This window comes from Coffea arabica, chromosome 8e (genome assembly GCF_036785885.1).
Source record: "Coffea arabica cultivar ET-39 chromosome 8e, Coffea Arabica ET-39 HiFi, whole genome shotgun sequence".
Taxonomy (NCBI): domain Eukaryota; kingdom Viridiplantae; phylum Streptophyta; class Magnoliopsida; order Gentianales; family Rubiaceae; genus Coffea; species Coffea arabica.
The window spans coordinates 1,923,874-1,993,231 of NC_092324.1; the positions used below are offsets into that span (position 1 = coordinate 1,923,874).

General features: G+C 35.6%; 11 protein-coding genes and 1 pseudogene across 28 annotated transcripts in view; 10 read left to right on the plus strand and 2 right to left on the minus strand.

Annotated features, from left to right (window-relative positions):
- The first annotated feature begins 4,321 nt into the window (after positions 1-4,321).
- On the plus strand, positions 4,322-8,092 carry LOC113707061 (disease resistance protein RPM1-like). Its single transcript, XM_027229216.2, has 2 exons — positions 4,322-4,418; positions 5,191-8,092. Exons 1-2 carry the CDS (start codon positions 4,351-4,353, stop codon positions 7,883-7,885), a joined length of 2,763 nt encoding a protein of 920 aa, XP_027085017.2. The 5' UTR covers positions 4,322-4,350; the 3' UTR covers positions 7,886-8,092.
- Positions 8,093-8,687: 595 nt separating this feature from the next.
- LOC113703896 (uncharacterized) lies at positions 8,688-9,404 on the plus strand. The gene has a single exon (XM_027225403.2). The coding sequence runs from the start codon at positions 8,861-8,863 to the stop codon at positions 9,167-9,169; it is 309 nt and encodes a 102-aa protein (XP_027081204.1). The 5' UTR covers positions 8,688-8,860; the 3' UTR covers positions 9,170-9,404.
- Positions 9,405-13,914: 4,510 nt separating this feature from the next.
- Positions 13,915-14,850, plus strand: LOC140012994 (putative disease resistance protein At1g50180). Its single transcript, XM_072061840.1, has one exon. The coding sequence runs from the start codon at positions 13,915-13,917 to the stop codon at positions 14,848-14,850; it is 936 nt and encodes a 311-aa protein (XP_071917941.1).
- Positions 14,851-14,904: 54 nt separating this feature from the next.
- Positions 14,905-16,788, plus strand: LOC113703893 (disease resistance protein RPM1-like). The gene has a single exon (XM_027225398.2). It carries the CDS (start codon positions 14,905-14,907, stop codon positions 16,786-16,788), a length of 1,884 nt encoding a protein of 627 aa, XP_027081199.2.
- Positions 16,789-18,461: 1,673 nt separating this feature from the next.
- Positions 18,462-19,162, plus strand: LOC113703897 (uncharacterized). The gene has a single exon (XM_027225404.2). The coding sequence runs from the start codon at positions 18,620-18,622 to the stop codon at positions 18,926-18,928; it is 309 nt and encodes a 102-aa protein (XP_027081205.1). The 5' UTR covers positions 18,462-18,619; the 3' UTR covers positions 18,929-19,162.
- A 1,679-nt stretch (positions 19,163-20,841) lies between these two features.
- Positions 20,842-22,076, minus strand: LOC140012995 (vacuolar protein sorting-associated protein 55 homolog; the record flags this gene model as incomplete). Its single annotated transcript, XM_072061842.1, has 3 exons — positions 20,842-21,485; positions 21,607-21,691; positions 22,031-22,076. Coding segments are annotated over 3 exons (324 nt in total), but the record flags the coding sequence as incomplete, so codon positions are not given.
- A 1,901-nt stretch (positions 22,077-23,977) lies between these two features.
- LOC140012583 (disease resistance protein RPM1-like) lies at positions 23,978-27,445 on the plus strand. Its single transcript, XM_072060823.1, has 2 exons — positions 23,978-24,116; positions 24,284-27,445. The coding sequence occupies exon 2, from the start codon at positions 24,364-24,366 to the stop codon at positions 27,244-27,246; it is 2,883 nt and encodes a 960-aa protein (XP_071916924.1). The 5' UTR covers positions 23,978-24,116; positions 24,284-24,363; the 3' UTR covers positions 27,247-27,445.
- A 600-nt stretch (positions 27,446-28,045) lies between these two features.
- On the plus strand, positions 28,046-28,709 carry LOC113703898 (uncharacterized; annotated as a pseudogene).
- A 1,931-nt stretch (positions 28,710-30,640) lies between these two features.
- Positions 30,641-33,252, minus strand: LOC113703895 (vacuolar protein sorting-associated protein 55 homolog). 2 transcript variants are annotated; one of them, XM_027225402.2, is made up of 5 exons: positions 33,026-33,252; positions 31,687-31,814; positions 31,512-31,551; positions 31,104-31,188; positions 30,641-30,991 (listed from the first exon to the last, which is right to left on the minus strand). In XM_027225402.2, the coding sequence occupies exons 2-5, from the start codon at positions 31,783-31,785 to the stop codon at positions 30,799-30,801; spliced, it is 417 nt and encodes a 138-aa protein (XP_027081203.2). In that variant the 5' UTR covers positions 31,786-31,814; positions 33,026-33,252; the 3' UTR covers positions 30,641-30,798. The 2 variants fall into 2 exon arrangements, with proteins under 2 accessions (XP_027081203.2, XP_027081201.2); XM_027225400.2 differs by having other exon boundaries at positions 31,687-31,817; positions 33,026-33,221.
- Positions 33,253-34,568: 1,316 nt separating this feature from the next.
- LOC113703115 (uncharacterized) lies at positions 34,569-40,049 on the plus strand. 4 transcript variants are annotated; one of them, XM_072061931.1, is made up of 9 exons: positions 34,569-34,911; positions 35,813-35,955; positions 36,062-36,133; positions 36,289-36,434; positions 36,547-36,661; positions 36,747-36,827; positions 37,915-38,052; positions 38,598-38,685; positions 39,565-39,703. In XM_072061931.1, exons 1-9 carry the CDS (start codon positions 34,650-34,652, stop codon positions 39,603-39,605), a joined length of 1,086 nt encoding a protein of 361 aa, XP_071918032.1. In that variant the 5' UTR covers positions 34,569-34,649; the 3' UTR covers positions 39,606-39,703. The 4 variants fall into 4 exon arrangements, with proteins under 4 accessions (XP_071918032.1, XP_071918030.1, XP_071918031.1 ...); XM_072061929.1 differs by having other exon boundaries at positions 34,573-34,911; positions 39,606-40,049; XM_072061930.1 differs by having other exon boundaries at positions 34,573-34,911; positions 35,828-35,955; positions 39,606-40,049.
- A 2,845-nt stretch (positions 40,050-42,894) lies between these two features.
- LOC113703044 (probable methyltransferase PMT14) lies at positions 42,895-51,229 on the plus strand. 2 transcript variants are annotated; one of them, XM_027224259.2, is made up of 7 exons: positions 42,895-43,413; positions 44,835-45,509; positions 45,980-46,190; positions 46,711-46,993; positions 48,755-49,141; positions 49,559-49,636; positions 50,671-51,229. In XM_027224259.2, the coding sequence occupies exons 2-7, from the start codon at positions 44,868-44,870 to the stop codon at positions 50,906-50,908; spliced, it is 1,839 nt and encodes a 612-aa protein (XP_027080060.1). In that variant the 5' UTR covers positions 42,895-43,413; positions 44,835-44,867; the 3' UTR covers positions 50,909-51,229. The 2 variants fall into 2 exon arrangements, with proteins under 2 accessions (XP_027080060.1, XP_027080061.1); XM_027224260.2 differs by having other exon boundaries at positions 44,838-45,509.
- Positions 51,230-65,371: 14,142 nt separating this feature from the next.
- Positions 65,372-69,358, plus strand: part of LOC113703513 (two-component response regulator-like APRR2) — a 7,099-nt gene continuing 3,112 nt past the window's right edge. Inside the window, exons 1-8 of one of the 13 annotated variants that reach the window (XM_027224905.2) lie at positions 65,372-65,488; positions 65,609-65,667; positions 66,516-66,675; positions 67,421-67,500; positions 67,803-67,869; positions 68,211-68,257; positions 68,471-68,548; positions 68,632-69,168. In XM_027224905.2, the coding sequence (XP_027080706.2) occupies positions 66,537-66,675; positions 67,421-67,500; positions 67,803-67,869; positions 68,211-68,257; positions 68,471-68,548; positions 68,632-69,168 (948 nt within the window). In that variant the 5' untranslated portion in view covers positions 65,372-65,488; positions 65,609-65,667; positions 66,516-66,536. The other 12 variants (XM_027224904.2, XM_027224902.2, XM_027224901.2 and 9 more) reach the window with 12 other exon arrangements.

Here is a 69,358-nt window from a genome sequence, read left to right on the forward strand (position 1 = left end):
TATCTGTTCTTTTATCAGGAAAGTTAGGTAAGCTGAATAGTGTTATGATTTTGGTGGTGTGAATTTATAGAAATTCCAAATAGATTTTCAGCTTGCTCTCTCTAGAAAAGACTATAAAATTACTGGTTTGGATTGTTGAGTTTTCCTTATATACACAAAAGATTTTATCAAGATCTGCAAGTTAGTACAAATCTTTAAGTGGCACGGAAGAAACTATAGCTGAAATAGGGCATGCTCTTAGTGAAAACACTGTGAACAAACATATATACGTACTAGTAATAGTTCACGTAATTTGCACGTGATTATATTAACCCAAATATAACATCTCTTATATATAAATTTTTTTGTGAAATTTGATTGTGTACTAGATAATATGATATTTTATAATTTTAATTTCTTTAACCAGTTATTGTTACAAAAAGTATCTAAATAGGAACTCCTTGATCTATTGATTTTTGAATTTATTTTTCAAATTTTTTAAATTTATTTTGAGCTCTTTGTATATTATGGATTTAGCTTTGATAAACAATTCTGAATACGGTTGTGTTTCACCAAAGTTGTTGTATACTCATAATATTTTTACCATTAAATCATAATATTATTTTTTCAATGTCATACAAAAGATTAGGAATGGCAATGATTCCCTTCCCCCCCCCCCCAATCCCCCAGGTTGCCTAAGCATACCTTACTCCTGCACTGCCCCCTATCCCCTGCTTCCTCCGCTCCACCCCCACCTCGTCTCGCTTTCCCTGCAGGTGCCTGCGAGGGAAATAAGTTTATATATAATCAGTAAAAAAAAATGTAACTAGTATTTGGCATAAATGTATAATTAGTAATTTAGTAAAATGTATTAGTACAACTAATCAATAGTTTATATTAGTATAAATATATAATTATTAGTATAACTAAGAATAATAATTATATTACATATGCATAATTTGATATTTACAACTAATAATATTATACATACATATATATATATATATAAGTGTATATATGTTTTAAGGCAGGGAACGGGTCAGGGGATGGAGGATGAAAATTACCCCTCGTCCCATGAGTTTCCTAGTACCCGCCCCAATTGTCATCCCTATAAAAGATGTTGTTAAACAGAAAATAGATGTGTACATGTCACGTGTGAGTTTAGAAAATACAATTCATAATTATTAGGGTAAATACCTTATTACTCCCTGTGATTTTACAAAATGCCAGATGATCCCCCTAAGATTTTAAAATAGCCACACAACCCCTATGTAATTTTATGTAAATTGAAAAATGGACAGAATACATAATCATTTACAGCATTTGTACCAAAATTGCTTTAAAACGCGTGTGATAAAATTTTAATATTTATATAACCTCCTTATGATTTGTATAAATATCCATTTTATTCCCTGTGATTTTTACATTTATTCATATAATCTCCCTATATTTTTGAACAAAGTGATTATCCCGTCAATTAATTTAGCATATAAATAAGGGCACTATTAGTATTTCAACTAACGACGTTACATAGGTATTTTCTGTCAAATTTCCACTTTACATAAAACCACAAGGGGATGAAGTGGATTTTTTGAAATGTTGAGGGGGCCATTTGGCAACAGATGAAACCACAAGGGTTGCAAGTAATTTACCCTAATTATTAGCAAAGTAAAGACTTAAACCATAAAATCAATTTCTGAAAAGGGTATTAAAGTAAATAAATTGTCTTGTTAGATTTGGTCATTCTAATTATTTTTACCACACTCACCCCTTTTTTTACCCCCTGGAAAGCTTGCTCACTAACCAATCAGAGTCTAAACTTGCCTTTTTTTTACTTAAAAATAAAATCCATGGTTAAGTTTCTAATGAAGTCAATAAATTTTAACAAATGAAAAATTTGTATAAACATTTTGAATGTTATTTGCCATAACATTTTGAATGTTATTTTTTCCTTGTTAAGACAAATGAAATGCAATTGTACAATTAGAATGAATAATTATTTAAGAATAAAATATATGAACCGTGCTAATATCTAATTTCGCATGAACATTTACCTATTCTACGTTATATCTTTCTAGTTGAACTTTTATTTCTTTTTGTGAATTTGAATTGAATAATGTGAGGCGTATTATTGAATTTGGAATGTTTACATTTTTTTAAGTGTTATTGAGGTTAATAAAGAATGTAAATGATCTATATTGCTTAATTATCTTAGATTGTCTACTTAGTTGTCTATTGACATTCAATTGATAGAAATAGTTGGATTCTTTTATTTGTTCTTTTCTTTTAGTATTTCTTCATACCGATAAAAAGCACATAATTATATATCTGTCACATGATATTAATATCAAGATTCTTCAAATGAATATGGACTCTTTTCTTCTTATATATTTCTCTTTTTTTCCAACAGCATCTATTTTTTTTATACTAATATGTTTTACGATATCAAAATTGTGGCTAATGCAATTGGTCACATAATTTCAAGTAAGAAATTGCTTTGGATAAGAAACTTTGACACATATAGGAATTGAAGATGGAGTACAAGGGTCGCTAAATAGTTTTAATAGGGATTTTTTTCATTTTAATTACCATTATTATTGAGGTTTAATCATTTTAAATGTTTCGTATTTTTAATTACTACCAAAATTAAAATGTAACAACTCTAATTGAAAGATGAGGGTGATATGGGTACAACAAAAACTAAGATAAAAAAAGTGCTTATAACATATGATGCCAATACTCATCGAACTTTTAATATAGTAACAGATAATAGATTGGTCCATGGAGTCACTATCCAAAATCTGCTCTCTTATATCAGGTAAGTTGATTGAGGCTTTGGATTTTTGGAGCTGCGCATTTTGAAGAAATCCCAAATGCATTGGAGAGCTTCAGAATTTAGAATATCTAGATATGGGTGATACTATTGCCAGTTGGTTACCAATGGAAATCCCTTTATAACTAGATTATTTAAATCCTGATAATGGATGTTACTTATTAAAGTTCCATCTGAATTAAGAGGGCTTCTTTCCTCGCTTAAGTTACAAACCGTAATTGTTTCGACAGCCCATAATTATTTTCTCCTTTATGTTGGGGCAACACAGAAATTGAACTGAATTTTTGGAAGCACGGATTAGTTTTTTTTTTTTTTTTTGAATTAAGTTGCTTCAAATTACTGTTAGTTCTCACTTACAATAATGTTCTTTCTGGTGAAAATGAAAATTTATGCATATGAAATATCATAAGCAACAACACTTGGCACCCGGTAGAAGCAATGTCACGCAAAATAATAGAGACTAATCGAGAACGTATATTCTTTTCTCGGAACTCAATCAAAGAAGATAACAGAAGAGGTGAAGTAAGAATATTGAGAAGACGAAGAATGAAGCCATCTTTATCTATATTATTATTTCCCATGAGGTAATTAGCACTCATTTGCAGTATTGAAGAAAGTGGTGCTTCAACCTTAAATGATACTCATTTGCTGTACTGAAGAAAGAATATAACATTTCAGGTTGATTCTATCTACCCTACGGAATAAGTTATTTCAGGAAGACGGTAAATCATGAATAATTCTTGGCTAACATGAACTGGAGGGTTCTTAATAATAGCACAGTTAGCCTGATTTACTGTAAGAAGAAAAATTCTTGCTTTCTATAAAGTAGATTCTCTCCCCTTAATTCCAAAATATATGTATATTTTTTTGGTTAGCCTCATTCATTGCAAAAGTTGTCTTGCATCAAACGTTGTAAATAGAAAAGGCAAATAACCTGCTACTGAATTTGTTTCCTCATACTTTGGTAGTACTCAATGAGAATAATAGATGAGAATAACAGAGACTCAATGAGAATGTGCTTCTTATATTTGAGAGCCTTTGAAGATCTGAAGAATAAAAAGGACAAGAAGAATAAAGCCATGTTTGTTTATCTCTTTTCTTACTCGTAAGGTCTGATTTATTCCTAAAGTGGTGCTTCAGCTCTAACTATGATACTAATTTTCGAACGTGAAGAAAGAATAAATCATTTCAACTTTCTTTCTACAAATTCCAAACCATGGGGAACAAGGAAGGTAGAGAAAGAGCATTACTTCCGATGGAATCAACCTGATCCCCACCAAGGTCTTCCTTCCTATATAATAAATCCTTCTCAGGCACCCAAAAATATTTGATGTTAAAACCATTCTTCTACTCATAACCATATAAAAAGAAGCTAAAACCCTGCCTCCTTCTTCTTCTTCTTGAAAAAAAAAAATATATAACAAAAAACAATACAAATGGCAGAAACTGTTGTCTCTTTTGTTTCAAATCATCTCGCAACCTTACTCCGAGAGGAGGGAAGCCTGTTGGGAGGGCTTCGAGAAGAGGTCCAATTCATCATGGATGAGTTGGGGCAGATGAGAGCTTTCCTCAAAGTGGCTGAACCAAAAGAAGATGATGAGCCCAGGTATAGGTGGCAAACCAATTCACTTAATTAAATTTACTCATATTCGTCTATGAATAATGGGTACGGGTATTTTAAATTTTTTTATATTATTAGATAACCCATTAAATTCAATTAATTTATTTAGAATTCTCTTTTCGCACCCATTTTTTTTTTAGATTTTTCATTTTGTCATGATGTTAACAATTTTTGTTTCATTATTATTATTATTTGTTGGTTTATCTTATTATTTTATTTTCTCTTAGTTTGTTTACTTACTCATTTTTCAGCATTACTAATTTATGATAAGTTTTAGCTTCTTTTCTTATCTTACTAAAATGAAAATTTAAATTTACATATGAAAAAAATGTTAGGGGTTCAAAATTTTTGGATTAAGTTTTTATATTAATTTTTATAGTATTTAGTTCAAATTTTTATATTCTTATTATTCAATTATTAAATAATATGTAATTTTACGACATAGAGTGTCAATGGAAAAAAAATTGGTAATTAGACTTATTGAGCATTATAAGTAAATATTTAAAACTAATGATGGGTATAAAGAGCGACATAAATTGATAACTTAGTTTGCAAAAAAGAATTTTAATGAGTTTCCAAAAAGTTAAAATAAATGGGTTATAAATGGATAATTGGGTTACCCAATTCATTTCTTAACTTACCAATTTATACACATCTAATAAAATGGATATAAATGGATTGACTCACTTATACCCATTACCCATTTTACCCTATCTAAACCCGCTCAAGTCACTCATTTTGACAACTCTAATCCCAGGCTCCAAGAATGGATCAAGCAAGTGCGCGAAGCTGCTTATGACATTGAAGATGTTCTCGATGAATTTGTACTTCGCTTTGCTGGCCACAGACATCATGGATTCTGTGGCTCTCTGCAGAGAATTCTCAAAGCCATTAAGAGCTTGCCAGCTCGTCATCAGGTTGCCAGTGAAATTCAAAGCATCAAGTCCAGGATCAAAAATATTTCAGAAGGACGTCAGAGATACCAAGTTGAATTTGGTATCGATCACCGTGTCACTGGATTTTCAACCATGAAAGGCTCGCGGCTCTATAGCAGGGATGATGCACTTCTAGTGGAGGAAGCAAAATTGGTTGGCATTGACCAGCCCAAACAACATCTGATTTCTATGCTTCTCGAGGGGCACGATTACCAACTCAAAGTTATTTCAGTGGTTGGTATGGCTGGACTAGGGAAAACTACCCTAGTCAAAAAGGTCCATGAAGATCCAGATGTTAGAAAGAATTTCCCAGTTCGTGCATGGGTAACCGTCTCTCAAACATGCGACTTTCCAAAGCTCCTGAGAGACTTGATTCGGAAGTTGCACAAGGACTTGGACAAATCAGCCCCACAATCGATCGAGTCCATGACTACCGCTGAGCTGAAAGAAATTGTCAAAGATTTTCTTCAACAAGCTGGAAGGTATGCAATTGTGTTCGATGACGTGTGGGACGTGGAATTTTGGAATGAAATCAAATTTGCACTGCCTGAGGGTAACTACGGCAATCGTGTCATGCTAACAACACGAAATGCCGATGTAGCCCCTGCCTCTTGCACAGAATCTCAGGATTTTGTCTACAAAATGGAGCCACTATCAATTAAAGATTCGTGGACCCTATTTTGTAACAAGATCTTTAAAGGAAATCGTTGCCCCGACCACCTGATGGATGTTGCAAAAGCTGTATTGGATAAATGTGACGGTTTGCCTTTGGCGATTCTTGCGATCGGTGGGCTCTTGGCTTCGAAGGACGTGAGCAGAATAGATGAATGGGAGATGATTCAACACAGTCTTGGGGGTAAGCTAGAGAGAGTTAAAAGAATACTTTCTCTGAGTTACAACGATCTGCCTTCGCATCTCAAACCCTGTCTGTTGTATTTAAGCATTTATCCGGAGGATTATCTAATAGACTGCCAGGGGCTGATTCCCTTATGGATTGCTGAAAATTTTGTAGAATGGAGAGAAGGAATGAGTATTGAAGATGTAGCCTGGGGTTATCTCGGTGAACTCATCAGAAGAAGCCTAATTCAAGTGACTCGAGTGTTTTATGAAGGATCACCCGTCACGTGTCAAATCCATGACCTATTGAGAGAAGTTATTCTCATCAAGTCAAGGGAACAAAACATGGTGACAATTACTACTGGACAACCAATGACGTGGCCATCTGAGAAGGTACGCCGTCTAGTAGTCCATAGTAGTAGTAACAGTAGCAACATCCAACATCACCAACAAAGACAATTTTATTCCTTTGAACACCTTCGATCATTCATCACAGTTAGGTCCACCAACCCATTACTATCCAAAATTTTCTTATCTGAAGTTCTAAGGAGTAGCAAGTTGCTAAAGGTTTTGGAATTGGTAGGTCAAGAGATAGAGGAAACACCAAATGAGATTTTCAACTTGTTGCATCTCACATACCTGAGCCTATTTGGTACAAAAGTGGCAAGAGTCCCAAGAACCATTGGAAAGCTTCAACATTTGGAATATCTGAATTTGGGGAACACTGGAGTTAGGGAATTACCCGTGGAAATCCTAAAGCTGCAAAAGCTTCGGCATCTCACAGTATTCCAACGAGTTGATCCCTCAGATGAAGATTTTGGAATTCATGGGTTTAAAGGTCCGTCAAAATTGGGAGGGCTTCTCGCTTTACAAAGGTTAAACACCATAGATGCAAGCAGCGGGTCTGTAATAGTTATAGAGATAGGAAAATTGACCCAATTAAGAGAGTTATTTATTACACAGTTGAGAAGAGAGGATGGAAAGGAGCTCTGCTCCTCCCTTGCCAACCTCACCAGCCTTCGGGAATTAAGCGTTGAATCAATTGGAAAAGGTGATGATCGTGAGATAATTGATCTAAATCATCATCTTCCTTCTCTTTCTTCTTCTTCTTCTTGTTCGTTTCTTCAATCTCTTCGTATGCTAATTATGTGTGGCCGCTTAGAAACGATGCCAGTGTGGATAACTCATCTTCAAAACTTGGTAAAAATATTTATGAACTGGAGCGGGTTAAGGGCTGAGGAAGATCCACTTGAATCCCTCCAACATTTGCCCAATTTGGGTGAAATTGGTTTCTGTGGATCTTACCAGGGAGAAGGGTTGTGTTTCAAGGCTGGAGGGTTCCTAAAGATGAAACAGTTGTGGCTAAGGAGAATGGAAGGATTAAGAAGGATAACAATCGAGGAGGGTGCATGCCCTTATCTCCAAAGACTAATTCTGAAACAGCTTCCATTACTAGAGGACTTACCTTGCGGTATTCAGCACTTGAGCCATCTTCAACGGCTGTCTTTGTATGAGATGAGTTCTCGAATGATGGAAAAGGTCGAGAATCAGAAGGAAGACAGTGAAGATTACAGAAGAATGGCACACATTCCTGAAATTGTCATTGGTTTCTATGCCAATGATGGGAAATGGAGAATCCGCCGGCTATGGGGGAAGAAGAAGAAAACATTCCTTGCCTAGCACTAGCAGCATCCTGTGGCTTTCCTTTCTCATTGTTTGCTTTCCCTCCCTGTTGTTGACGATCCTGCTCTCTCTTGTTCTTCTATTTTTCTGAGAAGTTTCTGATGTTTTCTATCTTCTCCACTACGCGTAGTATGGTGCATTGCATCATCATCTTGTTCATATGCTGCTTTTTTTTAATGTATTTTTTTAACTGTTTTTCTTGAATTTTAACTTCCCCAAATAAGCGCTTGTGAGATCATGAGATTGCAATGGCTATAGCATTGTGCGAAATTTGAGAATGACAATCTTCTTTTTACTCTTCAATTTTAGATAACAAAGGGGTCTGAGACTTTTACTCTTCTTTTTACTCTTCAATCTTCTTTTTACTCTTCTTTTTACTCCTCAACTTCTAGCTGCATATGTAAGAGAAAAAAAATACTAAACAAATAAAGGGTGACTCACCAAAGAGTTGAAGGCCAAAATGCAAATCCATCCATCATACTACACGAATAACTTGCCACGAAATCATGGTGTTTATTTCTCAATCCAAAAATATGTAGCTTTCTAGATCCATTTTTCCAAACCAGATAGAGAAAAATAAAAAATGGATCAGATTTTCCTTGAAAATCTAAGGCCTTGCTTGGATTGCTGTTTTCCGTAGAAAAATTTCATCATTTTCCGTGAACACATTTCCCTATTACCTTTTTTTCTCACATACATCAAATCGCTACAGTATTTTTTCCATGAAAAATGACGGAAAATGCAATCCAAACGGGACCTAAATACTCTATATGATGATCAAATAGCTAAATATCCTTCTATTTCTGTCCTAAAGTGTGATACTAGTAACAAAAAATTAAATGGCATTCTCGTCATTTTGCCCTCAACGAAAGCTATCCTCTTTCTCTGGAATGCCTAGAACCCCTGCACCCTTTCTTTCTCTGGAAGCTCTAACTAGTTCATTTTGTAAGCAACATAACTGATTCACCACCAATGGGTATTTTTTCATGGTTCAAGGGAACCAAAAACGATACCAACTCCAAACCGGCGACCCAAAAATCCGAACCGGTGAAAACCCAATCCGCTTCTGAAGTTCCCGGCATGAACGGAGCAGTGGAGGTCCGGCGGCCTGGCCCACCACCAGCTGATATCACCGTTTTCGAATTCGGTTCCATTGCCGCTTCTGCCGATAAGGTCACCCTCGCCGGCTTCTGCCCTGTTTCTGACGAGCTCGAACCTTGCCGCTGGGAGATTCTGCCGGCTCAAGGCTCCGACGCCCCTCAATTTCGCGTAGTCTTTTGACGGAAAAATAGTTGGCGAAAAAGAAAGGGAGAATTTTCAGCTTAGCTTTTGAGGAAATGGTGAGGAGGAGTAAAATCCCAATCCTGAGTAGAGTTTCTTCAGTTCATATGGGGTTTTTTCTATATTAAAAAAACAAAAAAGCTTGTATCTTTTTTCCTCTTTCATTTTTGAAGTTTCTCTGTAATTTAGCTCTGTTTGGCACTTTGATTAGAATATGATAAAGACCTTTACTGCACTCGTTTTTCCCTTTTTTTTGGTTGGGTCCAAATTTGGGTACTATTGGCTTGAAAACATGAGGAGGAAGAGGAAAGAAGTAATTTGTTGTGATAGATTGGTTATTGCGTTGTTGGATGATAGATGCACATTGTCTTCTGTTTCCTGCAATTTGCTGTAGAATTATTATGGAAAAGGGCGCCCTTGAAGCCCTAATCAATAAAGGGTTCAGGTTTTTAGGCCAAATGTGAAGGGCATTTGGACTGACGTTTGTACAAAATGTACCAGTATGTGTACACGAAAATACATTTCACGCGTGAAGGCCTTCTATAGATTGCCGAACATTGTGCTTTCTTTATCAAATAAGGTTCCAAGCATGCCCTGTTCTTGAAATTTTCCCTGTTATTAACTGGACTTGATAGAGTGGAGAAGCTGTAGATTTGTTGGAGTCCTTTTATCTTGTTTTACAAGGTAAGAACTCGGCTTTTCTTTGCTTAAGAGTGTTTCAAGTAGTTTAGATCTGCTCTGTGTTTGTGTCTGTGATTGCACTGGCAGGGTTGCGAGGGGGGTGGAGGATGGGGAGTGTATGTGTTCGTGTATTGTGTATGTAACTATATAACTATGTATATGTCAATAAGGATGAGCTTGTATGAATTGGTGTACCATGTAGAGCATTTATCAGGTCATGATGAAATATATGTGGGCAAAGAAAGCTTTGAGCCTAAACTCTTCATGCTTTTTAAGCTGCTTTTACATTTGCTTGGTTTGTTTGTCAAATAAAATTGAAGCAATTGCATTCATTTTTTACGTTTGACTCTATGATTTGGATTCTATATTGTGAGGGAAGGGAGACTTTAGAAGCTTTTGGTTAATGGTAAGTACCAAGTAGAAGTTTTCAAGGACTGATTTGAAAAGTAGAATGGATGACAACAATACATGTTTGCCAGCTATTAAGGAAAAAAAAAAAGGCATAGAGGGTGTGTAGTTGCCTGTTTCTTTGGAAAATTCAGCTATGGAACAACGCATAGAGGGCGTGATAATTACAACATTAAGTTTTCAGATTTTATTTGGTTTGTCAATCATGTTTTGCCCCCTTCTTCTTCTTCTTCTTCTTCTTCTTCTTTCTTTGGCAAACTTATGATTGCAAGTGTTTATTGGATTGCTTAATGACGAATGAACCATTGTTATCACAGAAAAGAACTACAAGGGCAATATTGCTAGGTTTCACCATATGGTGGAATGTGATGAAAAGTATGTACTTTCCCCAAACACTTTTTTTAATGATAGCGGGAATGCAGCTGTTTTACTTTTTGTGGTTAAAGTGGATTAAATGGCATTTGCGCCTACAAATTCATAGTTCAAATTTGCTGCAACTGATTGTAGATACTTTAAAACATTATCGTGACAAAAAGTGTAGGCTCATGAAGATATGCAGTGTTTGCTATCTTCTTGGTGTCATTGTAGTTACATGATGGTTCATGAAGATACGTATTCTCAATATTCAGCTAAACTTGGTTGAAACAGAAAAAAGAAATAGGATAAAGAGGACGCAGTTCAATCCTTATTTGTTAAAGGATCTTTTTGCTTGTAATGTTCTTGGTGGAACCAAAACATTGAAAGTTTTCCATGCTTTGTCTTGGCTCCCAATGAACACTGATGTGTTTGTAATACAACATTCTGGTCAACTTCTGTTCCATGTTTTACAAATTGCCTGCCTTCAGGAGTATCTTTGATATTATGGCTTGTTCCTTCAGAAATTCTGCAACCTTGTACATTTGACACTGACAGCAAGTGTGGCATCTGATGCGGTATTATTACTGCAAGCAGACAATGCAATCGTATAATCGTCAGACACTAACGAAAGTTGTTGTACCATTATGAGAAGGCATCGATGTATCAAAATTAATTAATTCTGAACTACAAAGGGCCTCTTGGATAGTTTGCAGAGCAGTGCAGATACTCATCTTTTGAGACAACATGCTTAACTGTTAATCTGGTTTCCACATTAAATATGCCCAAAAGAGCAAGTTGCACGAAACTAGATTCCTATTTTATCAAAATGGCAGGAAAATTCCAAGATATCACAGTCATATGAAGAAGGCAATTATCAAGAATAGGTAATCGACATCGTGCCATATATCCCACATTCTAGTACCTGTTAGCATCGGCCACCAATTGTTTTACAAAGCGATAATAAGAAGCAATGACCATGAAATAAAGGCCACAAGGCATCTTGCAACTTCCTTATCATAGAACACGTAATAGATATAATTATATAACTAACGCTGCAATCAATACTAAACTTACCAATATCTGCAATACAATCCCCCCTGACTTTGTGATATTAATTGGTTTTTGATTGAGTTAAAAAAGAAACTTATAATTTTCCCCATGCAGTTGAAAAAGATAGCTGCAAAGATGATATAAATGAGACATTGAATTAATTGACAAAGTGGAGGGCATAGAAATAAGCCACGTCATGATTGAGTGGTACAGCTATTCCAACAAATTTGTAATCCTTAAATGTAAAGAAAATTGATTATTTTTAATTTACTCCTTACCATTTTCTGCAATTCCTTTTTTTTTTTTTTTTTGCTAAATTTGCACGCTGTTCATTGACCTCTTAAATTAATACAGTTCACATTTCTTTGATATTACAAATACTAATTGGTCAGCAGAAATTAGTTCCATAGAGTAAGGTTTTTTATTTCTTCGTCAATGAAATCAATAATGTCCTTCCCCTCGTAAAGAACCCACAGTCTTTTTTTTTTATTATTATTTGTCATCATTTACGTCTACACCTACTCTTAGTTCTAATCTAACCTATACAAGGGGAGGTAACCCAACAGGGTCACAGGGAACCGATGGGGACTAAATCACCATCGGACCATACGAGTGCAAAGCACCCACATGAATCTTAAGCACAGCCACATTAGGTGGCCACCTATGATAGAAGGCAAAGGTTGAACTCTTAACCTCCCACCCCACACTAAAAGTGATGGTCAATTCCACTAAAGCGAGCTGTTTAAAAAACCCACAATCGAACGATGCTCCTTTTTATCTTTATCCGACCCACGGTTGAAAGAAGGTCCCGAAGACATGTGCACAGTCTTCTTAATAGCTTCCATGATTTTATATTGTGGGAGGTAAGGCAGCTTCGTCCCACCCCCTCCCCTCTCCCCGTCCCCGTTTCCATCCTGCTTTCCTGACGGGCTAATAAAAATTTATTATATAATTTTATTATAATTAAATTTTAATAAATAATTAAGTATTAAAATATCAATACATTACTAAATTATTATTCATTATAATTTTACAATTGAAACTTATAAAAATAATCAAACAAAAATTAGTGAATACAATCCAATATGATGAAATAAATACAATTAAAGTAGTTAAATTTTTACTTTTGATAGAAATACAATCACTAATTCATTATTTTACTTGTGCTTTTTTTTGAGTAAGTATAATTAGAGATTTAGTATAAATGTATTAGTAAATTTAATATAACTAATTAATAATTTCTATTAGTATATATATTAGTAATATAACTGATAATGATATTATATAATACATATAACTAATAATATCATTATCATAAGTTTATAACTAATTAAATTAAATATTTTATATATAATTATATGCACATATATATTTATTTTTTTTAAACGGATTCCGGGGCGGGGTAGCCTCCTGCGGGCCATCCTGTTGCCATCCTTAGTCTTGAGTTGCTTTTTCTGTTCCACTCCGAAGAAATTCACTTTCCTCTGCATCACATGTTCCTGGAAAACTCATAGCTGGCTTCCAGTTGATTCGGAACTGTCAATTTTCTTTTGGGGTGGGGTTTTCTTCTCATTCTCTTGTGCTCTTTCCACTTTAACTACTCAAACACGCGTTCAAGTCTATACTGTAAATTTCGTCTACACCGCGTTGGACTGGTTTGTTCCTTGATATTCCATCCGTTTTTATTACAAACTAGTTGGTCCAAAGGGTCAAAAGAAAAAAAAAAAAAAGCAGAAATTAGTTCCATAGAAGGAGGAGCTTATATATGTCATAATGTCAGCAGAAGGGGCAAAACATTTTGCAGCAGTTTTATTTCTTCGTCAAAGAAATCAATAATGTCCAGTCCAACCGCGTTTTAACCTGGAATTTCTACTTGTAAAGAAGGACCACAGTTGAACGGTGCTCCTTTGTTATTATCCGACCAAAGGACCCACAGTTGAAAGAAGCTCCTGAAGACATGTGCAAACAGAAATGAGTCTTCTTAATAGCTTCCATGATTTTGTATTGTGGCAGGTAAGGCAGCTTCGTCTTTCACAATCAGATGTTTCTTGCTTTAGTTTCTTCTAATTGGTTAATTCTTTCTTTTTCTGTTTAACGCGGCTTTTCTTTTTGATAAATACTGGACCGAAGAACATCAGCTTATTAATCTATAACTTCCTCTTCCTTCTTCCTTTCAAGATATTACAACTGGACTGTCCAATCCTATAAACCAGAAGCCGCCTTCCCCTACATTCTGTTTTGTGTCAGAAATGGCAGAAACTGTTGTCTCTTTTGTGTCAGATCATCTCGCAACCTTACTCCGAGAGGAGGGAAGCCTATTGGGAGGGCTTCGACAGGAGGTCCAACTCATCAGGGATGAGTTGGGGCATATGAAAGCTTTCCTCAAAGTGGCTGAAGCAAAAGAAGAAGAAGATCCCAGGCTCCAAGAATGGATCAAGCAAGTGCGCGAAGCTGCTTATGACATTGAAGATGTTCTCGATGAATTTGTACTTCGCTTTGCTGGCTACCGACATCATGGATTCTGTGGCTCTCTGCAGAGAATTCTCAAAGCCATTAAGAGCTTGCGAGCTCGTCATCAGGTTGCCAGTGAAATTCAAAGCATAAAGTCCAGGATCAAAAATATTTCAGAAGGACGTCAGAGATACCAAGTTGAATTTGGGATCAATGACCGTGTCACTGGATCTTCAACCATGAACGACTCATGGCGCTATAGCAGAGATGACGCACTTCTAGTGGAGGAAGCAAAATTGGTTGGCATTGACCAGCCCAAACAACATCTGATTTCAAAGCTTCTCGAGGGGCACGATCACCAACTCAAAGTTGTTTCAGTGGTTGGAATGGGAGGACTCGGCAAAACTACCCTAGTCAAAAAGGTCCATGAAGATCCAGATGTTAGAAAGAATTTCCCAGTTCGTGCCTGGGTAACCGTCTCTCAAACATGCGACTTTCCAAAGCTCCTGAGAGACTTGATTTGGCAGTTGCACAAGGAATTGAACAAATCAGTCCCACAATTCATCGAATCTATATCTACCGCTGAGCTGAAAGAATTTGTCAAAGATTTTCTTCAACAAGTTGGAAGGTATGCAATTGTCTTCGATGACGTGTGGGACGTGGAATTTTGGAATGAAATCAAATTTGCACTGTCTGAGGGTAACTACGGCAATCGTGTCATGCTAACAACATGAAATGCCGATGTAGCCTCTGCCTCTTGCACAGAATCTCAGGATTATGTCCACAGAATGGAGCCACTATCAAATGAAGATTCGTGGACCCTATTTTGCAACAAGATCTTTAAAGGAAATCGTTGCCCCACCCACCTGATGGATGTTGCAAAAGCTGTATTGGATAAATGTGACGGTTTGCCTTTGGCGATTGTTACGATTGGTGGGCTCTTAGCTTCGAAGGACGCGAGCAGAATAGATGAATGGGAGAAGATTCAACAGAGTCTTGGGGGTGAATTCACCGGTAAGCTAGAGAGAGTTAAAAGGATACTTTCTCTGAGTTACAATGATCTGCCTTCGCACCTCAAACCCTGTCTGTTGTATTTAACCATTTATCCGGAGGATTATCCAATAAACTGCCATATGCTGATTCAATTATGGATTGCTGAAAGATTTGTAGAATGGAGAGAAGGAATGAGTATTGAAGATGTAGCCTGGGGTTATCTCAGAGAACTCATCAGCAGAAGCCTAATTCAAGCAACTAAAGTGTTTTATGAAGGAACGCCCCACACGTGTCGAATCCATGACCTATTGAGAGAAGTTATTCTCATCAAGTCAAGGGAACAAAACATGGTGACAGTTACTACTGGACAACCAATGACGTGGCCATCTGAGAAGGTACGCCGTCTAGCAATCCATAGTAGTAGTAACAGTAGCAACATCCAATACCACCAACAAAGACAATTTTATTCCTTTGAACACCTTCGATCATTCATCACAGTTAGTTCCACCAACCCATTACTATCCAAAACTTTCCTATCTGAAGTTCTAAGGAGTAGCAAGTTGCTAAAGGTTCTAGATTTGACTAATGAAGAGATAGAGGCAACACCAAATGAGATTTTCAACTTGTTGCATCTCACATATCTGAGTCTATATGGTACAAAAGTGGAAAGAGTCCCGAGAGCTATTGGAAAGCTTCTACATTTGGAATATCTGAATTTGGGGTACACTGGAGTTAGGGAATTACCCGTGGAAATCCTAAAGCTGCAAAAGCTTCGACATCTCTTTGTATTCCATCCAGTTGATCCCTCAAATGATGATTATGGATTTCATGGGTTTAAAGGTCCGTCAAAATTGGGAGGGCTTCTGGCTCTACAAATATTAAACACCATAGATGCAAGTAGTGGGTCTGTAATAGTTAAAGAGATAGGAAAATTGACCCAATTAAGAGAGTTAGCTATTACACAGTTGAGAAGAGAAGATGGAAAGGAGCTCTGCTCCTCCCTTGTCAACCTCACCAGTCTTCGGGAATTAAGTGTTGATTCAGTTGGAAAAGGTGATGATTATGAGATAATCGATCTAAATCATCATCAACATTCTCTTTCTTCTTCTCGTTCGTTTCTTCGATCTCTTCGTGTGCTAATTATGCGTGGCCGCTTAGAAACAATGCCACGATGGGTAGCTCATCTTCAAAACTTGGTAAGCTTAGATTTGATCTGGAGCGGGTTAAGGGCTGAGGAGGATCCGCTTGAATCCCTCCAACATTTGCCCAATTTGGATGACATTAGTTTCATTGGATCTTACCAGGGAGAAGGGCTGTGTTTCAAGGCTGGAGGGTTCCTGAAATTGAAGAGGTTGCACTTAAAGAGAATGGAAGGGTTGAGATGGATGAGAGTGGAGGAGGGTGCATTGCCTCGTCTCCAGAAACTATTTCTGCAACAACTTCCATCACTAAAGGAATTACCATTGGGTATTCAGCACTTGAGCAATCTTCAACGGCTGATTTTGTCTGAGATGAGTTCTCAATTGAGAGAGAAACTGTTGGAGGATCAGAAGGAAGAAAGTGAAGATTACACAAGAATCGCACATATTCCTGAAATTTTCATTGGTTACTGTACAGATGATAGGAAATGGAGAATCCTCCGGCTATGGGGGAAGAAGAAGAAAACATTCCTTGCCTAGCACTAGTAGCATCCCGTGGCTTTCCTTTCTCTTCTTCTTCTATTTTTCTGAGAAGTTTCTGATGTTTTCTATCTTCTCCACTGCGTGTAGTATGGTGCATTGCATCATCATCTTGTTCATATGCTGCATTTTGTTAATGTATTTTTTTAACTGTTTTTCTTTAATTTTAACTTCAGCAAATGCAGCATTCTTACCTACCCCCCCAAATATGCGCTTGTGAGATCATGAGCTCAATGATAACTAAGTACAGGAATCAATTTGCCCATAAGTCTACATAAAGATTGCAATGCATATAGCATTGTGCGAAATTTGAGAATGACAATCTTCTTTTCACTCTTCAATTTTAGATAACAAAAGGGTCTGATCCCAATTTTGATTTATTTCTAAAAGTTTCTCTAGATTTGCCAATTTTTTAGGAGCATAAAAATAGGATTTGAGAAGCTCCTCAACTTCTAGCTGCGTATATAAGAAAAAAATACTAAACAAATAAAGGGTGACTTGTGTGTAGAGGTGTCAAAATGGGTGTTTTGGACGAGTTTAGGATGGTTAAAATAGGTAATGGGTATAAGTGAGTCAACTCATTTATACCCATCTAATTAAATGCGTATAAATGGGTAAGTCAAAAAATGAATTGGGTAACCCAATTATCTATTTATAATCCATTTATTTTAAATTTTTGTAAATTCATTTAAATTTATTTTTGCAAATTAAGTTATCAATTTATCCCATCCTTTGCACCCATCATTAGTTTTAAATGTTTACTTATAATGCTCAATGAGCCTAATTACTAATTTTTTTCCCTTGCGTACTGTATGTTTCAAAATTACATACTATTTAATAATGGAACAATAAGAATATAAAAATTTGAACTAAACACTATAAAAGTTAACATAAAAATTTAATCCAAAATTTTTGATATTCTAGCATTTTTTTTTGTGTATAAATTTAAAATTTCATTTTGAAAAGGTAGGAAAAGAAGTTAAAACTTGTCACAAATTGATAATGCTAAAAATTGAACAAGTTAACAAACTAAGAGAAAAGAAAATGATAAGATGAAACTAATAAATAATAATACTAATAATAATGAAACGAAAGTAGTTAACATCGTGATAAAATAAAAATTTTGAAAAAAAAAAATGGGTGGGAAAGAGAGGAGGTTTGGGGGAAGACAATTCTAAATTGGTTAATTAGATTAGATGAGTTACCTAATAATACCCATTTATACCCCAATAATACCTATTTATACCCATTTAGATAGGTTAGATGGGTTAAATGGATATTATTGGATAACCCATTTATACTTAGATGCAAAAACTTAAGATATTCATACTCATCTATTCATGAGCGAGTATGGATAAATTTAATAAAATGAATTTGTTTGCCACCTATAAATATAGCAGATGCAGCTCACCAAAGAGTTGAAGGCCAAAATGCAAATCCATCCATCATACTACATGAATAACTTGCCATAAAATCATGGTGTTTATTCCTCAATCCAAAAATATGTAGCTTTCTAGATGCATTTTTCCAAACCAGATAGAGAAAAATAAAAAATGCATCAGATTTTCCTTGGTTTATTATACAGGGAAATAACATTGAAAATCTAAATACTCTATATGATCATCAAATAGTTAAATATCCTTCTATTTCTGTCCCAAAATATGATACTAGTAACAAAAAATTAAATGGCATTCTCGTCATTTTGCCCTCAACGAAAGCTATCCTCTTTCTTGATTTCTTCCTCAAATAAAACTGGAATGCCTAGAGCCCTTTCCCTCTCTGGAAGTTCTAACTAGTTCATTTTGTAAGCAACATAGCTGATTCACCACCGATGGGTATTTTTTCATGGTTCAAGGGAACCAAAAACGATACCGACTCCAAACCCGCGACCCAAAAATCCGAACCCGTTAAAACCCAATCCGCTTCTGAAGTTCCCGGCATGAACGGAGCAGTGGAGGTCCGGCGGCCCGGCCCACCACCAGCTGATATCACCGTTTTCGAATTCGGTTCCGTTGCCGCTTCTGCCGACAAGGTCACCCTCGCCGGCTTCTGCCCTGTTTCGGACGAGCTCGAACCTTGCCGCTGGGAGATTCTGCCGGCTCAAGGCTCCGACGCCCCTCAATTTCGCGTAGTCTTTTGACGGAAAAATAGTTGGCGAAAAAGAAAGGGAGAATTTTCAGCTTAGCTTTTGAGGAAATGGTGAGGAGGATTAAATCCCAATCCTGAGTAGAGTTTCTTCAGTTCATATGGGTTTTTATCTATATTAAAGAAACAAAAAAGCTTGTATCATTTTTTTTCTTTCATTTTTGAAGTTTCTCTGTAATTTAGCTCTGTTTGACACTTTGATTAGAATATGATAAAGACCTTTACTGCACTTGTTTTTCCCATTTTTTCGGTTGGGTCCAAATTTGGCTTGAAAACACGAGAAGGAAGAGGAAAGAAGTAAATTTGTTGTGATAGATTGGTTATTGCGTTGTTGGATGATAGATGCACATTTTCTTCTGTTTCCTGCAATTTGCTGTAGAATTATCATGGAAAAGGGCGCCCTTGAAGCCCTAATCGGTAAAGGGTTCAGGTTTTTAGGCCAAATGTGACGGGCATTTGCACTGACGTTTGTACAAAATGTACCAATATGTGTACACGAAAATACATTTCAGGCATGAAGGCCTTCTATAGATAGCCGAACATTGTGCTTTCTTTATCAAATAAGGTTCCAAGCATGCCCTGTTCTTGAAACTTTCCCTGTTATTAACTGGACTTGACAGAGTGGAGAAGCTGTAGATTTGTTAGAGTCCTTTTATCTCGTTTTACAATGTAAGAACTTGGCTTTTCTTTGCTTAAGAGTGTTTCAAGGAAGGATGGGATGGGATGAGTGCTTTTATAGACCCTCTGTCTAGTAGTTTAGATCTGCTTTGTGTGTGTGCCTGCGATTGTGTTGGCAGGGTTGCGAGGAGGATGGAGGATGGGGAGTGTATGTGTTCTTGTTTTGTGTATGTAACTATGTCTATGTCAATAAGGATGAGCTTATATGGATTGCTGTACCATGTAGAGCATATATCATGTCATGTTGAAATATATGTGGGCAGAGAAAGCTTTGAGCCTAAACTCTTCATGCTTTTTAAGTTGAAAGCTTTGAGCCTATACTCTTCATGCTTTTTAAGTTGCTTTTACATTTGCTTGGTTTGTTTGTCAAATAAAATTGAAGCAATTGCATTCATTTTTTACATTTGACTCTATGATTTGGATTCTATATTGTGAGGGAAGGGAGACTTTAGAAGCTTTTGGTTAATATTAAGCACCAAGTAGAAGTTTTCAAGGACTGATTTGAAAAGTAGAATGGATGAAAACAATACATGTTTGCCAGCTATTAAAAAAAAAAGGCATAGAGGGTGTGTAGTTGCCTGTTTCTTTGGAAAATTTATTGAACAACGCATAGAGGGCGTGACAATTACAACGTTAAGTTTTCAGATTTTATTTGGTTTGTCAATCATGTTCCCTCCCCCCCCCCCCCTCCTCTCTCTCTCTCTCTCTTCCTCTTCTTCTTCTTTCTTTGGCAAAGTTATGATTGCAAGTGTTTATTGGATTGCATAATGACGAATGAACCATTGTTGTCACAGAAAAGAAATACAAGGTCAATATTGCTAGGTTTCACTATATGGTTGAAAGTGATGAAAATTATGTACTCTCCGCCATAATGCGGAAAAAGTAGTCCAATTTTTTTTTAATGATAGTGGGAATGCAGCAGTTTGCTTTTTGTGGTTAAAGTGGATTAAATAGCATTTGCTCCTAGAAGTTCATAGTTCAAATTTGCCGCAACTGATTGTAGATACTTTAAAACGTTATCATGCTAGTAAGTGCAGTAGTATAAGCTATCAATTATCATCATTCCTCTAGTACATATTCCAAATGCAGTGTCTAGACTTGCACTTAAGTAGTGGTAGCTGGGGCTATCTTCTTAGTGTCATTGCAGTTACATGATGGTTCATGAAGTTATGTATTCTCAATATTCGGCTAAACTCGGTTGAAACAGAATAAAGAAATAAGGATAAAGAGGACACAGTTCAATTCTTATTTGTTAAAGATAGATGGATCCTTTTGCTTGTAATGTTCCTGGTGGAACCAAAACATTGAAAGTTTTCCATGCTTTGTCTTGGCTACCAATGAGCACTGGTGTGTTTGTAATACAACATTCTGGTCAACTTCTGTTCCATGGTTACAAATTGCCTGCCTTCAGGAGTGTCTTTGATATTATGGCTATAGTTCCTTCAGAAATTCTGCAACCTTGTACATTTGACACTGACAGCAAGTGTGGCATCTGATGCGGTATATGACCTTAATGGCGAGATTGTTTAATGTGCAACTCAGGTATTCATTCACTGAAAAAAATAACCACTCTTGTATTTACAAAGCACAAAATGAGAGGCAATGCTCAGCTATCAAGAAAAAGGCAACTTCTACGTTTTCCGCACAATGGAAAAGTTGAAATTTTTAAAGAGAGTCGCGTTCAAAGGATGCTATAACCATCATCTTCGCTCGTTCCAATGAAACACACGATTGCTAGAACAAATGTGAAAAAGGATGAGAGCTCCATTGCCATTGCCCCCCAGCCAATTACTCCAGCATGCTTTAAGATGATTGGTATTGCTATGCTACCAACAGCTGAAGCCCCAGTTAAGAATTTGGTCACGTCTGCCCAGCTGTTGCCACATTGCTCATGAAAACCAAATAAGGCCAAAAAAATCCATATAAATGAACTTGAATAAAAGCATCTCATCAGAGAAACAGTGCGGAAGGGAAAAAAAAAAAAAAAAACCTTACCCACTTTGAGATTCGGAGAAGAGAGATGAAGTATCCGAGCCAGCCAAAAAAATTAAGGGCATAGGTAGAACCACATACATTATTACTGCAAGCAGACAATGCAATCGTATAATCGTCAGACACTAAGGAAAGTTGTTGTACCATTTTGAGAAGGCATTGATGTATCAAAATTAACTGATTCTGAACTACAAAGGGCTTCTTGGATTAGTTTGCAGATCAGTGCAGATACTCATCTTTTGAGACAACATTCTTAACTGTTAATCTGGTTTCCACATTAAATATGCCCAAAAGAGCAAGTTGCACGAAACTAGATTCCTATTTTATCAAAATGGCAGGAGAATTCCAAGATATCACAGTCATATGCAGAAGCCAATTATCAAGAATAGGTAATCGACATCGTGCCAAAGATCCCACATTCTTGTACCTGTTAGCATTGGCCACCAATTGTTGTACAAAGCACATTCCTGCAACAAAAGTCAAAGCGATAATAAGAAGCAATGACCGTGAAATAAAAGCCACAAGGCATCTTGCAGCTTCCTTATCATAGAACACGTAATAGATATAATTATATAACTAACGCTGCGATCAACACTAAACTTACCAATATCTGCAACACAATCCCCCCCTGACTTTATGATATTAATTGGTATTTGATTGAGTTAAAAAAAAACTTAAATTTTCCCTAAGCAGTTAAAAAAGACAGCTGCAAAGATGATATAAATGAGACATTAAATTAATTGACAAAGTGCAGGGCATAGAAATAAGCCACGTCATGATTGAGTGGTACAGCTATTCTAACAAATTTGTAATCCTTAATTTTAAAGAAAATTGATTATTTTTAATTTACTCCTTACCATTTTCTGCAATACCTTTTTTTTTTGTTGCTAAATTTGCATGCTGTTCATACCTCTTAAATCAATACAGTTCACATTTCTTTGACATTACAAATACTAATTGGTCAGCAGAAATTAGTTCCATAGAGTAAGGTTTTTATTTCTTCGTTAATGAAATCAATGATGTCCTTCCCCTCGTAAAGAACCCACAGTCTTTTTTTTTTGTCACTTGTCATCATCTATATTTACATCTACTTCTAGTCCTAATCTAACCTATATTAGGGGAGGTAATCCAACAAGGTTACGGGAAATCGATGAGAACTAAACTACCATCGGACCATATGAGTACAAAGCACCCATATAAATCTTAAGCATAACCACATTAGGTGACCACTTTTGATGGGAGGCGAAGGTTTGAACATTTAAACTCCCACCCGCACTAAAAGTGATGATCAACTCCCTAGTTAGTTTAAAGAACCCACAATCGAACGATGCTCCTTTTTATCTTTATCCGACCAAGGGGCCCACGGTTGAAATAAGGTTCCGAAGACAATTGTGGGCGACCAGTGTCTTCTTAATAGCTTCCGTGATTTTATATTGTGGCCGGTAAGGCAGCTCCGTCCCACCGCCACCCCCTCCCCATCCCCGTCCTGCTTTTCTGACGGGCTAATAAAAATTTATTATATAATTTTATTATAATTAAATTTTAATAAATAATTAAGTATTAAAATATAAATATATCATCAAATTATTATTCATTATAATTTTACAATTAAAACTTATAAAAATAATCAAACAAAAATTATTGAATGCAATCTAATATGATGAAATAAATACAATTAAAATAGTTAAATATTTACTTTTGACAGAAATACAATCACTAATTCATTATTTTACTTGTACTTTTTTTTGAGAAAAAATATTATTATATTAAGTATAATTAGAGATTTAGTATAAATGTATTAGTAAATTTAATATAACAAATTAATAATTGCTATTAGTATATATATTATTAATATAACTGATAATGATATTATATAATATATATAACTAATAATATTATTATTATAAGTTTATAATTAATTAAATTAAACATTTTATATATAATTATATGTACATATATATTTATTTTTTTTAAACGGATGCCGGGGCGGGGTAGCCTCCTGCGGGCCATCCTTTTGCCATCCTTATTAGTCTTGAGTTGCTTTTTCTGTTCCACTCCGAAGAAATTCACTTTCCTCTGCATCACATGTTCCTGGAAAACTCATAGCTGGCTTCCATTTGATTCGGAACTGTCAATTTTCTTTTGGGGTGGGGTTTTCTTCTCATTCTCTTGTGCTCTTTCCACTTTAACTACTCAAACACGCGTTCATGTCTATACTGTAAATTCTCTTGTGCTCTTTCCGTTTTTATTACAAATACTAGTTGGTCCAAAGGGTCAAAAGAAAAAAAATGCAGAAATTAGTTGCATAGAAGGAGGAGTTTATATATGTCATAATGTCAGCAGAAGGGGCAAAACATTTTGCAGTAGTTTATTTCTTCGTCAAAGAAATCAATAATGTTGAACGGTGCTCCTTTGTTATTATCCGACCAAAGGACCCACAGTTGAAAGAAGCTCCTGAAGACATGTGCAAACAGAGTCTTCTTAATAGCTTCCATGATTTTGTATTGTGGCAGGTAAGGCAGCTTCGTCTTTCACAATCAGATGTTTCTTGCTTTAGTTTCTTCTAATTGGTTAATTCTTTCTTTTTCTGTTTAACGCTGTTTTTCTTTTTGATAAATACTGCACCGAAGAACATCAGCTTATGAATCTGTATAACTTCCTCTTCCTTCTTCCTTTCAAGATATTACAACTGGACTGTCCTATCCTATAAACCAGAAGCCGCCTTCCCCGACATTCTTAGGTTAAAAAGGAAGACTGAAAATGGCAGCAACTGTTGTCTCTTTTGTTTCAAATCATCTCGCAACCTTACTCCGAGAGGAGGGAAGCCTATTGGGAGGGCTTCGACAAGAGGTCCAACTAATCAAGGATGAGTTGGGGCATATGAAAGCTTTCCTCAAAGTGGCTGAAGCAAAAGAAGATGATGATCCCAGGCTCCAAGAATGGATCAACCAAGTGCGCGAAGCTGCTTATGACATTGAAGATGTTCTCGATGAATTTGTACTTCGCTTTGCTGGCTACCGACATCATGGATTCGGTGGCTCTCTGCAGAGAATTCTCAAAGCCAGTAAGAGCTTGCGAGCTCGTCATCAGGTTGCCAGTGAAATTCAAAGCATAAAGTCCAGGATCAAAAATATTTCAGAAGGACGTCAGAGATACCAAGCCGAATTTGCCATCGACGACCGTGTCGCTGGATCGTCAACCATGACCAATTCATGGCGCTATAGCAGGGATGATGCACTTCTAGTGGAGGAAGCAAAATTGGTTGGCATTGACCAGCCCAAACAACATCTGATTTCTGAGCTCCTGGAAGGGGATGATTACCAACTAAAAGTTGTTTCAGTGCTTGGAATGGGAGGACTCGGCAAAACTACCCTAGTGAAAAAAGTCCATGAAGATCCAGATGTTAGAAAGAATTTCCCAGTTCGTGCCTGGGTAACCGTCTCTCAAACATGCGACTTTCCAAAGCGCCTGAGAGACTTGATTTGGCAGTTGCACAAGGAATTGAACAAATCAGTCCCACAATTCATCGAGTCTATATCTACCACTGAGTTGAAAGAATTTGTCAAAGATTTTCTTCAACAAGTTGGAAGGTATGCAATTGTGTTCGATGACGTGTGGGACGTGGAATTTTGGAATGAAATCAAATTTGCACTGCCTGAGGGTAACTACGGCAATCGTGTAATGCTGACAACACGAAAAGCCGATGTAGCCTTTGCCTCTTGCACAGAATCTCAGGATTTTGTCTACAAAATGGAGCCACTATCAATTGAAGATTCGTGGACCCTATTTTGTAACAAGATCTTTAAAGGAAATCGTTGCCCTGATCACCTGATGGATGTTGCAAAAGCTGTATTGGATAAATGTGACGGTTTGCCTTTGGCGATTGTTGCGATCGGTGGGCTCTTGGCTTCGAAGGACGTGAGCAGAATAGATGAATGGGAGATGATTCAACAGAGTCTTGGGGGTGAATTAGAAGGCACCGGTAAGCTAGAGAGAGTTAAAAGAATACTTTCTCTGAGTTACAACGATCTGCCTTCGCATCTCAAACCCTGTCTGTTGTATTTAAGCATTTATCCGGAGGATTATCTAATAGATAGCAGAACACTGACTCAATTATGGATTGCTGAAAGATTTGTAGAATGGAGAGAAGGAATGAATATTGAAGATGTAGCCTGGGGTTATTTCAATGAACTCATCAGCAGAAGCCTAATTCAAGTAGCTGAAGTGTTTTATGAAGGATTGCCCGACAAGTGTCAAATCCATGATCTATTGAGAGAAGTTATTCTCATGAAGTCAAGGGAACAAAACATGGTGACAGTTACTACTGGACAACCAATGACGTGGCCATCTGAGAAGGTACGCCGTCTAGCACTCCATAGTAGTAGTAACAGCAGCAACATCCAATACCACCAACAAAGACAATTTTATTCCTTTGAACACCTTCGATCATTCATCGCAGTTAGTTTCACCAACCCATTACTGTCCAAAACTTTCCTATCTGAAGTTCTAAGGAGCAGTAAGTTGCTAAAGGTTTTGGATTTGAGAGGTGAAGAGATAGAGGAAACACCAAATGAGATTTTCAGCTTGTTGCATCTCACATATCTGAGCCTATATGGTACAAAAGTGGCAAGAGTCCCGAGAGCAATTGGAAAGCTTCAACATTTGGAACATCTGAATTTGGGGAACACTGGAGTTAGGGAATTACCCGTGGAAATCCTAAAGCTACTAAAGCTTCGGCATCTCAGAGTATATCAACAAGTTGATCCCTCAGATAGTGATTATGGATATCATGGGTTTAAAGGTCCGTCAAAATTGGGAGGGCTTCTCGCTCTACAAAGGTTAAACAGCATAGATGCAAGTAGTGGGTCTGTAATAGTTAAAGAGATAGGAAAATTGACCCAATTAAGAGTGTTATATATTACACAGTTGAGAAGAGAAGATGGAAAGGAGCTCTGCTCCTCCCTTGTCAACCTCACCAGCCTTCAGCAATTAAGGATTGCTTCAGTTGGAAAAGGTTATGATTTTGAGATAATCGATCTAAATCATCATCAACATTCTCTTTCTTCTTCCTCTTCTTGTTCGTTTCTTCAATCTCTTCGTTTGCTACTAGTGCGTGGCCGCTTAGAAACGATGCCAGTATGGATCACTCATCTTCAAAACTTGGTAAAAATAAATTTGAGCTGGAGTAGGTTAAGGGCAGATGAGGATCCGCTTAAATCCCTCCAACATTTGCCCAATTTGGATGCAATTAATTTCTGTGGATGTTACCAAGGAGAAGGGTTATGTTTCAAGGCTGGAGGGTTCCAAAAGCTGAAATGGTTGTGGTTAAAGAAAATGGAAGGGTTGAGATGGATGGCAGTGGAGGAGGGTGCATGCCCTCATCTCCAAAGACTAATTCTTCATCGACTTCCATCACTAGAGGACTTACCTTCGGGAATTCAGCACTTGAGCCATCTTCAAGAGCTTTATTTGTATGAGATGAGTTCTCAACTGATGGAAAAGGTAGGGAATCAAAAGGAAGACAGTGAAGATTACAGAAGAATAGCACACATTCCTGAAATTGACATTGGTTTCTATGCCGATGATGGGGAATGGATAATCCGCCGGCTGTGGGGGAAGAAGAAGAAAACAATCCTTGCCTAGCACTAGCAGCATCCCGTGGCTTTCCTTTCTCTTCTTCTTCTATTTTTCTGAGAAGTTTCTGATGTTTTCTATCTTCTCCACTGCGTGTAGTATGGTGCATTGCATCGTCATCTTGTTCATAAGCTGCATTTTGTTAATGTATTTTTTTTTAACTGTTTTTCTTTAATTTTAACTTCAGCAAATGAAGCATTCTTACCTACCTCCCCAAATAAGCACTTGTAAGTACAGGAATCAATTTGCCCATAAGTCTGCATAAAGATTGCAATGCATATAGCATTGTGCGAAATTTGAGAATGACAATCTTCTTTTCACTCTTCGATTTTGGATAACAAAAGGGTCTGATCCCAATTTTGATTTATTTCTAAAAGTTTCTCTAGATTTGCCAATTTTTTAGGAGCATAAAAATGGGATTTAAGAAGCTCCTCAAGTTAAGGGTGATTTACAAATAAAGGGTGATTTACAGCGGATGCAGCTCACCAAAGAGTTGAAGGCCAAAATGCATATAGCTTTCTAGATGCATTTTTCCAAACCAGATAGAGAAAAATAAAAAATGCATCAATTTTCCTTGGTTTATTATACAGGGAAATAACGAAAGTCTAAATACTACATGATGATCTAATAGTTAAATATCTTCTATTTCTGTCCTAAAATAGGGATAATTGCATAAATCTTCTCTGAGGTTTCCGATATTTGCAGTGACCTCTCCTGTAATTTAAAAAATTACATTGATCTTTTCTGATGTTACTAATTCTTTATAAATTTAGTCCAAACGATTAAAATATTATTTTAGGGAGTGAAATTAGAAATTTGTATCAAATTTGTCTTCCACCATTGCTAATAAAAATGGAAAGCCTGGAACCCCTCCACCCTTTCTCTCTCTGGAAGTTCATCTTGTAAGCAACATAACTGATTCACCACCAATGGGTATTTTTTCATGGTTCAAGGGAACCAAAAACGATACCAACTCCAAACCGGCGACCCAAAAATCCGAACCGGTGAAAACCCAATCCGCTTCTGAAGTTCCCGGCATGAACGGAGCACTGGAGGTCCGGCGGCCCGGCCCACCACCAGTTATATCACCGTTTTCGAATTCGGTTCCATTGCCGCTTCTGCCGATAAGGTCACCCTCGCCGGCTTCTGCCCTGTTTCCCACGAGCTCGAACCTTGCCGCTGGGAGATTCTGCCGGCTCAAGGCTCCGACGCCCCTCAATTTCGCGTAGTCTTTTGACGGAAAAATAGTTGGCGAAAAAGAAACGGAGAATTTTCAGCTTAGCTTTTGAGGAAATGGTGAGGAGGAGTAAAATCCCAATCCTGAGTAGAGTTTCTTCAGTTCATATGGGTTTTTATCTATATTAAAAAAACAAAAAAGCTTGTATATTTTTTTCTCTTTCATTTTTGAAGTTTCTCTGTAATTTAGCTCTGTTTGACACTTTGATTAGAATATGATAAAGACCTTTACTGCACTTGTTTTTCCCTTTTTTTTTGGGTTGGGTCCAAATTTGGGTACTATTGGCTTGAAAACATGAGGAGGAAGAGGAAAGAAGTAAATTTGTTGTGATAGATTGGTTATTGCGTTGTTGGATGATAGATGCACATTGTCTTCTGTTTCCTGCAATTTGCTGTTGAATTATTATGGAAAAGGGCGCCCTTGAAGCCCTAATCAATAAAGGGTTCAGGATTTTAGGCCAAATGTGAAGGGCATTTGGACTGACGTTTGTACAAAATGTACCAGTATGTGTACACGAAATTACATTTCACGCATGAAGGTCTTCTATAGATAGCCGAACATTGTGCTTTCTTTGTCAAATAAGGTTCGAGCATGCCCTGTTCTTGAAATTTTCCCTGTTATTAACAGGACTTGACAGAGTGGAGAAGCTGTAGATTTGTTGGAGTCCTTTTATCTTGTTTTACAATGTAAGAACTTGGCTTTTCTTTGCTTAAGAGTGTTGCAAGGAAGGATGAGATGGTGTGAGGGCTTTTATAGACTCTCTGTCTAGTAGTTTAGATCTGCTTTGTGTTTGTGTCTGTGATTGCGTTGGCAGGGTTGCGAGGGGGATGGAGGATGGGGAGTGTACATGTTTGTGTATTGTGTATGTAACTATGTAACTATGTCTATGTCAATAAGGATGAGCTTGTATGAATTGGTGTACCATGTAGAGCATATACCAAGTTATGTTGAAATATATGTGGGCAGAGAAAGATTTGAGCCTAAACTCTTCATGCTTTTTAAGTTGCTTTTACATTTGCTTGGTTTGTTTGTCAAATAAAATTGAAGCAATTGCATGCATTTTTTACGTTTGACTCTGTGATTTGGATTCTATATTGTGAGGGAAGGGAGACTTTAGAAGCTTTTGGTTAATGTTAAGTACCAAGTAGAAGTTTTCAAGGACTGATTTGAAAAGTAGAATGGATGACAACAATACATGTTTGCCAGATATTAAGGAAAAAAAAGGCATCGAGGGTGTGTAGTTGCCTGTTTCTTTGGAAAATTCAGCTATGGAACAAGCATAGAGGGCGTGATAATTACAACATTAAGTTTTCAGATTTTATTCGGTTTGTCAATCATGTCCTCCCCCCCCCCCCCTTCTCTTTCTTTGGCAAAGTTATGCTTGCGAGTGTTTATTGGATTGCTTAATGACGAATGAACGATTGTTATCACAGAAAAGAAATACAAGGTCAATATTGCTAGGCTTCACTATATGGTCGAATGTGATGAAAAGTATGTACTTTCCGCCATAATGAGGAAAAAGTAGTCCAATTTTTTTTTTTAATGATAGTGGGAATGCAGCAGTTTTGCTTTTTGTGGTTAAAGTGGATTAAATAGCATTTGCTCCTAGAAGTTCATAGTTCAAATTTGCTGCAACTGATTGTAGATACTTTAATACGTTATCGTGACAAAAAGTGTTATTGTAAGCTATCAATTATCAATTTATCATCATTCCTCTAGTACATATTCCAAATGTAGTGTCTAGACTTGCACTTAAGCAGTGGTAGCTGGGGCTATCTTCTTGGTGTTATTGTAGTTACATGATGGTTCATGAAGATATGTATTCTCAATATTCAGCTAAACTTGGTTGAAACAGAAAAAAGAATAAGGATAAAGAGGACACAGTTCAATTCTTATTTGTTAAAGGTAGATGGATCTTTTTGCTTGTAATGTTCTTGGTGGAATCAAAACACTGAAAGTTTTCCATGCTTTGTCTTGGCTCCCAATGAACACTGGTGTGTTTGCAATACAACATTCTGGTCAACTTCTGTTCCATAGTTACAAATTGCCTGCCTTCAGGAGTATCTTTGATATTATGGCTTGTTCCTTCAGAAATTCTGCAACCTTGAACATTGACACTGACAGCAAGTGTGGTATCTGATGCGGTATATGACCTTAATGCCGAGATTGTTTAATGTGCAACTCAGGTATTCATTCACTGAAAAAATAACCACTCTTGTATTTACAAAGCACAAAATGAGAGGCAATGCTCAGCAATCAAGAAAAAGGCAACTTCTACGTTTTCCGCACAATGGAAAAGTTGAAATTTTTAAAGAGAGTCGCGTTCAAAGGATGCTATAACCATCATCTTCGCTCGTTCCAATGAAACACACGATTGCTAGAACAAATGTGAAAAAGGATGAGAGCTCCATTGCCATTGCTCCCCAGCCAATTACTCCAGCATGCTTTAAGATGATTGGTATTGCTATGCCACCAACAGCCGAAGCCCCAGTCAAGAATTTGGTCACGTCTGCCCAGCTGTTGCCACATTGTTCATGAAAACCAAATAAGGCCAAAAAATCCATATAAATAAACTTGAATAAAAGCATCTCCTCAGAGAAACAGGGCGGAAGGGAAAAAAAAACCTTACCCACTTTGAGATTCAGAGAAGAGAGATGAAGTATCCGAGCCAGCCAAAAAAATTAAGGGCATAGGTAGAACCACATACATTATTACTGCAAGCAGACAATGCATTGATGTAACGAAAGTTGTTGTACCATTTTGAGAAGGCATTGATGTAACAAAATTAACTGATTCTGAACTACAAAGGGCTTCTTGGATTAGTTTGCAGATCAGTGCAGACACTCATCTTTTGAGACAACATGCTTAACTGTTAATCTGGTTTCCACATTAAACATGCCCAAAAGAGCAAGTTGCATGAAACTAGATTCCTATTTTATCAAAATGGCAGGAGAATTCCAAGATATCAGTCATATGAAGAAGGCAATTATCAAGAATAGGTAATTGACATCGTGCCAAATATCTCACATTCTTGTACCTGTTAGCATTGGCCACCAATTGTTGTACAAAGCACATGCCTGCAACAAAAGTCAAAGCGATAATAAGAAGCAATGACCATGAAATAAAGGCCACAAGGCATCTTGCAGCTTCCTTATCATAGAACAAGTAATAGATATAATTATAACTAACGCTGTAATCAACAGTAAACTTACCAATATCTGCAATACAATCCCCCCTGACACCAAAATTGCCAACATAGCCAGCTTTCCTGTTTGCAAACAAGCCCTCACATATCCCGGCACGTCAGCCATTATAACCTTGCTCAATTCATAACCATGAACTGCTGAAAGAAAGATCGTAGAATTGCAGTTAGTCTCAAAATAAAACAAGCAATAAACATGAAAATTCAGAAAATTGAAAACAAAAAAGACCACCCATGATTGGCAGTGTTTGGGTGATCCAGGAACGAAGGACTTGGAGAACTAACAGTCGAGTAGTCACTACAAAAACAGCCAAGACATGTTGTTTTGTGGTCGTTACTAGGACTGAGGCATCAGAGATTCAATTCAGAACAAGTTTCTGGAGTCTATTCTCATGAATTCATTCTTCATTTGCTCCATTTGTGAAAGGAGGAGCAAAGTGCATTGGGGTTTGGCCTAGTGTCAACAAATTTGTTATCACAACAAAAGTCCAATTGAAATGCATAAGAATCTGGGAATAGAAAATGAAGAAAATCACCATCATACTGCAATAGTGATAATGCATACTTAGGATGGCCACATGGTTAGAGTTACTTCGTCTTCGTTTCAGATGAGAAAGTGAAACAAAGATTAATTATATTTGCTGCTTCAAGATCTTAATTACAAAATATCTTATCACAGAGATAGCCAGAAAATTAGCTTTCATACATTGCTGAGAAAAGCACACAGAATGGACAGCCAGAAAATGGACACCAAGCAATTACTACATTATTCTACCAATCAATTTTTCATGAACAACAGTCCTCTCTTCCAAACATCGAATTTCCATTTCAGTCACTAAATCTCTTAACAAACCTGCTTCCTTTGTAGGCAAGTTATGCAGATCAAAACATCTAAACTACAATTCAAGTACATTCAAATTTAAAGAGCTCTCTTTCCCCCTTAACTTCAAAAATTTTTCGATAATCATGAAATAGGAATGAATCATACCACAACTCACAACCCAAAAGGAAACTTATTTCTTTTTTTCTTTTTCAGGTAACAGAAACTACTTTCAAATTCTCAACTCCACCTAAAAACATTAAAAACCAAAGGAAAAAGAGATCTCGCATGAACCAAGAGACTGTTTGTTTCATCAAAATGCATCCTTTAGCATTTAGTCAATGCACCTCACAAAATACAGAAAAAAGAAGTATAAAAAAGAACAATCCCAGATGGTATTCAACTAAATTCAAGGAATCAAAGCCGTAAAAAGAAAAAATCAGGAATACCCAGACGAAAAAATAGTATGAAACAGAGACAAATCACAAAACAAAAAAAACACAGAAATATAGGTAAATTCAATGCTTACCAGAAGGGAAGGGTGGATTTCAGGGAGGCCAAGAAAACTAATGGGGTTTCGGATTCTTGGGATTCTCAGGTTTCTTTCATTTTATTTTTTGCCAGTATTTCTGGGTTTGATGATGCCTTTCACGCAATTGAATCAGTAGGAATGACGAAGTACGATGGAACCTTTTCGCCAGACACTTTTGTTGTCTCTTTCGGATGGGATTTTCGGACAGCTAAACATATGTTTTTAAGTTAAACAAGAACATGATTCGAGTTCAAAAAGAAAAGGAAAAAACAAAGGGGTAAAAGATGAATATAGATAGTGTTAGGAATCGATTTGTAATTTACGAAAAAAATTAAAGATCAATCATCACAAAAGTAAAAAATTCTTGTCATGAATTAAATATGAAAATCTATTTTCATTTGAAATTTGATGAAGGATTTAAAATTAATTCAAATAGCTACAGTTGTTTGTGTTATTTAAGAGGTATTTGAATTTATAGTTTATAAATTATTAAAATATATTTTAAATACTACAATAATTTGTAATTTATAAATTTAAATACCTTCTAAATGATTTAAACAACTAGAGAGATTAAAAAGGATTTCAAATCCTTTAATCCAAATGCAGTGCTAGTATACTTGGATTGTATAAGAATCATATAAGAATCAAAAGCAACCAAGGAACTTCATCGAAAATGATTGCACCCTTTTGAAATAAATTATAAAGGTTTGACTAAAGATAAACAAAAAGAAAAAAAATAAAGGAAATGATTTATGATGTACACTAATTAAGAATTTTACTAGAATTTTGAAACAAAAGGCACATGGAAATGCAGTTAGAGCATTGATGTCTAACAATAATTATAGATTCATGGAACAAAAATTAAATATTAGGAATTTTTCTAAATAACATGACGATATAATATAAACTAATAGATGTTAATTATTTTTTATGTTGTTGTATAAAGAGAATAAAAAATGGTAAGAGCAACAAAGTGGGATCCGAACAAAAAAGGAGATAAAGCACTAGTATGTAAGATTTTTATTTTGGGGTATTTTTAGCCTATATGACATCATTGGCATATGCAATAAATATTGTAAAACACATTTTTTTTTAAATGTTATTGATGTATATACTGAAAACAAGAAATCCAAATTATAATGCTACAAAGATAGCTCAAAGATGTTTTTTTAATTTTCGGTGTATTTAGCCTATATTACATCAATCGAATATGCGACAAATATTATAAAAAATATTCTTTTAAAATTTATTGATTTATACATTCAGAAAAAGAAATTAAAATCATAATGCTTCAAAGATAGTTCAACCATAAGGAGCCATGCATATCAAACGCATACAAGAGTAAAATTAAAAATTATTCAACCTACATTTTTGTTAATTAAATTGTAATATTCTCTTTTTTTATTTGGGGTTCATAATTAGGTTAAACTTTTCAAATTATTTCACTAAAAACGGGTAGGAAAAGGTATTACTTGTATCATATGGTATCCAAAAATAATATGCTAATATCTGGGGGGGGAGTAGTATAAATCTGGAACTTCCATGAGCCGCTGTCTTAACCTTCCCCCAACTCTCCATTTTCCCTCTTCAATTCTTCATTCGTAAATTCCCAATTATTTCCATGGCTTCTTCTTCCAGAAAACGCCCCAAAACCCAAAACCCCCATTCCTCTTCTTCTTCTCCTTCATCATTTTCGCAATACTCCATTCCCGAACCTTCTTCCGGCTTCTTCCCATCGTCAATTTCCGAGTTTTCAAGGCTCATAGCCGTCGTCACGATCGCAGCCTCCGTCGCCTTGTTTTGCAACTATTTAGTTACTTATTTCAATCAACAGCCTAAGCCCTTCTGCGATAGCGGTGTTGATGTCGGCGATTTTCTCTCTGGTGAGTCTGTGGTTTGCTTTCTTCTTCAATTCAGCTGATCACAATAATTTCTCTTGTTCTTAAATTTTATGTCTTCATTGAAAAAAAAATTTATTTGTTGTTCCTTGGTTTTATGCTAGTGTACTAATCAATAGATTAAGATGAAAGGTTGGAAATTTTGATGGGGGAAAAGGCAGTAGTTCTGATTTTTCTTTTTTGGTTGTTTTCTGGACTGGTTATTTAAATTGTAGATGACTGGGTGAAGTTATTAAATGGCGAAAAAGAAATAAATGCAGGCAATTTTTTTGGAGGAGTTATGGCATTTCTTGGCTTTCTGTTGGTGATATGATATTTTATGATTTTTAGCCATTAAAGAATGGGCCTATATTATATTATGTACTTTATTTTTCTTTGGTCGACTAGTATTGATGTTTTAGTTGAAGAAAGAGTACTTGTAATTGCATTCCTTTTGGAAATCATTCAAAAATCATGGATGATCGTTTCCAGTTGTTCGTTGAGAGTTCAATAAGAAATATTGGTGATGCATTCTGTCGTGGACTCTCCTGGCTTTATGAATTTCCTTTTGATTTTATTTGTACACATTCATAGAGATTCCTTGACTTATAAGAACTTATTGACCCAAGAGCCTGTTTGAAATAATTAACCCACTCCAAAAAACAATTTTAATCTTGTTGAAAGATATGTATCAAAAGCTTGAAATAGACTATTCCTCTCAATTAGGCTGGTTTATGCTTCTTATACTGAGATCAATGCTTAGGCCTTCTTAAGTTGATCTGTATTGAAGTAATGCAGTTAATTATATGACTGAGGACTATCACCTATTTCATATGTTTTGAGAATTAGAAAACTATTCTTAATTGTGTTTCACACCTTTACTGCTCTCTACATCTGACATAACCAGTCTCCATAGGTGTAGATAATTGTGAACCTTGTCCGAGCAATGGAATATGTAAAGATGGAAATCTGGAATGTGAACGTGGCTACAGAAAGCAGGGGAATTTATGCATCGAGGACAGAGATATTAATGCAGCGGCAATGAAAATTGTAGGTAAAACTGGGTCTGATTAATCTGTCATATCAAGGGCTCCAGAAGCATCATCTTTTTCATTCTTAACAATTTTAAAGCAACCGTCTTTTAATGTAACTGCAGTCGGAGTTGGTGGAAGTTCGCTTGTGTGAAGCTTATGCCCAATATTTGTGCAGCGGAATTGGCACCATTTGGGTCTGTACCTCTTGCTAAGTTCAGTGATTCATAAATGGAAAAATCTTCCTTTTTCCCATAGGAAGTTTCGTTACTCTTTTTCGATGTCTGAGTTTGCTTCTGCTAATTGATTGATGCAAAAGAGATGACTATTGCCTGTTATCAACATATCTTAGGTGCAAAAGGATGATTTGTCAACCTATATTGTTGAACATCGTGTGATGGAAGATTATGGCTTGGATCAATATGCATATGCTCATGCAAAACTGAGAGCAATGGAGACTATTCACAAGTTGATGGACAGAAGAGGTTATACTAGTGGGTGAGCTGCTGTTGACCTTTACTAACAGATTTAGCATGAAACAATACTTGCAGTATCCTGATTAACCAAATTTATTGAGAATCTGGCCGTATTTCTTTGATTCTGTTTGTAGATCTGATGAGTTCAAGTGTCCTGATTCTTTAGTGGAACATTACAAACCGATCACCTGTCGCATCCACCAATGGGTTCTCGACCATGCTTTACTTTTGGTGCCAGTTTGTGCAGTGGTATTCCATAATATAAACCAGCATTTAAAAGTTTATGTTATGGTACCAGAATGTTAAAGCTTGTTGACAATGTTGAGATTTACAGCTTGTGGGAAGCATATTGATACTGTTAAAAGCCCTCCGGAGACATTACTTGTTAACTAGAGCTGAGGAGATCTATAACAAGGTAGAAATAGCTTTTCTCTTGCTTGTAGCATGATACATGGATTATTAAGTTATTCCACTTTTAGCTTTGCATTTCTGGTAAAGTTTGTTCTCCGTAAATCGATTTTCTTAGTTTTGGAGGTAAGAACCAGAAAACCTCCAGTCCTTAATTTCGTAAGCATTGCATTTGACCTTCACTATACCATGGCATTCATTTGCCTATTGTACATACCATGACATTCATTTCATTTATCAATCATGAAGGCAATATAATCTGCACGTGTCCCCTTTTTTTTGTTAAGTGCATGTATGTGTGCCTTAATTATTACTTATGGACAGATGTGCTTTAGGTGCTTTGAAACAATAAATAGATGCTTTCATTTTAATGAATTTGTGCTATATATTAGCGTAAAAATTTACCTGAACAAGTGTAATGCTATGTCACTTCTTAGCTTCCTTGTGTGCCTCATGACTCCTGAGTGCTTTAGTGGAGAAATAGGAGAAAATGGGTGTGAAAATTCACATTAAAAAAAGGAAAGGAAAGAAGTATGTGCACCATATTGAGTTCCATACATAGTCATTTAAATACTTATATTCCTATAATGTGTTGACTTCAAGCATGGCTTCTGTACTTCTTTGCAGTGGGGGTGGTTGTTTTTGTGTTATAGTAAACAAGAACAAATTGTGAACCCCTAAAAGTACATGTCTTTTTGTTATTGTGGTCTACCTGTTTACCTTGTGGTAATTAATGTTAACAAAAAGTCTGACTCATGAATTCTGCAAGTACTAATGAATTTCGTTTGCTAAGTATGATCATTTGTCTACTTGCAATGGCTGTGATGACTCCTATGGACTCTGGTCATCATTCCTTTTGGGGTTGAGCATGCGTTGTGGTAGCCACTTCTGCCTCATCCAATATTCTAGTTCATAATCTTTTGGAAACTCATTTAAAAACTACTTTGTGTACAGAAATTATTTCTTAGTAGGGTGGTATGCTACGACCATTGAGTCATGTGATTTCATATATTATAGACTTGGTGTTTGGGCTCGCAAGGCTTGCTGAGCTCAATTATATTATACGTTCATTGAACTGTTGGTAATGATATTAGGTTTGCGACTTACTTGAAGAGAATACGTTGATCTCAAGGAGCATAGATGGTGAGGGTGAACCATGGGTAGTTGCCTCTTGGTTACGAGATTATCTTCTTTCACCCAGAGAGAGGAAGGACCCCCTCCTATGGAGAAAGGTACTTATATTTTCTGGAATTGCATTTTTAAAAAATAATTAATTGTGGTATTGCAATGCAGTTAGGTAATAGTCCTGATATAATTTGCCAATTGGAGTTTCTATAGTTAGATTATATTAATGAGACGAGACTCAAGGGATCAGTAACACTCGGAAGTTTGATCATACAAGGTTTTTCCAAATGTTTCAAACTTAAATTTCTGCTGCAGCTAACTCCAGAATGAGGGCATCAATGTAAGTTCTTAGGAAGTGTTTCAAATGGAGCTTTTGTCCCGTAAACAAGAATGCTTTTGCTTTTATGAATGGGATGCTTAGGTTTATTCTCATGACACAAAGTTGTTTCTACAGAAGATTCATACACGGGTGTTGCAGCCCCTCTTGACAATGCTGTTTAGATTATACTTTCCCTTGTTTTCCGTCTTTCTAGGGGTTTAGCCATTTTGTTATGTGATCTGTAACTATTGTATCTGTTAAACATCAAATATGACCTCCTTTACTGACTTACTTCAATTGCTATATTGATAATCAAGCTGAGGGTTTTTGTAGGTTGAGGAGTTGGTTCAAGATGATTCTCGTTTGGATCGCTATCCAAAGATGGTAAAGGGTGAAGCTAAGATAGTATGGGAATGGCAAGGTAAGACTTTGGTAAAAGTTTGGCAGGCATTCCCAATAAACCAACTAATGTCCTTATTTATTTTGGTGAACTTATTAAAGCATTGTTATTCTTTGTTCATTGTATAGTTGGAAGTGATTTGTTTCTGTTTTTGGTTGGAGTATGAACCCAGCATGGAAGAAAAACAAAACATAATTGGAGCAGGAGTACAAGGGTTGACCCAAGGAAGTTAGTTGATAACGGTTTTATTGTGTCATACACTCAAAAAGAATAAACGCCTGTATACATTCAGAAAGATAAATACATGTATGCAGGCTCTGCCATTGAGTGGAAAACAACCTGGATGAACTTATGAGTTCCTAGGGACATTTGAATAAAGGCAATATCTCTCTCATTTTCCCCAGCCCTTTAGGTATGTAGATAGATTCCTATATTCTTGTTGACTTTGTATCTGAGAAAAGGCTGAAAACCAGAAGTTCATTTAAATACTGGGCAATAGGCCAAAGTTTCTTTAGAAACTATTCAAGATTCTAGGACATATGCTCAGTTTTCATAATTGAAAGCAGCAACTTGAAGTTCAGCCCATTTGGGTGTGAATTCATTAAGAGGGTGCTCCATCCTGTGCATATGCATCTATAGTTTGTTGTCTCTATCTGGTTAATTCTGTACCGTAGAAATCATCTCAATAAAATGCTGAGTTAAACTTGCACCAGCCAACGTCCGCAGATTAGAAAATGAAAGACATTTCTGTGTAAAGACTTGAGAGACCTTACATCTAACACAACTCTGCATGATAGTGAAGTTTTATGTTTAGCTGGCCCATAGAACCACAGTCCACATGCTTTGTTTCTGCCTCTTTGCAGAATTTTGCTACTCATTGTTGCATGTTTCTGGTTTCAGTTTGTTACCGTTTTCATGATGAACCCCTCTTCCTTGTATAGTTGAAGGTTCTTTGAGCTCCTCTGGCAAGAGGAAAAAGACAGAGGAAAGCACGCAGAGGTCTAGCAGACTCAAGAATTCAACTTCTAATGAGCAGAGCTTCCGATTCAAGGCTGGCGAGCCTCTGAACTGTTGAGTTTTGATAAGAAGCAAAAACACTTGGGTGTTGTAAACAACTGAAAGTGTTCTCCTTTACACGCTATATTAGTGGTAAATGCACGTCAGTTTTAGAGAAGTGCATTCTGTAAAATGTGGATGATCTTGTATAACTCTTTTAGTTTGACTAGTACAGCATCGACCAGTTCTGGCCCATTCCCTGGGGTGTGCTAACCCGGTGGTCGGTTTTGAGCTTTGTCTTTTGCTTGTTTCAGAAATGAGGTTTTACCGTTTTAGTAATTTTGTAATGGCTAGTGTGGACCATTATAGTGTACATGGTTCATCTAAAATTGGCGGTGAAGTTTTTTTTTTTTTTTTCCTTTTAAATGTCGTATGGTGCCCTCGTATTCAAAACATCCTACAGTAGCAACTAGCAAATATTACGAGATGCGTCAAACCAATGCTGGTTCAGCAACTGATGGTACTTTTACAGACTAGTACCCTTTTGTACACCGAATTGAAGCTCCTCTCTACGGGGAAACAAAATGACCCAAATCTGCAGTTTGTCTAGGGTGGCATGGATGAGGCGCTTCTTTTTTTTTTTTGATAAACGAAAGTTTCGATAGGTTTATATTCGATCATCATCACAGGTCAGGGTATGTTTTTGGAATCATAGGTTCGTTGCAAAAATTCTTACGGATAATTCATCAATATAACTCTGACATCGGCGGCGAAACTTGAACACACGAACTTTCACGAGAAATAAGGTGTTTCAATGGTGCATTAATATATCAAGGTGGAAGGCACGTTCATATTTAAGGCATACATTTTAATATGCACAAAGGCCATGTCTGGATTGGCTCCATCTTGAAGATTGAAGACCATTACAAGTAGTGGATCTGAGTCTGAGGCCCTTAATGAGGGCAGCGATCAAGTATGGGGCACAAAGAAGTGTCGGCAGAGAATATGGCGCAGCACAACTGGCAGCTTAGATCCAGCAACATTCCCTATAGTTCAAGAAAATTGATCCTTCATGTCATGTATTATTGGATCTTATGGATCAAAAATAGACTTTCATGTGATAGTCATTTCCTTTTTGGTCCTTCTTTCTTCTGCTGTGTGTGAATGATATTGAGGTATACTAAATGCACTAGTAGAATATATGGAACAATTTGTAGTCAACATTTTTGTGACGCAATTAGATAGTTCACACTTCACATGTCACGAGCCCCACCATATTGAAATATTGAGGATTGGAGATTTCTAATAAACTACATAAGTTATTGGACTTTAAGTTTGATGTATGTAAAATTGGTTTCAAAGTACGAATAGGGTTTACCTTTTATTTTATCACTGGTTTGTTTGGATTGTAAGTTATTTGAGATATTTTTACTGTAGCACTTTCTGTGATGTGATGTATGTGAGATGAAAAGATAATTCGAAAGGTAAAAAGGTGTATTGGAAATTGTAATGATGATATAAACAAATATATTTGGGGAAACAAAGGGCAATCCAAACAAGATTCAGAATTGATGTTTACTACATTAATCTAAGATAGTGCAATATAACATAACCCTAAACAATATGACCTTCAAGAAGCTTTATATTCCTAGGATTGCAAAAATTCGTTCTTAAGATTAGCCCGTTTGAATTGCTATTTTCAAAATTTTTTGTAAAAAAAATATAGTATAACAATTTGATGTATATAAAATAAAAATATAATTAAAAAATATGCTCGCGAAAAACGTAAAAATTTTTCTGCAGAAAACTAGAACTATAACGGCTCCACCAAGCCTTCAAATACAGTTGAATTGAAAAGGACATTTAAGGTGTCCATGCACAAATAGTTCAACAAAGCTGTATAGAAAGAACAGCAGTTTAATAAGTGAAAGGAAAATCAAACATTGATAACACCAGTGTTGGATAAACTGTCATAGCAACTGATAGGGATAGATTAGATGGGGATAGTTAGATTTGTTCCCTGATCCCCGAGTTTTTAACTCACCGACAATGTGATGCCACTCTAGTTTTGTTTTCACCAGACGATTATTTTCTTTTGTAGTATTTAACTGTCTAACATCTATATCTTCTTTTACTTTTACTACTACTGTAACATCTCAAAATACTCTTTTTCACTCACTACATTATTGTTGTTGCTGATAGAACAGGTATTTCAAGGGAAATATTGCGTAAATAATTACCCATTTTTATGCACATAATTTAAAATAAGAAAAATGATAATCAGCATAGATAGAGATTGCTGCAATATCACTAGCATAGATTCTATGTTCTCAAGTTATTTTTTAACACAAAATTAACTTGTGGTATTAAAGAATTTGCCAGCAATAAATGGGCACATTTTCACCGTCGAACGTCTAACAAATGTAAAAGAAAAATAGAAAAAGGATACAAATTCAAAAAAAAAAAGAGAAAAAGTTCAACAGAAAAGAGATAAAAGTAATTCAAAGGTTTTTTTTCCTCTTTTTTTGGGGCCGGATAATTCAGAGTTTTTTCTTTTTGTAAAGGGATAACTCAAACTATCAAAAAAAATTAATTTTAGAAAAAAAATTCCTTTTTTCCATGGTGAAACAAAATTGTCAAATTCTAGTCAAATCTATGGGGGATAATTCAAACAGAAGGCAAAAGAAAGAGTGAAATCCTAGTTCAATTTAACTTGTGGTATTAAAGAATTTGTTAGCGATAAATGGGCACATTTTCACCGTCGAGTGCTTAACAAATGTAAAAGAAAAATAGAAAATGGATACAAATCCAAAAAAAATAAAAAAAAAAGGGAAGAAAGGAAGAGAAAAAGTTCAACAGAAAAGAGATAAAAGTAATGAGTAAATCTTATATATACTGACAGTGTATACACTATTATCATCGGATTCATGAAACATGTGCAAAAATTAGATTTTAAATTTAAATTTTGTATAGTTGTCATTAATCAAATGTTAACAATGTATACATTGTCAGTGTAAAAAAGATTAATTCAAAAGTAATTTAAAGGCTTTTTTTTCCTCTTATTCTTGGGCCGGATAACTCAAAGTTTTTTCTTTTTGTAAAGGGATAACTCAAACTTAAAAAATAATAATAATAATTTTAGCCCAAAAAAAAGAGGAAAATTCCTTTTTGTCCATGGTGAAGCAAAAGAGTTAAATTCTAGTCAAATTCTATGGCGGATAATTCAAACAGAAGGTAAAAGAGAGTGAAATCCTAGTCCAATGTGGTCACTGCTCTCCTCTCATCTTCTTCCGCTCGACCTTTTCTTGATTTTTCACTCTCCTCTCTGTAAAGTGCCCTCAGTACTCTCCAATTGTCGGCCTTTATTCTCAAATCCCAGATCCTCTCAAATTTATTTTTGCCAAGTTTATTAATTATTACTGACACTACCCAAAAGGGTCCAAAAAATCTTGATCATAATCCAGCCAGCATAGACACAGTCACTGGTTCAACTATACCACTACGGCACTACCTCTATATACGTTTCACACACAACGCCCAATCAATATTCAGAAATTCACCCAAGAGTGATTTATTTTATGGGATTATTCATACCTACTTCTCTTTCCACTTTTATACATCAATTTAGAGCAGTTTGTGTGTAGTTGCGTTTCTCCGTGAGGCTACTCTGCTGGTTTTGGAAGTTTAGTTAACAGCCCAGATCAGATTTTAGTCAGTTGTAGCCCGTGAAGATCAAAGCTCACGTTTTATTTGGTACTGAAAATTGGATTGAGATTTTTTTAGTTCATTGTTTTGTTTGCTTAAAGCATAATGCTTGTTATGAATGTTAGGTTCTTTGCTTTGTTTGATTTGTCTTTGTCCTTAAATTTATGCGCTTTACGTTAATACCGTTAGCTCTTGAATTTGATCGAGGACCAAGGATTATCTTTCGAAATGAGGAAATTGTAATTTTTGCTTGGAAATTTGGTTTTGTACATAAAGCTATGACCTTCATGCAAATCCCATATGCATCTTTCACTTGACTCAACACTAGATTATATCTCTTATTGAAATCTGCAAATATGCATACATTTGCTCTAGGACTTGCAATTAAAGCTTTAGGTGCCACTGAAGAGGACCCCATTTATTGTTAATTTTTTGGTTGTGGATTCTTTTGTATCTAGCTTCAGATTTTTTGAATTTCTTTCTAGCTTTAGATGTTCAGTTTGTAAATAAAGCTTTATGATTGGAAAGTAATATGAGAAGCATTTAAGCTCAATATACTTCTAAGTACAAACTATTTTATCCCCGTTTCCTTGCTCCTAACTTTCTGATTGCGAAGATGTAACGTTTGTGGACATGACTTAGTCATCCCTTGTTTTTTTTTTTTTAAATTGCCATTGGGAGTAATTTTCATCCAATGGTTAAAAATGTTGTGATTGTTCATGGACAGACCGAAGGAATCTAGATTGTGGGTGATCTTAGTCTACTGACATAATTGTTATGAAAATTGATCATTGTGTAAAGGGAAAGCTGAAATGTAGGAATTACCGCATTTTAATGTTGAAGAAATTGTGATTAACTTTTACTGGTTACTTAATTGTCTGTCTAGTTCTTTCTACAAATTTTCTGTGCATGCATCTTTGTTGGATGAACATATATCTTTCATAGATATGGTTAAGCTGTACTTTGAAGATTCTTAGATAATAATCAGCACATGAGGAATTAAAAAGAAACAGGGAAAATTTCATTCATTGACGTCATTATACCTGAGAAACATATGGTTATTTTAGTGCTATGACAACAATGTTATCTGTATAGCATCTATATGCTGTTGTGCATGCTATGCTGCAGTTTGAAACAAACTAGTTTCTGTGCCTACTTGTAATCAAGTGACTTGGTTTTAGGATGCCAAAATGCATTACTGGTTGATATGATTGCAAAAGCAATTGTAGCCTTGAAACCTGCAGCTGTAGTAATCTTTGATGTTGAAACATCAAATGCATCTCTTTTTGATGCTAGATCAACCTTGTCAAATTGGTGTTATGTGAATGTTTTACCTTTAAGCTTAAGATGTTTAACCTCATCTGCATGATAGGGCAACCTTTTCGTCTGAGTATTTACTTAGCGGACCTTTAGTTTCCTTGTAATACGAAGCTACAGCATCTTTGCAATTTCTAACTTTTCCACTATAGCAGGGAGCTCTTTTGTGATTTCTCAAGCAAAATATGGCCTCTAAGCATCACTTATTGGGCAGCAGAGGACGGAGCCCTGTATCCATATTTGTTGTACTTGGTCTGTGCTGTTTCTTTTACTTGCTTGGAACATGGCAAAAGAGTGGATTTGGAAAAGGAGATAGACTAGCAATGGAAATAACCAAGCGCACAGACTGCACTGTTTTCCCGGCTCTGGACTTTGAATCACATCACAAGCAAGAGCCACCTGTTGAATCTTCTGAGCCGAAAGCCAAAGTCTTTGAGCCGTGTGATGTTCGATACACTGATTATACTCCTTGTCAAGAACAAGACAGAGCAATGACCTTCCCAAGGGAGAATATGATATATAGAGAGAGGCATTGTCCGCCAACAGAAGAAAAGCTGCATTGTCTTATTCCAGCACCCAATGGATGGACAACTCCATTTCCATGGCCAAAAGGCCGTGACTATGTCCATTATGCTAATGTTCCTTACAAACACTTGACAGTTGAGAAGGCTGTGCAGCATTGGGTAGAGTTTCAGGGTAACGTGTTTAAATTTCCTGGAGGAGGAACGATGTTTCCACAGGGTGCTGATGCATATATTGACGAACTTGCATCAGTGATTCCAATAAGCGATGGATCCATCAGAACAGCACTGGACACTGGTTGTGGAGTATGTTCTTTTCAAATCCTATTGTGATTATTCTTGTATTGGGTGTCTTGAATGCAGATCAAGTCACTCTTAGTAAGTCAATATCATTTTTCAATCACTTAAGCTGCTTTTGTCTTCTTGAAATAAGCACCAAAAGGAATAAAAAATGTCAGAATTCAAAACCTAATTCTTCCAAAATTGTGCCAGTTATAAGAATAAGATTAAGATGTCTTGCAGGCTCCTGATTTCTTGAATCTCTTCTATAAGATCATCTTTCACGAAATTTTACTATGCCCATCCACTGATAAGCATAATGCATCTGGTAACCTAGCTGTTGCTCTTTATGGCATTCTTTTATCTTTAAAATCATTCTTTTTCGATCTATCATAATACCACCAGCCTCCTGTTCTTTGCACCATATGGCTTGGTCTAAAATTTCTATTTGAAAGATTTTTCTTGTGGTCTCAAACTGGTTCCACCAATCCTGATAGGTTGCAAGCTGGGGTGCTTACTTGATGAAGAGGAATGTTTTGACAATGTCATTTGCACCAAGGGACAATCATGAAGCACAAGTACAATTTGCATTGGAGCGAGGTGTGCCTGCTTACATTGGGGTTCTAGGGTCAATACAGCTGCCATTCCCATCAAGAGCATTTGATATGGCACAATGTTCTCGGTGTCTGATACCATGGACAGAAAATGGTATGTACTACAGCTGCGAGTATTAAATCTGTTAGAGCCTTATTTTTGGGTTGGTGGAGCGTAGCATCATCTGGCATAGTCTTCATTCATGAGGTGACATTTTTCATGTCAACTTGTTCACAAAAAAATATATGTTAAGACAGGTTTTTGTGTTATAATATGAAAGTTTACTAATGAATACTTTCAGAAAGTAGCAACTATAGGGAATAAATTAAGACATAATTGGTATGAATTGTTTGGACATATATAAAAGGGCTAATAACTGCATTTGTAAGAAAAAGTATTGTAGCACTCAGAGAGTGATATTCCTGTAAAGACAACAATGTCAAAAGAACAAGGTACCCACTCAAATTGCAAAATGCGGTTTTATGAACAAAAATGAAAACTGACTTCTTCTTTTTTTTTTTTTCTGAACTCTGTTAAAAGCAACAATGTTCTTTCATTTCTGATGGAAAGGGCAATATTTAGATAAATAAGCCATCTGAGGTTCATACCCCTAAATTTAAGGCATTATGTGCAGAGGGTATGTATCTAATGGAAGTTGATAGAGTTCTCAGACCTGGTGGCTACTGGATCTTGTCTGGTCCTCCAATTAATTGGAAGACCTATTACCAGACCTGGAAGCGTTCTAAAGAAGATCTCAAAGCCGAGCAAACTAGGATTGAAAAGCTGGCTGAACTTCTTTGTTGGGAGAAAAAATATGAGAAAGGAGATGTTGCCATCTTCAGGAAGAAAATAAACTCCAGATCATGCGGGAGGAAGTCTGCCAATATGTGTGAATCTGGAGATGCTGATGATGTGTGGTGAGACAATTCACAGTTTATTTTATTTATTTTTTAACATGCTCATTCATAGGCTACTAGTTTACTTTTCAGTATTATTTTCTTTTGAGTTTTTTACCTTTTTAGTTGCTTACTTTTAAAACATTGTGTTTTTGTCCCTCACATTTGAGTTTTGTACTTTTTTGTGAATTTCATATTCGAAGTTGCACTCAGATCGATTCATTAAAAAGAACCGATTCAATCCCTCTCTTTTAAACATGGGTTTGGTCCCTCACATACCCAAAATACACCATTTTGTACCCAAACTATTTTTGTATCACATTTTCACCTGAAAAAGTAACTAAAACCAATATGCCAAAATATTTTGATCATATGTGTAAAATTAGAAATACTCATAAACGTTAATGTTGGTACCATTTGAAGCAAAATTGCAGCAGGAAAGTGCCTAAATTTTAGTGCTACATGATTCGCACAATAAAATTAAAATAATTTACATAAGTCTTGAAATTCACTCAAAATACATTATAATAAGGAAAACAATTCTCTGTACCCTAAATACATCTCAAATAAAATTTTAAACCCAAAACTGAACAGTTTACCTTTACGTCGTTGACTAGAAAAAATCACTTGAGCTTGAAAGGTTTCAATCACTATGATATTCTAGAATTTAGGGACCTCAATATATCTTTTGAGCTTTTGTTCAATTTATGTCAGAATTCGAATTATAGATGAAATATAACTGAAACTGAGTTTGGGATGAAATGGGTGCATTTTGGATATATGAAGGACCACAATAAAACATTTCAAATTTGAGGAACTAAAAAAATACGAACCTCATATATAAGGGGCCAAAATTTATCAGTTTAGAAGCGGAGGAGTAAAACAAGCACAAAGCTCAAATGTAAAGGACTATTTTGCTATTTTCCCTTGTTAACATGAGAAATTTTCTTCTTTTTCAGTTTTTATTTTCCCTCTTAAAAATTTTAGAAGGGGAGGGGTGTGAAGGAAGAAGTTTGGGGTGGGGGGGCAGGGAGGAAGACATTGAGAATCGGACCCTTGTTATGGGACAAGAGACAAAGACGAGCTGATCTGATTCTCATTGTAGAGTCAAATAATATAATCACAAACAAATTACAAGGGCACCATGAACCAGTCCATGGGGGACCATACTGTTCTCACTCCATTACCATTTCTTCGGTCTCTTCCTCAGAGTTAAGCTAACCACTCTCAATTAGTTGAACAGGCAACTCACTGTGGATGGTTCATTTATGGAGGCCTCGCCTTATAATAGGATAAAAGAGCCTTATAATAGGATAAAAGACAAGCAAATACTTAGCCCCTTCTTGATAACATAGTGTAAAAATTCCTCCCATTGTGGTTGTGAAGTTCAGCTTAAGTGATTGTTGTCACATGTATAAAAGCTTCATGGTCAGTTGTGCAGTGCATGCTTAAGTTTAAAAAGAAGGCAAAACTGGAGAAGAAGCCTTCTAGGTGCTTGAGAAAATTGCTCTAGTAAGAAAAGCTGTTGCATGATATGTTTAAAAGCATTATATAGACATCATTTCTTCTATCACTGAATAGTAGCCACAATAAGAATTTTTGCTGAACATCTTATCTATGAGAACTAATTGTTTTCATGCCGTGTGTCCTTGACTAATTCCCTGATTCACCAATATTGACACAGAAAGTAAATTTTATTTGGTCACTAATCAATTACAAACAACTAACAGTGGTGTATTTGCTAGATTACTTTCCTCTTAACTTCAGATTAACAATTTCTAGGTATAAGAAAATGGAAGCATGCATAACTCCTTCGCCTGAAGTAAAAAGTGTTGCTGAAGTGGCTGGTGGAGAGTTGAAGAAGTTTCCAGCTAGGCTCTTTGCCGTGCCTCCCCGAGTTGAAAAGTTGATGGTCCCAGGAGTGACAGTTGAATCTTATGAGGAGGATAATAAACTATGGAAAAAACATGTTAGTGTGTACAAGAAGATCAACAGCTTACTGGGCACCACAAGATATCGAAACATAATGGATATGAATGCAGGCCTTGGAGGTTTTGCTGCAAATTTGGAATCACCAAAACTATGGGTAATGAATGTTGTGCCCACTATAGCTCAGAACACTCTGGGCATCATATATGAGAGAGGTCTGATCGGCATGTATCATGACTGGTAAGCTCTGATACTCTTGCCATAATTCTGTGCATTATCATGGTTGTAATTTGTGTTTATAATTATATTCTGCCTTTGGTCTTCCGTGCTAGCATTAGCTTGTTTTATCATTTGACATATTGATCCTTATTAGTTATTTACAAGGACTTTGTTCTTCTTCTTCCTCTTCTTATGCGAGAAAGGCAAAGGGTTTCTTTTGTGTTAGCTCAATTGGCAGTATTCTTAAAGTAGTATCAGAGATGTCTTGGATATACAAAGCCATGGAATGCAAGTCGGCGCTATTCCATAGTTTTCTTCATTATTATGCCAATAGCGAGTCTATTAATGTTTCAATATTGGGACAACTGAGATGAAACCTTTATGTGTTGAATATCCTGATGTTCTGTTACGTATTTCCTGCTCTCTTACTTGGTTCAGGTGTGAAGGCTTCTCTACTTACCCAAGGACATATGACCTCCTTCATGCTAGTGGCTTATTCAGCTTGTACCAGGATAAGTAAGCTTTTCCTTCCCTTTGGGCTGAAAGCAAATGCCCTTATCTTACTCTTCATTTACTATTTGTACCATGAGGACGACATGCAGGAAGAGCTCTCTAGTGATTGAGAGAACTCCACTTATCTTCAATTATGTGTTATGAAGTTAAAAGTCTGAAATTCGAGAGACTTCTAGGTTATAAAAAGGGGATTAGATTTTTATTTTTGGCTGCTGTGTAATCGGGATCTGGTAGGTAGTGTTTGTCGTAGAATTACCCACAGGAAGTGTTTATGCCTTGCATGCATTTTGATCTCCCTAATAGAACTTCAAAGTTTCAGATCAGATTGAGCTGAAAAAACAATTTGGTTGATCCACACCATGAGTTGACTCCACGGAGATCTTCCCTAACTTGGAGGGGCTCCATATAGGGTGACATTGTTGTTCCTGTGAAGTAGGGATTGTCTTTTCAACATTTCCTTTGGGTTCAGTGAATGTCTTGTGATAAAAACTTATTCCATTATCCGTGACAGAGTTTGGAATCTTCATGGACTGTTTTTTAGGTACAACCTTGAAATTGGGCTCTAGAATCAATAGATCTCACTATGTTCTGATATCATTGCCATTGTCAACATTTCAACATTGTCCTTTTTTGCTTCGATAAAATCCAAGTGGGATGCTTGGTATCAACTTGCACAAGGGAAGTTTGCTTTAAATAGTTGTTTGAGTAGAATGTCCTCCAACTTTATATTTTTTTTGCATATTATACATGTGCTCATTTCTTCAGGAAATCCAAATTTGTATGCACTCAAAAATAAATGTTTGAATTCAAAGTCGGCCATAATCTGATGTGGAAAGTTATAGAAGTATGATAATTGCCGTGATTTCCTAGATATCAGTTGTTGTCAAATGCAAGCAAAAGCTATTGCTTAATGCCATCATATCTTTGTTTCAAAAACCATAATGATGTTCTAACTTATTTAATTGCCAATTAGGCCGCATGAGATGGTTAATGCAATTTTCGTATTATCGTAAGTGTGCTCATATGCAAGTAAACAGGTGTGAATTTGAAGAAATCCTCTTGGAAATGGATCGTATTTTGCGGCCTGAAGGGACTGTGATCATCCGTGATGGAGTCGATGCCTTGAATGAGGTGAGAAAAATTGCTGGAGGAATGAGATGGGATATAAAATTGGTCGATCATGAAGATGGACCACTTGTGCCCGAAAAGATATTCGTTGCAGTCAAACAATACTGGGTTGGCAGCGCAGGAAATAGCACAACAGACGATGCATAAACCATGTAGATTGTTGGATATACAAGGCAAGCTAACAGTTGCTGCAAAGCAGAAACTATACAGCTACACTTGGAGATTTCTAATATCTTAAAACTCTTTTAAATACTGGATTCCATAGATTGCAGATTTACTTGTGCAACTTTCATTATAGAGCATTTTTGGTTGAATGTTCTGGTCTGTCTTGGAGGGCCGGCTGAGCGAATGCCATAGCCCCTCAAAAAGTGGAGCAAGAACTGCTCAGTAAAACTGTGATATCTACTTGCTTTAGCTTAATTAGCTAGAGCAACATTTAGTGATTAGTGACTAGCTTCATTTGAACAATTATTAAACTCGCTCCGGTCATATTTCCTGCCTTCCTTTTTTTCATAAACTGTGAATTATTGCAGCCAGATGTACTATTTGATTTGTTAATGTTTTCCTCTTAAGAATTCTCATCCAATTGGTCAAGGAAATTTATTCCACTTTTGGACATAGGCTTCGAGTTTTACCCCATCTTCCTTCTTCCTTCTTTACCGCTCTCTTTAAAAAGAAATTTAGAAATTATCCTGACCATTTTTTTAATTCTTTATGGGGACTTTTTCAAAAATTCCACAATAAAGCCAGAGTTAAACCTTTCTTTCTGAATTTTTTTTTTCAAATTCTTTTATACCAAGTCTTTTCTTGGCAAGGAAAATGAAGATTGACCTATTAGAACATGTATCAGAGATTTGAAGAAACTCATAGAATATATATCATAATACAAACGCCAGAATCATTTCTCTCTCTGTCCTTTAGTTCTTTTCTTGAATTTATTTAGGTTAGGTCATTCAAGAATTTGTCACTAAGAAACGTGTCTCACATTTAAAGCAAAATGAAAAGCGAAGGGACCGTACCAATAATTGATTGATTCTCAGTGTTAGCACCACCAAGGGAACAGAACGTGCAATTTTATCAACTTTGTTGTCTCATGATGCAAGTTTTTCTTTCTGTAATCAACAGGTAATGCCATACTGGGTTTTCCATGAGACTATAATATCTGTTCTTAGAAATAAGAGATATTAAAAGAAGATAAAAAAAAAAAGGACAACGAAGCACAGTTTAGACAGTAAAATGTTTTATTTGTATCTGACAAGTCACTAGTTCTAGTTATCAATATTGACGGAAATCCACTGAAAAAGATGGCTCGTGAAAGATCCTAAACTTAGAACAAATCCATAGCAGAATATCCTAGTTGTGGTGGTGGAAATTGGGCAGCTTCCTATTCTTGAAGATGTGAAAGTCCTTCACTAAGAACCACACAAAGATAAAAAAAAGGGAGGGGGGGAAAGGGGGGTCCTTCACTAATTAAGTGGTGGCATAAGCTGCCTACCTCGAGGGCCTCCTAAGATTTGTTCATTTTGCATTACATCTTGAATGCACTAAATATCGTGTTTGATTCGTACAAGTCTAAACCAAAAAATATATATATATTGGAATTAAATTGAAAGATGAAATAATGTTATTTTGCAATTTTCTTTAATAACCATAACTTTTGCGATAATGTTATTATATTCATATCACAGTCTAGCACTCTAGAAAGAAATCTACGAGACATTATATTCATGTCAGAATTTATTATTGTAAAAAGAGTTCTCTTTACTATCTTTTTTTTTTTTTCATTTTCTCACAAAAAGCAGAAGATTCAACTCTACAATAAGAATAGGAAGGAAAAGTATACTAATTGGTAGACAACTCCAGCTCTTTAGTGAGTAATAATGAGATTGGCTATTATGTTCAGATAGCTATGCATATGTTATAATGTATCAGCAAAATCATCTTAAAATCTTGATCTTTTTTTCTTTCTCTCTGTTAAATATTTATCCTTTAGCCTGGTACTAGCTATAGGAGGAAAAAAAAAGCCAATATCACGATGTTTAGTCAACCACCAAATTAGTGTATTAACTTTCTTGCGAAACACAAATTCCACTAACTATTAACTTTGGAGGTTAGGTTTATGTTCCTCAAAAATCAACTCCATTATTCTCCATTCTATGGATCAAGAATCAAATTTTTATCTTACCAATTGACCAAAAAAAAAAGAAAAAACAAAGAAAGAAAGGGATTTTGTTTGTGATATACGGCTTCAAAAAGGGTGGAGAAAAAACAACATTTCAACATCTTGAAGGGCTCTCTTTTTTTTTTCTGGTTTGTTAAGGCCATTGTTTTCATTAGTCAAGGAAATAGATAATGCCAATGACTGACTTAGCATGTGATGAGGCAGTGACAACAACGGACAAGATCAAGAAGTCTAGTTTATCTCTAACAGTAACAAGGACATGAAATTTGTGAAGTAAATTTTGCCAAGACTTGCATTAAGTAGCCACTAAACATTGTGAAGCAAAAACCTATGGGCTTACAGCTGATCCGTGTGCCTGTTTACTCTGTGTACTGTGTGAGTGTGTGTGGGCATGTCTGCACCTACCAGAAGCACGAAGAATCCCTTGGTTTAAGTGCTGGCCAACAATACATAAAACCATAATTGATCAAGACAGGATATTCAGCTCACCAGTACTCGTTTGTTGCATCAAAGCATATGTGGGCAGCCAAAAACAGTAAAAGCCGGTACAATGATTGCTTGAAACCAGAAAAAAAAAAAAAGTGATCAATTGATCAAGGCTTTTTAGGTTGAGAATTCAATATCGTGATTGAAAGTGTTAATTAGCTTGCTAAATTTTGCTTGTTGAAGGGGAGAAAGAATATATGATCAGCTCCCTTGCCATATTTGTGAAGCATCTGCATAATTATTAATGCAGCAGGGAAGAGAGTTGAAGATGCCAACTAGCTGGATTTGTTGGTGTAGAAAAAGAATGCAGCTTTATGGACAGTGGTTAACTAATGGATTGCTATTTCTTTGAATCATCTTGGTGATTATGCCGTGCTTGGGCTATATTATTTTATGTGCCTGTGAAGCAAATTGGCAGATAATTTTGCGTCTTTTCAAGAAATCCAGGATCGATGTCATTATATATTTATTGTACCTAAATTAGTCTATTACTACTGGAACTCTTTTTTTTCCTTTTTTTTTTGTCCACCGGGACCTAGGGGTTACTGGTTGGAGGTGCTACCGCTGAACCATTCACGCGGGGCACTACTGGAACTCAAACACGAAAATTTTAGGATCATTTGATCTTGTATGGTCTGATCTGGTCCCATTAAATTCATGTCGCTCTTCCATTGTTCTTGTAAATTTATCTTTCAATATGCTTTTCTACAAGTTCTAAGTTTCACTTTGTACAAAAAAAATGCATTTCCATGTTATCTTCTTCTTTTTTCTTTTTTTTTTTGGGGGTCAAACGCCCATCTGAGCTTATATAAAGGGGTTGAAGGAGGTTGGACCCTCCATTAATTATTGCATCCTCTGGAATTTTTGAGAACCCTCGACCTAATGGAATTTAAAAAGTCCTTCCTTCCTTCCAGACCAATTCACTAAGTCGAGTTGGTTATGCTATCCATTTTCTTGACCCTCGACCTAGGGTACAATGTCACCAAATTACACCAATTTCACCTAGTACAATGTCCCTCTTGAACAATGATTCAATAATACATATCCATTTCTGTAAGTTGAAAGCGACATCTAATTAAGTAGACAATACAAGTAGTCTGTTTGGATTGGACACTATTTCTTGCCAACTTGTTTTTTTTCCCTACAGTGGCACAATAACTCGTTCCAAAAATAATCTAAAACACCTAATCTATACATACATTCTTAAATACAACTGAAAAAAATTAAAAATAAAATAATTCCTACAACTATTCCCCACCACACAACACGATCACCACCTACCACTGCCATTATCCCTCCCCTCCTACACGAGAAGAGTATCTTATATCAGCCTTACGATCTCAACGTCTATTTGTAACGTACGTAGTTTGTCTATGTAGCCTTTCTCCTTGAGTATGACCTCTGTACATGCATGCAAGGGTAATTGGACTATGAATTTTTTTTTGGGTCAAATTTTGGACTATGAATGGGAAAACAAAAAAGAGCTCTCTCTCTCTCTCTCTCTCCATATACCGATTGCCAAGTCTAGAATTGGCAGTAAAGAGTCCTTTCCTCACCACTGAAAGTCATTTATGTTATAGATAAAGACGCTTTGAATCAATTGCGCTCCGACTGAAAATAAAGAATTATTAACATCTAACCTCTAGTTTTTGTCACAAATTTGTCATCTATGCAACTAAATTGAACTTTAAATGTTTAGATTCTCTGATTTTTTACGTGATCAAATTGATAATTAGGGCTCTAGCTCTATATATAGATACATGTATATATCAGTATGAGTAAAGGTTTAAGGATGTTCATTAGCTATGAGCTCAGGCCAGACCGCTGGTATACATGTAAATCTACGTATTCACCCACCGACTATACTAAAAAGTTGTTGTTCATAGTCGTAGTGTTGCACCAATAATTGGAAATTAACGTACGAACACTAAAGTGAGAAGACGGAACAATTGTCTACCTCGTGGCACGTAGTCGTCTGAGCTTCAGGTTGCGAAACAATTCTGGAAGCAGACAAGTAAATGTACCAAAAAAAATGACAATTATCTGCCATCGTCTAATGTACAAGATTAGCGTGGGATGTTGTCGTCTGGGATATTGCGTTATTATAGCATCTTGTTGTTCTACGGAAGTAGCAATAATTTTCTTTTAGCTGTTTTTTTGGTTCCATTTCTTCTGCAAAAAGCAGTTGATCTTAAGTAGTACTTGTGAAGTTTGACATCTTCTGAATGATGCTCAATGAGAGAACTGAACACAAAAGTACTTGTATTAAGGGTCTAGGGTAGATGGATAGAATTTTAGTCCTAATTTACCTTGAGAATCTCAAACAAAAGCTAGCAAAAGTCCTGAATTTGTTTTCTTGATTATGTCAGCCAGAGCAAACATCAGAGTTTTTGAGCTTTTATCTATACAAAGTAAAACCGGACACTTACTCAGGATTCAACGAAGAGTGACTGCCTATGGGAGAGAGACAGACAATCTGAACTTGTCCTCTCCCGATGGGAGGGAGCCGTTCAGCAAAAACCTCATCCATCCTTTCCATGGAAAAGAGACAGATAATCTGGCCTTTTGTCATGGGAGGGAGCTTTCTCTCTAATTTTATTTCTTTTGTTTAAATAAATTATTTTTTAGGATTTTTAGTGAGAGATTCTTCTCTCTTAAATTTTTTTTAAAGGAGAGTTTTATTTTCTTCTAAGATGTCCCTATGATATATATTTTTTTAATCTGTTTTTGTGAAATATGAGACATTTGGTAAATCTGAAATTTCTCTCACATATATTAGGTCCAATCTAAATCTCTCTTTGAGTTAGAAGTAGTTTTTTTAATCATATCTTACTATTAAAAGACATGCACATAGTACTTTTGGAGTTTTAATATTTTCTATGTTAATTTTTTTAATTCAATGTTATCATCATGTTTATTGATTTTAAATCTATTGTACCGGTTGGTTTAATTTTCAGATCTTATGCATCTGTGCCGTCTTTGACATACTTTCTGCTATTAGTACAGACATCGAAATGAAATTATAGTGCAAAAATTCTCAAAATTTTCTCTTAATGGGTTTTGGTTAGGATGTTTAGTTTGGGTCTTATTAATTCAAGTACCCACTTAATTCCATTAGGTGTAACTACACCCAATTTTATCTCCAATTGTTTGAAAAAACAAAAATGGTCAGTGCCCCAAATTCCTTATTAAACAGAATTGTCAGTTGCACATTGAATTGCCTTTTTTTTTTTTTTGCCTTCCTTCTGAAGCAGTACAACTACTAAAGAAATAAAAACAAAAGGATTAAAACAACACAAATTTCCAGTGAAACAGATCATAATGCAAAGTTGAAGTACATTTGGTCAAGAAATGGTGCTCAGAGTATATGGTGCATTGTTTGGCAATTGCAATAAACCAAGATGATTAAACAGAAAGAAAGTAGTGGAGGCAAGATGTGAAACGGAAGCGCAGTAACAGGAAAAATGTTACACCAACACACCTCTTCATGAAAAGGAATTCGAAGTTGATACGTGATCAACCCTTGAATCTAAGATTCAAACGACAGCTCTAAATGATCTCTCCAGACACTTTGCTAGACCTCAAACTTGGGACCTCTAGTGGAGTTTGAACATGAAAAAGAAGAAAAAATTGTGTTCAAAACGCTAAAGAGCCGTAGGATACATTGATTTTTCTTCCCTTCCTATAAAGAAAAAATGATGAAAGTCATGCAAAATGACTTTAACAAGTTAGCAGTTTAAGTTAAGTATATATCCATAATATACAAGCAAAATTAGTTGAACAGCAACTGATCAGTTGCTATCCTTAAAAGACTTGAGATGGTGGAGAAAAAGTCATGGAACGCTACTTCTCCTTTTCTTCTTCTCTACTTTCATTGTCAGATGTTTCAAATAGTCATTTTCGTCTTCCAGTCAGTTACCAAAGTTTTCTTGCTCTTGCCAGGAAAAACAACTGAAAAAGGTTATAGACATGCTGGGGTTTGATCAGATGAAGACGCAAAACTAAGGTAGGCGGGATGCAATATATACACATAGTTGCTGCTGTTGATAAGCACTGGTTTTGCTTTCATCCATCTGTCGGATGACAATTTTCTTAACAGTTGCGGTATATTTTTGCTATCTTAACATAAATACTCGAAGATTGGGTCTTCCCCATCACATATCGATGTTACGTGTCTTTTTAGATTTTTTCTGGTTTAGTTCAACAAGTCAAGAAGAAAACATATGAAGCATCTTTCAAAGAGTTAAGAAAATATATATAGGACTCTATGGATTTGCAAGTAGTCCACCTAATGCATCGATATAAAAAGCAAAATATGCACAACAACGATGGATTAGGATATAATCTGTCTTTCATCAGGCCAAATGAACTTGGATAAGATGTTGAACTGATTCAGTGATTAGCTTCCACTTCACTGATGGTACTCGTAAAAAAAAAAACTAACAAAAAGAAACTATAATTTGTGGTAGAGAGTGGATTATTGACCCTCTTTTTTAGGGTAATTACCATTCCTTTTATTTTATTTTTTGTTTTTATTGCATAACATGATGTCCCTTCAAAGGATCTTTGGTCGAATTGATTAGATATTGATCAAATCCGAAAGATTAAGGCAAGATTGAATATTTCTTCTTTTGAGCATGTGATTGCTGTCTTCATCCTGGATCACAAATTTAGTGTAGCTATCTCCACTGCCCTGCTTTGAAAATCGTCCTAACTTGTGATGAATGAGGTAACACGTATCAATTTGATCTTTATAAGATGTGGCAAACTCACTAATTAAGGAGAGGGAAAAGACAGTGAGGGATCATTAATTGTCAGGGGACCTTTGTGGTGTTCATTCATCAATCATAGTACTACTTTTTTTCCAACAAAAATATTGGCCAATGATGCATGGTTGAATATTTTCAGCACTTCAGGCTTGGGTTATTTGACATGCTTCCACCAAAATGGAAAAAGAAAACTAGACAAAGATTAGCAAAAAAAAAAGTCGTAATTATCTTCAAGGATGGCTTGAATAGTTGAGTTACATTAATTTGTCATGAAATTTTTGGAATCGTTCAGGTTGTACTCCACGCTTAGGATATTGGACATAGTCATAGACTTGTAGTATATAAAAGCAATGGTTTTTAGTTTTTAGAAGGCGTAAATCTTTAATGAATACATTTTTTTTAATATCTTACCTGTCTCAGGCTTTTTCTATCTCCAATCAACTGTCAGACACAAAATTCGAACCTGAACCTCACAGGGAAAAGGATCACTGGACTAATCCGATGATTCTCTCTAATGAATACTTACAACATCCTTAATGCAATGCTTTATATAAATCCCATTTCAGAATCTTATGTTGAAAACAATTTTACAGCACAATAAGTATGATATTTACTTTGACCCTCAAATTCTTAATAGGAATATATCCTACGTCCAATAAAGATAAAAAGAAAAGGATTTGGTCATGTACTAGTCCAATAATTACATTCTCTTCTGAGGACATGTTATTCATTCTTGGTTTACTAATTACGATGCACCTTCTTCGTGTATATGACACAAACTTTACCGAGATGAACAAGTCAAATAGACATCCTATATAGTAGCAAAAGTTTGATAAATTGAGGTTCAAAGTCTAGGATAATATGCCTGAGTTTATAAGATCATATCGTTCTCAACTCATGGAAAAGAAAACAAAAACAAATGAAAGCAATAATGATGTCTTAGACTTCTTAACAAGACACGTGACCACATGTTTGGAGATCTATAGTACAATTAGATGAGATCCATCTAATGATTTGGCTAATTTGACCACCTGAAACTCATGCTGTTATTTTTTTTTATGTTGTAGTTAATTAGAATCCATATTTCCAGATTGATTATTTCTAAAAAATACCAAGGAAAAGAATCCTATTAGGATCCGCACTATTTTATCTGCACCCTAGGTATTATGCTTAATTGACTTGGATCAATTTGTTTTAAGTTACAAAAAAAAAATTTTTTTGGGTAGGTAAGAAAGTTACAAAGGTATTTGCTTATGATTATTTTAGTGAATTCATTTTCTTTTACTTTTTGTATGAATTAAAAACTTTTCTCTAACTCATGAGTTTGGAACAGTTGGTGAGCGGGTTGCTAATACTAACGGGAGGTCGCAAGTTTGACTCCTGTGACGCCTTGAAAAGCTCTGGACCAGGCCTTCACCCCTAAATAAGAGTTGGACTCTGCAGGCGTTATCCGGGCCCAATCCGGATTAGTCTCAGTAAAGGGTGGAGATACATGCTCGAAGCAAAAAAAAAAAAAAAAATACTTTTCTCTACATATGCTCTATAATTCTTTTGAAGATTATGTCTAACGCATTTAGGTTCCTTACGGTTGCAGATACTTTACATTATTCTCAATTTTTCTCTTTTGATGCAAAATTAGTTCACTATTTACCAGCATAGGATCAGACAAAAATATGATAGAATAAAAAAATTTGTCAATCAGACAAAATGTATCAAAAAATTATCAATCCCGACTCCAATGGTATACACCCCATCAGTAGAAAGGCCGACAGATTACTGCCAAAGAAATATTTCAAAAGAGAAGACTTCATCACAACAAGGGTCAATTTTTTTCAAAATTAACTGAGTTCAAGAATAGGTAATTTGAAGAAAAGTCTGGCATTTTATATTGATTCAGTATTAGTCTTTTTAGCTATTGGGGGTGAATAAAAAAATTAAACACGCCTTGAAAAAGAAATTTTGGGATAATGCATTTATCATTTATGCCTTCAAGATTTTGTGGGATAGTGTATTTTGTTTAAATAACATAGCATAGTCACCTGAATTCAAGATCTTATATGCCATTTATATGTAGCTAAACACATCCGTTGCTAAAGCGGAGGTTATCAAAATAGAATTAGTATAAGAACACCATCCACCATTCATTGATTTTTGTGTATTACCAGCTTAAATTTTGTGAATCAATCTGCAGTTTTCGAAATGGATGGCAAAATATTTTGCAGCATGTTGGAGACATGCACATTCATTATGCACATTGAAATTAAAACTCTTGTAGCATTATCTGACTAACTGAATTAAATGCAGTAACATTTGGGATAAAAAGTGTAGCATGGTTGATTACTTCTTTTGTTATCACATAGATAAGAATATCAATTTCATTTCTTTGAGAAAATATAGCCCTGATAGTGATATTGACTTATAATTGGCAATTAATTTTGTCCCAATTAATTGAGGGAGGGAAAAAAAAAAAAGGACCACAAACACAAAGAGGCCGACCAAAGCTAAGTTACAATCGAATTCATAGATTTAGAGGCAGAAGTTGGATGGTTGTTGGAAGCCACGCTCTACTATAAATGCTTGTTTTGAAGTTACACATCAGAACTTGTAGGGTTGGTTGCATTGCCTTCCCCTTTTGTGAAAATATGGTAGTTTGAATCATAGTCATGATGAAAACAAGTTGCTTAATTAGCTAGCTACTAGCCCAACAAATCTATTTTCTCACTTTTGATTCTACTTAGAAGAATAAGTTAAGATGAAAAAGAAATTTAGGGTTGGTGTACAAGTATCTTATTTGCTTTTATCAAACTAAGAAAAGAAACAAACAAAAAAAAAATCTAATGCACAAACAGGCAGGATTATGTATGTTGGCATTACATTTTCTATTGAAACACAATCATCAAGAAGTTTTAGATACAAGCTGATACAAAAGGATGCACAAGAACTTGTGACAATTTCCCTGCATCAAGTTTCATCTAAAATTTAACCTTCAACATTAAAAAGAATGAAAGGAAACCATTTTGGACTGTATTTTCTTTTATTTTCTTCACCTTCAGACTCAAAATCACATGAAGTGTGAGCTGTGAATTTGTGTATATGTTTTAGTCATTTTGGAGGTAATGTGGTGCAAGTATCAACTTCTCGTGATATTCATAAATGACAAGAAAAGGTAATTTTCCACTCTCGTGGCCTCATCTAATTTGGACATTGACTCGTCATCTTCATACAAATGAATGCTTATTTTTCATTCGTCAAGGGGAACTAATCAATTCAGGGCCCAAAAAAACAGTTCAGATCTTAGTTAGGTGTTTAATGTCGTAAGTCATGAATTTGGTCCTCAATCGTGCAGATAAGTTCAAGAACTGAATTATACAATGGGACTCGTGATTCTGTGAGTGTTGGGACACAGACAGTTAAGTAATTGAGACTTGACAGTTGAGGGTAAAGATGGATTTGTGAATTGGGACAAATGCGATTGTGATTTGGGATAATTGTGTCTAACCATATATAGAAGTTGATGCACACTTAATAAATCATTGTACTTTTTACAAGAATGGATGTACATGAATAAAATTCATGCATACAAGAAAGTAACAAATTGCATCTTCAAATCATGTAAAAAACTCTCGGTCTGTCTAACAAACGCCCCCTTTAAGATATATTTCATGTGTTATATTTGTTGAAATATAAGATTAATTAGTGAACGTAAATACATACACGACAAAATAGGCAAGATTAAATAGGAAAAGTATATAAATATAAGGGAGGATAATAATTATTAGTATGTGTATATATATGATAGGTTAGGACATCCTTTAAAAAAACTCAAAAACTATAATAACTGCACTTGGCACAATTCCAGATAAAGATTGAAAGAATGGCCAAAGCTAGAAAGAATTGCTAAATGCTAACAGCTTGTGTGATAAATTCTTAATGGGTTCCTTTTAACAAGAATGAGTAGTGTTATTATTCGACCTTCCGATATCAAGCCGAATAATTGGAAATAAAAAGGGTGTGGGGAAAAGGGTGTGAAGAAAGGTGAGCAAGTAATCATATATATATATATGACTTAGAAAAAAAAAGTGTTTTCAAGAACCACTGGGTTGGTTCAGTGATTAGGGTTCAGGGTTTGAAACTCAAGCCTAACAATTGCGAATAACGTTTGAATTTTGAGCATGACAATTGAAAATAAAAAGGATACGGGGAGTTTAAGGTTCAAATCTTAGACTGACAATTGAGGTTGAAAAGGGCGCAACTAGGGATGGGAGGTTAAAAATAAAAACAACTTGTTTACAACTAGGGGGTGGGCGCCTGGGCGGCAAAGAAACTAGTACCACAATTTATCAGTTCTCTTGAAATCCCCTTTAATGCGTCTAAGCCTGATATTCACCGGACCACCCTATTGCTTCCTCTTTAATTGTGTTGATTAAAAGTTATAGAAGTTCCCTTACCACGCTAACCTTTTCATAGCTCTTGTCCCATATTAATAGGGTAAATCTTTATATAGTGTTAAAATACATGTCATATATACAAAATTTAATATTTAAATTATAATTAAAATAATATGATATGCACCTAGACTTGTTAATGTATACACTGACAATGTAAAAAAAAAAAAAGTATACATTTTCTCCCCACAAATATTTATAAAAGTCACAAGTAAATTGTCCCATTGCTGTTTGTTTCAATGATGCTGAAAAGTTTCAAATGTTGATAATCTAGTAAATAAAATGTCCTTTTTATTCAGTTGTTAGAAATTTGAACTTTTGCCTTTTGATATGAGTAACATTTTGGGTGAACTATTTTTTTTTTTTTTTAAAAAAGAAAAACATTTTGGTTGAACTAAAAAATAATATGGCTAATGAAAATATAGGATGAGAAATGTATATACTACATTCTAATGTTTTGCTGTATTTCTTTGTATTATACTAGTACTATATTTAAGATACATGTTCCTTAGGTACAGTATTTCAATGCAAGATGTAAAACGATAACCTCCTAAGTTATTCAAAAATAATTTATGTTTAAGGATCTTCTGATTAATCGAGGATGCAAGAAGTTAAAAAAAAAAAAAAAAGCAGTTGTCCAATAAATAAAAAGTGGGATATATTTCTTGCAATATTCTGAAGTGTTCGCATTCTCAGAAAAATGATTGCAGCAACAAGAAACACAATCATCAAAATATTTACTGTAAATTGGTGGTGGTCCACTATGCCTTCCTCTCCATTTTGCTTCTCCATTGTCCCCTCCATTTTATTGTTTTTCCCAACTAAATTTTCCCTTAAAAGCTCGCGATTAGAATACATACATACATACATACATATATATATGAGGCAAAAAGTTTCAAGAAAATGCCAAATTAATTTTCCAATCTCCTACAAAAAAAAAAAATTCAAAAAATGCAACCTTCTTAAAAAACCAATGTGTTACTTTATTGTAATGCCATTACTTACCCCCCATTAAGGTGGTAGTATCTAAGCCAGCCACCTACAAATATTTGCCTGATACAGATACTTGCATAGTTAGGGTCAGGCAAATATTTGGCAAGCCTAAAGAGGAATTACCAAACTGGCTAGCAGGACTGTTGTTTTAGGGATCTTTTGCATTACTGTTTTTCATCACAGCTATTCATTGCTTCATTAATTAAAGCATCAAAAAGGGTTAAAATTGTTTGTTAATTGTGACAATCAATTATTGTTCAGTGATCACAAGCCTTTTGGTGGGATATAGCCATCAAAAGCAGAGGAAATCTCAAAAGTTTTAGCTAAAAAGGTAAGTCAAAAAAGCCTGGCATTATTCATGCAAAAGTTAGAAGAAGAAAGACAAAATACTTGTCTTAATGGAATCATGACTTTTTTTCCAACCCCCCCCCCCACCCCCCTCCCCTCCCCTTCTCTTAAGAAAATGTCTTTCCTCTTCTCTTATATAATTAGAGTCTCCCTTAAACCCAATTCTTGGTTTAGTAGTTTGGAGACTTGGGATGACCTGACAATCCCAAAGGGTAGGATAATCTAGTCAGGTCCTCCCCCTCTCCCCTAGTATAGGATAATTTATCGTATCGACCAAAAAAAAAAAGACAATCCCAAAGGGTCAATTTCTGTTTATGTATAGCTGGAAAGAGGACTTTGATTTGGACCATTAAGCAAATGAATATCTAAGTAAGCATGGAGCAAATTTATTAGAATTTTTGATGAGAAAGTAAGCAAGTATAAGGGAATAACAAGTTTTAGATACTTGACCTATTTATCATCTCTGAACAAAAGAACTTAAATCAGTTCAATTGAACTCTTCAGAGCCCGACACAAAGCAAATATCCAAACCATCTTCAGATGATGATAGAATGCAGCACAGAAAGAAACATGAACGTGTTAACAAAATCTTAGGCAGACAGAGAGACAAGCACCATGAGGTGAGGTCCACGAATGGCCATCCCAAAATTTCATACAACTCAAGTGTTCCCAAATTTTGAACAAATTTCTTGCTAGTTTTGCTATTTTGGGTCATAATCTCACCAAAATCACATGTCTCTCCTGTTGACTTTTAACATAATAATGTTTTCCATGACCAAACAACAATAAACTTACCTATAATTATTATCAAGCCTCCCTATGTACCTTAGCCAACATTAAAATTGGGCTCAAACTTAAAAATTTACCGACTACCCTGACTTTTCAAAATTGCAACTAAACCCCTAAACAATTTCCTATTTGGAAGGATTTTTTTTAAAAAAAAAAAAATTCATAAAAGCTTTATTAATTCTATGGCTATTTAAAAAAAAAAAAAAAGCGTGTATGTGAGAATAACAAATAAATGGAAAAATGTATATATAATTCGATACACAAATAACTTTACAAAATACGTACGTTATCTAGAAAATATATTATAAATAAAGTTTAACTTTACGTGATACATATACATCATCCAAATTGACACTACAATTTGCAACCTGTGAACGAAAATTTTGTTAAGATTTATAGATGAGGACAATATTCTCCAAGAAAAAATTCCGTGTATATTCTCAGCAAAAGTGTTTCATTGTGGAACCAAGGAGGCAAGGACTTCATCAGTTCACCCTCATGTGGGAAGGCCCTTTTGATTTTGTATGTTGGATTATAAATGAGACTTTTTCAAACATTTTCTTGCCAAAAATATTTCAATGTCGAGCAAAGACCCCTTAGGCCTTCCTCATGTAGGAAAGGCCCTTTGCATTTTGTACGGTCCAAGGCGCCCGATAGCAACGGTACATGTACATAATGTCATCTGCAGTCCTCCAGAAAGCGCACTTTCAAACAGGTCTCTCTCTCTCCCACAATCTCTCTCCTATTCATTTCATTTCACTCTCTCTCTCTGTCATTCTAGCACAGCCTCAAGCTCTTCTCTCTCTTTCTTCATGGTTTTTGTTTGTTTGTCTAGTTGAAAGAAGTACTGTATAAAACAAGAAGGAAGAAGACAGCCTAGTGTTTTCTTGAAAGGTAATACTTATGTATTATTTATTCTATGTTTTCTCGTGAATTAGTGTGTGCTCTGCGAGTTAATTCAGCTGCTGCTTGCATGGAATCTTTTTTTTTAAGACATTCACCTTGATATTGATGGCAAAGTTCTTTACAGCATGCATCATCATCAGTCTTGAAAAATGTTTGATCCAAAGTTTTTAATGCACTTGGTTTTATCTCTTTCTTGCTTTCGATCCCAGGTGGGCTTTTCTTGCTGCAGCATTTTTTCAACTGTGTTAGTGGAATTATTGCCTTTTTGTTTCCTTGACTTTTCTTTGCAAAAAATTTAAAGATCCCTCGTCGGTTTTGCGTTTTCTGGCTTTTCTGTTGGGATAAAAGTTGAATCTTGTGAACTAAATTTAGTCTGCTTTTCTTTGTCATGTGATGTCATTGAATCTTGAATTTTGTCAATTTTGCGGGATTTTCTGCAAATAAAACTGTGAGAACTAATTTAGCACATGTCTTGGAATCTGCGAAAGGAATTCAGTACATGATGTAACAGTGCGATCATGCACTGGAATGTACAAGCATGATGAGTTTTTGATATTATGTGTTTTTTCAGATGGGGTAATTGATCTCTTTCCAATTGTTACTAAATTGTCTCTTCTTTACATTTTAGAATGAGTTTTCTTTGTGATTGAAATTGTCTTATTCTACTAGGGGTTACATTTTCATTTTTGCTTGGTAGTGCTAAGAACTTGTGAATTGTACTGCACTGGATTTGTTAGTTAAAGCGATTTTGATTTTGGCTTAGAAAAATGCAAGGGGTATGCTTTTTGCAGAGTGTGACCAGATGCTGATAAGTGGTTATTTTTGGAACTTAGAAGTGCTGTAAGAAAGAGGATGCCATGCCAGCAATGGTTTGCACAGCTGATGAATTGCTGGGCTGGAAAGATTTCCCCAAGGGACTTAAGGTCCTTCTCATTGAAAGCGATGCTTGTTCTGCTGTAGAGATGAGATTAAAGCTTGAGGAAATGGATTATATAGGTAAGAAGCTAATAAACTTTTTCTCTTTTCTTTCTTTCTTTGATAAGATTTCCTTTTTGGTGAAGTATGTTCTTGGAATCAAAATTTCTTTGATATTTACATATTCAGGCTGATCTTATATTTTTCAATTTTGTCTTCCAATTTGACCTTAAAAGCAAAAGCTAGCATCTTCAAAATAGATTGTCCATGAGTTTTAACATTTTTGGTGAAGTATCAGCATGATATGTTTCCTCATAAGAGCCTTAGAATTTGTATTGAGATGTCTAATTTCTTTTCAAATTCTTAAATTGCCTAACGAATTCAACACAATGCATAATGCAATTTCTGTTTTTTTTCTTCTCATTTGTTGGATTTTGAAGCCTTTGCTTGTTTTTTTTCCCCGTATTGCATTCTGGATTAAAGTTACGCCTTTTTTTTATCCCAGTGAAAAAGAGAGTGCTTATGGATCCAAGACGCTGTTTGTTCATAATCACTTTTTTTGAGTATTTAAAATGCAGAATTCACTTGATACTGGGAATTTCTTTTAAGATTTGCTGATTATGATGAAAAGTGTATCATAAATCTTTTTATCATGCTGCACCAAGCTTCCCCTTTTTCTTTTGTTTCTTTTTAAATCTTTGCTTATACTTGGTATAGTTCCCTGAGTTTGTCTCTTGGTATGCTTCTATACTTGTGCTTGAGTATGCATATTTGTTTGTAAATGTCATTTAAGTACATAACAACGTATCTGCTCTTGCTGTTCCAGTTTCCATATTCTGTAATGAGAATGAAGCTTTATCAGCAATTTCAAACAAATCTGAGTGCTTCCATGTTGCTATCGTTGAGGTAAAATATTTCTTTTGCAGCTCTTGAATATTGCTTGAAAGAGTAGATTCATTATCTACATGTTTTATTATTAAGTGACCCGTTATGATGTTCATTGACTACACGTTTTTCCCAAATTCTGCCTTTGAGTTTGTTTCAATACCATTTGATAGATTGATTGGTTTCTGCCACACTACTGCTACAACATTCTCCAGCCTCATAGATCAGCCTGTCTTTTTAAGTTGTCATCCGTAACTGTAAAACAGTCAACAATAATCTTTTATTGCTGGAATCTTCTAAATGTTGATGTCAAACTGTTGCAGGTGAATACCCAAAACTCTAGTGGCATATTCAAGTTTCTTGAAACCGCTAATGACTTGCCCACCATAAGTAAGTGCATTAGTTTCTGTTTACTGTTCATGGATTCAAGTTCTTACAACCTAATCTATCTTAGACCTTGCATTCTACCTATATTTTTCAAAAACTGCTTTTGCACTATGTATGGCTTGATTTTCTTTTCTCATGAAAAAGTACATTGTGAGCAACTGAAGTTTTTAGTTGACCAATAGATGTGGACAATAAAATTTGTTGACTGATTGCATGGGATAAGACAAAACAAAGAATTGCTCTCTGGTTTTTCCTTTGTTCTTTCAATTGCCAACAAATAATGACATGGACTAAATGTCTTCATTTTGTCCTTTCTTCTTTTCCTTTGAACTTTTTCTTTGCAGTGATTTCAGATAACAATTGCATAAGCACCATGATGAAGTGCATAGCGGTGAGATCTCAAACCTGAAGTTTGCTATTAATTCATATATCAAAGAGCATGATGGTTGAAGAATGTTTATAATTTTATATAGTTGTGTTCACAGTTCTTTTGGAAATTATTCTAATGCTTTAAACTTATCTAGACAAAAAATTAAAATTCCAGTTGAGTGTGCAAAGTTATAAATCATGCTTATTTGTTTTACTTCATTATTGGTTTACACAGCTTGGTGCAGTTGAGTTCCTTCAGAAACCTGTGTCTGATGACAAACTCCAAAATATATGGCAGCATGTAGTTCACAAGGTCAGTTGATTATAACTTAATGCTTTCTTGTTTATCAGGTTACTGTGTTGCCTTGCGAGAATCCTGAACCTATTGGTCTAAAGCAGGCATTCAATGCAGGAGGAAAGGATGTCTCAGAAGCATTGAAGCCTGTAAAAGAGTCCTTGATCTCCATGCTGCAGCTCCAGTTTGGAAATGCTGAAACAGGTAAACAAGCTTCTGTGGAAGCAGAGCAAGAAAACAACCAGGATTTACTTTCAGGTTGTGACAAGTATCCAGCTCCTTCAACTCCGCAATTGAAACAAGGGGAGAGATCATTAGATGATGGTGATTGTCAGGATCAAGCTAACTTCTCTATGGAACAAGATAGTGCAGAGCAAGATGGGGAATGTAAATCTGTCGAAACCACTTGTGGCAATTCAATCTTTGAGTGTACTGCTTTGGGTAGCCCAGCTTCAGGAGAGGATGCCGTCAAAGAAGAGCATGAATCAACTAACTGTTGCAGGACTGAGATAAATACTACTACTTGTTACGAGGGTAAAGATCGCCCCAGTAATAAAACTAGCAATGCTGCTGGACTTAACAGATCATCTGCTGTTCGCGATACTTGTGGGATTAAGGCTAGTAAGAAGAGGTCAAAGGTAAGCTGGACAGCAGACAGATACAGTTCAAATTATGCTGAAGCAATAGTTTCTTTTCCCTGTAGTCTATAGATACTTCCAATCATTTTGTAGGTCAGATATTAGTTATCTTCAACTACACAAGAAATATGTGTCATAAAAGATAAATCATATAAGAATGAAATAAAGGCAGATAGACAACTCTGTACGC

Coding starts and splice junctions, on each gene's coding strand:
- LOC113707061 (XM_027229216.2), top strand. CDS start 4,351: ATGGATGAGTTGGGGCAGATGAGAGCTTTCCTCAAAGTGGCTGAACCA. Junction 4,419..5,190: donor AAAGAAGATGATGAGCCCAG/GTATAGGTGGCA, acceptor CTCTAATCCCAG/GCTCCAAGAATGGATCAAGC.
- LOC113703896 (XM_027225403.2), top strand. CDS start 8,861: ATGGGTATTTTTTCATGGTTCAAGGGAACCAAAAACGATACCAACTCC.
- LOC140012994 (XM_072061840.1), top strand. CDS start 13,915: ATGGCAGAAACTGTTGTCTCTTTTGTGTCAGATCATCTCGCAACCTTA.
- LOC113703893 (XM_027225398.2), top strand. CDS start 14,905: ATGGAGCCACTATCAAATGAAGATTCGTGGACCCTATTTTGCAACAAG.
- LOC113703897 (XM_027225404.2), top strand. CDS start 18,620: ATGGGTATTTTTTCATGGTTCAAGGGAACCAAAAACGATACCGACTCC.
- LOC140012583 (XM_072060823.1), top strand. CDS start 24,364: ATGGCAGCAACTGTTGTCTCTTTTGTTTCAAATCATCTCGCAACCTTA.
- LOC113703895 (XM_027225402.2), bottom strand. CDS start 31,785: ATGGCTGACGTGCCGGGATATGTGAGGGCTTGTTTGCAAACAGGAAAG. Junction 31,189..31,511: donor TTGGTGGCCAATGCTAACAG/GTACAAGAATGT, acceptor GTCTGCTTGCAG/TAATAATGTATGTGGTTCTA. Junction 30,992..31,103: donor TTCTCTGAATCTCAAAGTGG/GTAAGGTTTTTT, acceptor ATGTGGCAACAG/CTGGGCAGACGTGACCAAAT.
- LOC113703115 (XM_072061929.1), top strand. CDS start 34,650: ATGGCTTCTTCTTCCAGAAAACGCCCCAAAACCCAAAACCCCCATTCC. Junction 36,435..36,546: donor AGAAGAGGTTATACTAGTGG/GTGAGCTGCTGT, acceptor TTCTGTTTGTAG/ATCTGATGAGTTCAAGTGTC. Junction 38,686..39,605: donor GATAGTATGGGAATGGCAAG/GTAAGACTTTGG, acceptor TTCCTTGTATAG/TTGAAGGTTCTTTGAGCTCC.
- LOC113703044 (XM_027224259.2), top strand. CDS start 44,868: ATGGCCTCTAAGCATCACTTATTGGGCAGCAGAGGACGGAGCCCTGTA. Junction 45,510..45,979: donor CACTGGACACTGGTTGTGGA/GTATGTTCTTTT, acceptor CAATCCTGATAG/GTTGCAAGCTGGGGTGCTTA. Junction 46,994..48,754: donor GGAGATGCTGATGATGTGTG/GTGAGACAATTC, acceptor AACAATTTCTAG/GTATAAGAAAATGGAAGCAT.